The sequence below is a fragment of the Malania oleifera genome, chromosome 5 (genome assembly GCF_029873635.1).
Source record: "Malania oleifera isolate guangnan ecotype guangnan chromosome 5, ASM2987363v1, whole genome shotgun sequence".
Lineage (NCBI taxonomy): Eukaryota > Viridiplantae > Streptophyta > Magnoliopsida > Santalales > Ximeniaceae > Malania > Malania oleifera.
The window spans coordinates 107,259,069-107,326,182 of NC_080421.1; the positions used below are offsets into that span (position 1 = coordinate 107,259,069).

Consider the following 67,114-nt stretch of genomic DNA (forward strand, 5'->3'; position numbering starts at 1 on the left):
GATTCTTTTGTGGATTTTGTAGAAGTTTCTTCTTTGGTTGTGCATAATTTGTAATATAAGAGAGTGAAGGTTTTTGATAATTATGCTTCATTTTTAATTTCTGCAGGCTATTCTGTTTGCATTTGTGATAAAAGCCTCATTTCCCCTCTGTGGTACCTGCATACAGTTTATACATCAGGGCAGTTATTTTCTTCTTCTTCTAGGTTGTAGCTGTTATATGTTGATTTATCCTGTATTATATGTAATGCATCTAATATTCTACTCATTGTTTTCACAGAATATTATAAAATGGAAATCGCAAAACAATGAATTAATGACAGCAACTTATATTTTGCTTGATTCTTAAATGGCACGTGCTTGCTATTTTCTTTTCTTTCTATTTCTTTTAAAATCCCGTCATGTATAACAAAAGCATTTTGTGCATGGTTCAATTTTTTGTCCTTGCTACTTTGATATTTAGTTTTATCCTAGATGCATTAGTGGTTCTAAATTATTCATTGTTATTGTTGTGTGAACTTGGTCAACTTTGTGATCCATATCATGGCAAAAGAGAGAATAGTTAAGTTTGTTTTAAGGTTTCTTATTCTCCATTTGTACCTCTATTTATTTGTAGGGCAAGGGAATTTTGGTCTTGGTCATATATGCAACGGCAGACGTGAGACGAGAGGCTCAAAAGATAAAACTGTGGCAGTAAACCATTTTTAAAGCAAAGGTGTAATTTTGTATCTTGTCCCTTGATTGGTTGGACTTGCTCGGTCTATGTTAAATTAATATTAGTTTATTTTTGCTCACCGTGATATATTTTTCTCAACCAAAAACATTTGTGAGCTGGTAAAGGTTTTAATGTGTTCAGTTTCTGACATGTTTGTGTTAGCTTCATTTAGTTATGCTACAAGGTACAAAAGCTTGAAATTTGAAGTCTTTGTCAATACTACTTATCCATTGTCTTTGTTTTAGTTTAGATATGTTTCCATTTGATTTTTTGGAAGTGATATTGTGTGCATATAGTAAGATTCTTGGTTTTACTTGGGCAATTCAGAAGTTTGCATGCATTAGACAATATTCAATTTCTAATGCCTTTGCCCAGGTTGACATTTGTGTTTTTCTAATATATATATTTTAATGTACTAGAGTAATAGTGCCAGATATACACTAAGATTCATAAAAAATTTTAAATTTTTTTTTAGTCATTTGCACACATACCACAGTATTCATTTCCTATTGTCTTTGTACATGTTGATATTTGCTTTATATTTTTAGGGCAAAATATATTGACCTCCCCTGAGGATTAAAAAATCGCATTGACATCCCCTAAGGTTTCAAAAATCCCATAAACTTTCATTGAAATTTGTCAAAAAGACACAAACCTCCTCTCAGAAGACTTGTCTTTTTTAAAAAAATACAAGAGGAGGTTTATATGTTTTTGACAAATCTCAAGGGAGTTCATTGTTTTTTTTCCTATTTTATATAAACAGGTGTGTGTGTGATTGTGTTTGTATATACTATATACTAGAGTCGAGCCCAAATGATGCGAACTAAAATATATAATGAGAGGATGAGAATCATCTAAACTTTTATATTTATTGCCGAAACCAAAAAAGAAAAAGAAAATCTTTGAATGAAGTGAATTGAATCTCTTTGCGTTTTCTTGTTTTGGAAGTAGTATCATGAGTGCCTACAAGTCTGGGAGTTATTTACTAGGTTAATTTATAATTTAATGGAAAAAACATACAGAGAGATACTAAGCTTTAAAAGAATCTTTATGGATTGAGAAAAGTTTTAGGGTAGGGTTCATAGGCATTTGTGGGAGGAGGGCTTTAGTAGAAATTTTAGAATCACTTTCCCCGATACCTTGGATCCATTATGCAAGTTGAAGGAGAAATTGAAGATGATGTAATGCATAGAGTTAAAGCAGGTTGGGTAAAATGGAGAAGTTCTTCAAGTGTTCTATGTGATCGTAGAATACCCTTAAAATTGAAAGGGAAGTTTTATAGGACAGCTATAAGACCAGCTATGCTATATGGATCAGAATGTTGGGCGACGAAGAAACATAATATCCAAAAAGTAAAAGTTGCTGAGATGAGGATGCTTAGATAATTGAGTGGTATAACATTGAAAGATAAATTAAGGAATGAACATATTCGTGGTAAGTTAGGTGTAGCTCCTATAGAAGATAAGATAAGGGAAGGACGACTCAGATGGTATGGACACTTGCAACGTAGGCCTTATAGTGCACCTGTGAGGAAGAGTGACTTAGTTACTGTGGGGGGCAGTAGAAGGAGTAGGGGTAGATCTAAAATAACTTGGGAGGAGATAGTGAGTAAGGATTTAATATCTTTGAATCTATCAAAAGAAATGGTCCATGATCGCATAAATTGGCGGAAAAGGATTCATATAGCCAACCCCACTTAGTGGGATTAAGGCTTGGTTTTGTTGTTGTTGTTGTTGTTTTCCAATTTCCATTTTGTTCATTTTCAAGGAGCCTTAGATTAATGATTGTCTTTGGTCCATAGTTTTTGCATGTAGGGGAATTACCAGTTCAGATTGGATTTACCTGACTTCAAGATGTTTGTCAAGCTGGTAATTTATTGGCTGATTGGAGGCTTGTGTCAGGACTTGCTGCTTAGTATTGCTATTTAATTTATGAGTATTTTGAGGCTCTACAGCCTTAGATAAAAAGGAAACATGTAATTGGGATCTTTTAGGAGAAAAGTCTCTTTGTAGTTTGTGTATGCTTTGGCTCCTTCCTATTTGGAAGGAGAGAATAATAGATATGGCATGTTTACAGACACTATAAATTGTACTAATACTTACTAGGTGAGAGAAAGTGTGTAGAAATAAACTGGTGGTGATTTGCAGCATAGGAGAACAAATTCGTGAGGCTAGTGAGCCAAAGCGTCCATACATCATCGGGGTTGGGTCTAGGACCGTTACATTTGGTATCAGAGCTACCTTGGGTAGCCCCGTCTCTCTCTCTCTCTCTCTCTCCCTCCTCAACCACTCTCACTCTCTCCTTAATTTCTTCCCTGATTTTCGGCCAATTGAAGAATGAAAAATATCACTGGGTTTAAATTCTCGATCGCCAATATTTTAACCGGAGTGGATTCATGACTAGGGCGTCGTAGGCATCACTTCTGGGATAAGGTAAACTCTCTCTCTCTCTCTCTCTCCTTAATTTTTCTTCAAATCTTTAGTCGGATCGACAATCGGACATCACCACGGGGTCCTAGTTTCGATTCTCGTCATTTTAATCGTAGTAAATTTTTTATTTGGGTTTCCTAGGCATCACTCCAAGGTTAGGGTAAGGATAATAAAATTATATCCGTTAATTATTTTTTAATGCTTAATTAGTTATTGGGAGTGTGTGGACCTAGGAAATATTAAAATAATTGTAATTCTGAGGTTGAGTTTATTTAATTGGGGAAATGTGATTTTAGGATTTTGAACTCCAAAACACCGTGAGCTTGGGTTTTAGGATCTTCACAAGAATTCTCTCAGTAAGCAGGTAAGCAGAATAAATTATAAAAAATATTTTTGGTAATGATTTGATTGATTAAAGTATGTGAAAATGAGAATATGCTATATAGTATTGGAAAATTATGATATGAATATTTTCCTTATGATTATTATATTGTGAATAATCGTTAAAATTGTGTGGCATGAGGAATATGAAATAACAGCTTTGTATTGGGAATGTGAATGATCTGAAATATATGATTTGTATTGAGAAATGTTGATATACTGCTACATTTTATGCAGATATGAAAATACGAGAAATAGAAATATTTTTATACAGAAATGATGATATGAGAAACCCAGTTATATTTTATATAGAAATGATGAAATGCAATATACATATATATTTTACTAATAATTAATGATATATGAAATATACAGATATGTTATACATATAAATGATGAAATGAGATGATAATTATACAGAAATAATGAGAATTACATAAATGATGAAATGAGAAATACACAGATGTGTTTTATATTGAAATGATGATATGTGAAATACTTAAAAGATGTTTTGTACAGAAATCTTGAACAGAGAATTATACAAAAATGATGATATATATATATATATATATATATATATATATATATATATATGTGGTGAGAATTATACAGACATAATGAAATATGAATATTGAAATGTGGAAATGAGAATCTTGATGGACCAGAATTATTCTGAAAGCACAGTACCGTTGCTAGCATTGTTTTAGTGCAATCACACGTTTGGTACAGAGTGTGACAAGACAATCGATTGAGTTTGTGAAGGGTTGTGTTACCCTTTGGGGTCCAGACCAGGAATGGGTAGGCCAATCGTACTACAGATGCGTTCCCCATTTTGATCTAACCGGGTAGGCCAATCGCCGTTAAGTCCAGTCTTCGAGCTGCACAACCCGGTCATGTTGGGTGAATACATGACGATGTGAATATCCACAGGTTGGTTTCTCATTACAGACGTGATAATATGCAGCCATAAGTTACAGACGCGGCGTGTATTATATATTGGTGGATGCTCATGAGTTAAAAAATGTTTATGAAAAGTGAAAAGTGAAATGAATAGTCATTAGTTACAAACGAGTCGTGCTTTATACTGGTGGATACTCATGGGCTAGAGAATGAATATGAATATGAGAAATGAAAGATTATGTGTAGGATAAGAGAAATGAACGAGTATGAATATAAAGATGAAAAATGAAAGTATATGTATATGATTATGAGAAATGATAGCTTATGAATATGAATATGAGAAATAGTATCAAGACTTATGAAACTATATTTTATATCTATATGATTATGAGTACATATTTGTATATTTTTCTCAGATGATATAATCATTTAAATGAGTGTATTGTGATATAACTAAACTCATGTACCACACACTGTCAATAATTTATTCCGTCTTACTGAGAGGTGTCTCACTCATAATTTAAACATTTCAGGAAACCAAGATAGACCAGCAGAGAGAGCTCCGAGGTAGAGGAGACCGTAGTACCCTAGTATTTAGGGTAAGTGTTTAAATTAGGGGATGTGTTTTGAGTTATAGATTTTTGGGGATGTATATAGGGAATGTGTGTGTGTGTGTATGGTATCAGAGTTAGTTGACATATGATGATTGATTATTATTGTTGAAAAAAAAATTGGTAGAAAAATTAGGTCATCACATTGCTGATAACAATCTATTATATACTTAGGATGTTCTGAGGATATTTATTCTAAGAGAAAAATGAAAAGAGTATTTTTTTTTTCTTAAAGCAATTTTTTTTTTTCATTAAATTAAGAGGGCATCACCTTTTTTTTTTTATTAAAAAATCCCTCACTTATGGCGGAGGAACCTAATTGACCACTACATTAGAGTCACATTCAATCTCCACATTTATATAACCCAACTCTTTGCACATTTGCACTCCCTTTGTCAGGGCCCTAAGTTCGGCTTTATTATTAGTGCCATAGCCAAAGAAGGAAGAATAAGCACCCAAGAAAGCCCCGCTGCAATCTCAAATCACACCACCCCCTCCACACATCCCTGGGTTCCCACGTCAACTACCATCTACGTTCAACTTTACGGACCCAACCCGAGAGTTCCCCCACCTAACAACACAAGGATTCCATGCCTTCGGAGTGATAATTGGAATCTCAAGAGCACTTAGTACTTTGCTATCCTGAGTGGAAAGGGATCTGCTTGATCTCATATTCTTCGAAATCTTCCTAAGCCATGCCTTGATTGCCAATTAAACTCCTTCAACCATTCCTTAGTTGCAACGACTTGAAATGTTCATCCATTCTCTTTTTTCTTTTATATAAATATAGTTAGGTATATAGTGCTCTAGTGTTGTATTTTGGAATATGTTGGATATGTATGTACTTTTGCTGCTTAGGTGTTATATAAAATGCACAGGTTACCATGGTCCCGCTCCAAGCTGTGATGATGATAGTTATGCTCATGATATATATACCCATACACACATATACATAATACTTCCCAAAAGTCCCAAAAATACTATGGGCTCCACAGACCAGCCCAAAACTCACCCCAAAACTACATCGACTTTACACCACCTCTATCTCTGAGCCGGCCCTACTTGCCTCTCTAGATTACCTGAAATGTTTAATAATGTTGGGGAGAGACATCTCTCAGTAAGGAAAGACATCTCTCAGGTAGGAGAAACATGTTATTACCAGTGTGTGGCATATGAGTTAGTTGACAACATATCATATAATTAATACTGTATACAATATACGTTAAGAAAAACATTTGTATAATAACACATGCTTATGTCATTTAGAATATGAAAATTTTTGAGTTATCTATTCAAAAGTACTTCTATCTATAATAAATAATCTTTGCTTTCTGTGTGTACTATTCATATACATGAATCTGTATACTTCCCCCTGGATGACTATATGTCATGACTTAACCCTTCATGATTAGGTTGTGTGGCCTGTAGGCAGGGCTAAATACTAGTTGGCCCTCCAATGCTAGTCTAACTGTATGCATATCTAGATTCCTATAGCATCAAAGACCCGCTGCACCTGGTCCGTACGCCAGGGAGCTCACAACTCTAGTTGAGGGCACAATCGGTTGTACCATACTCTATCTGAGACGTATGGTTGCACTGTTTATACTGTATCGCAATGGTACAATACTCTGTAAATTGCTGTGTTTCATTGGGGTCTGATACTGTATATTAATATTTCTATATAAATCTAGCTGTTTTATCATGATTTTATATTTTTGTAATAACCATGATTCTATATCAACTGTATAGTCATAACGTTGTAATAACTGTATATCTGTATATTCTGTAATTTTGTATGTCATGACTCTATGCTAGGCTCTGTATAATCTGTATTTCTGTACATCACAGTTCTATGTTCTGTATACATGGTTCTATAAAATTCTGTATAATCATGAGTCTGTATATTTATGTATAATCATGGTAATAAAAATACTATATAATCAACTCTGTAAAACACTGTGCAGTCATGTTATGAAATATACTACGTAATCATAATTTTGTAACCTACTGTATAAGCCTGATTCTGTAAAATACTGTATATCATATAAACTGTATTTTTGTATAATTTTGTATAGCCGTAGCTCTATATATAAAATTGTATAAGTTACGTTTCAAAACTTTGTAGGTTGTATAATCATGTTTCTGTAAAATTGTATGACATGTTTCTGTAGAAACTATATGTATAAGCATAATTCTATACTCTGTTTGAATAATGTAAAATATTTCAGTAATTCTTATGCCACACAACTAAATAAAATTCCATATAAATATATTCTATAAAATTGTATAATTTTCATGCTCTGATCAAATACTATGTTATACAGTTAAATGTCTAATAAAGCTGACATAACATGTATTCCCCTTACTTGACTATCTAACTCTAGATACTATTTTATAATTTCACGGATGCGGCGTTTATAATTTTCAACACCATGAAATAACACCCATATAATTCCCAGTCACACAACTGAATTTACTATAATAATTATCACATTCTTATTTTTTCCAACTCCACATATCCAGAATTTCTAAACTATAATATACCTAGGCTCTTGGAAAGATTCTCGTTGGCGTCTTCAACCCACACCTGCAGGGTCTCAAAAACACCATAATCCTAAAAATACAACATCCCAATGTTACTTCACAAAATTTTAGTATAATCTCATACCATACAAAATCTAGGCTCAAACAAACCTGGTAATACTAAAAATACCTATATTATTTACTTACCCTGGTTTTGGGATGGTGCCCAAGTTGGCCAAACCAATAATCTACTCTAGCAGATTTGAAGAGAATCTTCCTAAGAGTAATGTGGCGGCTTTCGATCATCGAATCGGCGAAGAACGAAGCCGGAATGGTAGAGAGAAGGAGAGGGGAATGAATTTGAGAGAGAGAGAGAGAGAGAGAGAGAGAGAGAGAGAGAGAGAGAGAGAGAGAGAGAGAGATTCTCGCAGAAAATGTGATTTTTGGACTTATATAGAATGCTTGTCCACGTGGCCTCATCAACAAGCCACGTCATCTCGTTGACGAGTCCAAGTAGGAGTCTCATCGATGAACACCTAACCCTCGTCGATGAGTTTTAGACCCTGAAATCGATCCTCTCGATAAGTTCTTGTCGACGAGACACGTGTCCACATCGACGAGCCTAAAAAGACTGTTTGTCGACGAGGCCCTGCTGAGTCTCCTTTGAAATTTCCTTTTCTCTCTCTTTTCTTTTATTAAATTGATATAAATTTTCCGAGTTACTGCCTTAGCACCTTCCATTCGAACTCTACATCGATGCACCAAAAGTCTCCAAGTTATTAAACTCAACAAGATACCAATGATTACACCCTTCAATTTCGATTTCTTAGCATAAGTAAACCATTGTTGTACACAACAAATCCAAGAAATTGCAGTCGTACAAGGAACCCCCAATGCTGTAGCAGCAAAATCCCAAACCTTCACAGCAATCTTGCTCCAACAAAGCACATGATTCAAGGTTTCTATTTGCTCCAGCTCGCAATAGTTACACTGAGAAGCAAAAGCGATTCCCAAGGACTGAACTTTCTCATCCAATGGCAAGTTGTCAAAACGAGCTTTCCATGCACATATGCTGACCTTCTTCGGCAAGAGATTGTGCCACAACCAATCCATATCCCTTACATGTGGCCCTTTGACTCTAATTAAATCCCATGCACTTGACGACGTGAAGCTTCCTTTATCATTGAGTTTCCAACTTAGAATATCCTCACCTGGTCTCCCACAAGCAATATTTTGTATGAATTTTTTCGGCTTTGTCATTTCCAACCAACTTCACTAATTGCTGCCTATTCCAGTCACCATCCACTCACACATCTTTAATATTAAGCAGTGGGTTTTTAATATTGTTAACTTGCAAACAAGGTGGGCCACTAGCCAACCAATGACCAAACCAAAACGAACCCTTGCCATTCTTTACCTTTAGCTGCACGTTCTTTGTCACCTGAGGTAAAACCCGCATGACTGATTTCTAAAACCAAGAACTCGAGTCTTTAGAAACCACTATGGAGATATGTTGTAAAGACCCGAAAAATTAAAATAATTAGAAAAAATAATAAATAAAATTAATTAATTAATTAAAATTATTAATCAATTAGTTAGTTAAACATTATTAAATGGATGTATTAAATAAATAAATAAAAAGAAATAGTATGAAAGAAAAAAAAACTAATTGATATAAGAGATATACATATATGTATATGTATATATGAGGATTAAGTAATATATAAGTATAAATATATGTATATATATATATATATATATATATAAAATAGTAATAATATTATTATTATTATATTTGATATAGGTATAAATTGAATCTCGAAGGTTAGAACCTTCAGGAATTCCATTTTAGCACTGTGAAGCAGTGCCCCCCCCCCCCCCCACGCTCACCTCCGTCTCCTTCTCTCTCTGTCTCTCTCTATCTCTCTCTTTCTCTCTTTCTCTCAATTTCTCAACGGATTTGAGGCGGATCGAAAAACGGAAGGTGCCGTTGGATTCCTAATTCCGCCATCGATATTTCTATTAGAGCAGATTTGTCGTGGGAACGACTTAGGCACTATTCCTAAGAAAAAGTAATTTTTTTCTATTTTCCCAAATTCTCTTTAAATAAACTGTTAAATCGATGATCGGACACCACCACATGGTCCTAGACGTGATTGTCGTCATTTTGACGTAGGTAAATTTTCAATTGATGTTTTCTAAATCTCACTCCAAAGCAAGAGTGAGATTTGGGAACTTTGGCAAATTGGTTATATTTGTGAATATAACTATATATTTGGAAATTATGACTCTAGGAAATATTTAAATAATACTTTATTTAGGGTTAATTTAATGGAACTAGGGATTTTGAACCAGAGTCCGGGTGAGCGCCGTAGGCATCTGTGTGGGATTCCTGTCGGTGTAGTTCAAAGGTTCAGGTAAGGGGAAATTATATATTAAAGTAGATTTTATGAAATTAAAGGTAATAAATTATGTTATAATATATTTATATTTTGGTGTGAATTATTAAAATGCCAACCATGTAAAACTATGATTTCTGAGTTTAGGACCACTTATTTAGCTAGTATATGTGGAAAAGAACTGGTAAAAGTGAAAAGTAATTTCTGAGGAATTATGTAAGAAATGAAATGTATTTTCAGCATATAAATGTTAAATGTGAGTTGGTTTACTTTACGGAAATATATATGAATTTTACTGTTAAATTGTGTGGTATGAGATTCTGTGCAAATATATGTTAAATGTATGAGATGTAGGCTAAGTAAGTAAAGCATTGAGAATAAAATATGTTATGGACTATGCTGCTTGTGTATAATAAATGCAACCATGTAAATGTAAGACAATTGAAAGACAACCATGTTAGCAGATTCTAGTACATTTCTGTGTATATTAACTGATGACAGCTAAAAGGAACTGTAGACTAACTGATGATGGCTAAAGACCAACAGTAGTACGAAGGAAAGAAATGAAAATGTAATGAAATGACTATGAAATAACCATGATATGAAATGACAAATGTGAACGATGAAATGTTGAAGATCACGTAAAGTGAAATGTAATGAAATGTATACGTTATGAACATGAATAGATGTGTATGATTGAATAATGACAAAAAGGATAATATATTATGATACTAGAAGTACCTATGTACGTAAAACATGTTATGACTGGGCGGGGTGTACTCTTCGCCTAAGGGCTTGCTGAGAAAGAAGAGTCCACTAGTAGCTTCAGATGTGGCAGTAGCTGTATAACGTACTAGAGTAGAGGGAACTTACTTGTATGTGCGGGTAGATTTCCCTATCCTTAGGGCCTTTGCCGGTAAGTTATTGTTGAACGGTGTGAGTACGAGATCAATCTAACACTTAAGGGCTTATTGAGTAAGGTAAGTGCCCTGATATGCTTTAGTAGTGATCTTAGGATTACCTAAGTATCAGAGTAGAAGGGTGCTACTTGTATGGACGGATAATCACCCTTATCCTTGGGTAATCTCGTGGGTTAAACCTTTGCGTGTGATTGGTAGGTTTAGAGAATGATTTTAGAATTAAGTTAATGATGATGGTTTTATACTGATTATGATTTGATAGATATGGCATGATAGTGAAAACATGATTTACACAGATTTATGAAATAATGAGTATGAATGAGATCACGATAACAATTATATTATAAATTGTACTATATGATGTCATAACCCTGGTGGACTAATTATGTTTAGAGCACGGTACTGTAGCTAGCTAGCAAGATACGACAGTGTAACCCCCCATGTCCGGCTCGAGAAGTGTTGCGGAGAGTAAGATGGGTTCATACCAGGCTACATATACAGATCAGTCAGTGCAACCACACTTCTTAGTTAGAGTGTTGTTGTTGGATAGTCAATTGACCCGTGAAGTGTTGCAGAGAGCAGGATGGGTCTGGATTAGGCTGGGGGCAATCATGCTTACAAACTTTATGTTTGACTTAGCGTGGTAGGCCAGCCATTACCAAGTCCAGCCTACGGGCCGCACAACTTGGTTATGTGGGGTCATTAAATGACGAGATATATGAATATCCTAGGGAAAGTTTTATGCATGTAAAGATATATCAGACGATTTACGTACACAGAGAAATCTATTATGATAAAGTATGCTTATGTAGAAAAGCATGGATGTTTCCAAATATATATGTATATGAGTACAGATTTACATGATTTACTAGTTTAGGTTAATTATTTAAAGGTTATAAGTTATGCTACACCAAAACTCATGTTGCCACACATTGACAATAATCTATTCCGTCTTACTGAGAGGTGTCTCACTCCTTTAATCTTTTAACATTTCAGGAAATCCAGGGAGCCGAGCTTAGAGAGCACTAGGCAGAATTAGTTAGTTGGGTTTAAAGATAGTGTTGGTGAGACACTAGTATGTATATGTATTATACATATATGTTGAAGTGGCTCCAAGTTGTAGTATTATTTGGTTTTTGGGGAGACATGTGTTTATATGATATGATGGTTCTAGAACTCTGGTATTGTATTCGGCGTTTTTGTATATGTTTTGACTGTATGTTTTATTTGAGATATGGACAGGTGTACCCGGTACCCATTGTAGGATTTTGGGTTACAACAGTATGGTATCAAAGACATATGTAGACATGATAGCACTCCGGGCCACATCGGGTTTGAGGCATTACAGTGTTGTATCAGAGCCTAGGTTGTTAGGTTTTAGAGACTTCAGCAGATAACAATGCTAGAGTATAGTAATGGATCCTGATGAGGGTAAGAAATTGGTGGATCAAGATTCTAGTAAGACATTATTGTAGGACAAGATAGGAGTTTGAGGTTTTGTCTCACAACCTAAAGACAAAATTCCGTGGTCGTTTTTGTGTTTTTCTTGAAACAACGGTTTCAGGAAAGTCATGACAAACTATCGTCAATTTTTGTTTCTGAGCTCCAAAACTTGATTTTAAATTGGGATCATGGATGTTAAGTTGATTAATTGCATGAGGATATTTTATAGTTTCTTAGTTAGATAAATGCATTGATCGTGTTATGATATTAGGATTCTGAGATTATTTTGTTTTATTTTTAGGATGGACCTTGTGAATAACAATGCACATGCTGGAGGTAGTAGCGATAAGGGGCCTTCTAGCATGGGTGACAGTGATTCAAATGCAGTATTGCGTAGTGTAGCCCAGCAAGTTATGGCGGAGATTGTGAGAAACTCTAGGGAGCAGGATTGCCCACCAGCTAACCAGGGATGCACCATAAAGTAGTTTACTCATATGCATCCCCCTACTTTCTTAGGAGGGGCCGACCCATTTGTTGCAGAAAACAAGGTCTAGGATAGTGAAGAAATATTGGCAGTTCTCCCTTGCACTGAGGAGCAAAAATTTTTGTTTGCTACTTTTAAGATGACTGGGGAGGCTAAGTGTTGGTGGAGGTCAGTAAATTTATTAGAAGAATAGAGAACTGAACCCGCAACTTTAACCTGGAACCACTTCAAAGGAATCTTCTTTGATCGGTACTTTCCTGTTACTACCAGAAATGCAAAAGTAGAGGAATTTCTAAATTTGACTTAGGGGCACCTCGCAGTTCAGCAGTATGTAGCCAAATTTGTTAAACTATTCCGTTTTGCCCCATATATGGTGCCAAATGAGGAGAAGAAGGCAAAGAGATTTGAGAGAGGCCCAAGGCAGGGAATTTATGAACAAGTAGTGGCTTTTCAGGTCCAAAACTTTTCAAAATTTGTAGATAAAGTTACAGTAATTGAGACCAGCCTATAAAGAGGTGTTGGGGTGCAGAGTCCGAGGAAGAGGCCCACGCCTCCTGATTTTCAAGCAAGTACTAGTCAGTGCCCATTGAGGAGAGACAAAAGCAATAGGGGCTAGAAACAAGAGATGGGAAGTCAAGTGTACCAAGGTAATCAAGCATACCCTACCTGCTCCAGATGTAATAAGTGGCATGTGGGGAAATGTCGAGTTGGGACGAATGTCTGCTATCGATGCGGTAGACCTGGTCATATAGCACGAGACTGTCGTGCGTTATTGAGTAATGCGCCTGTTCCTAGACAATTCGGGGGAAATAACTAGGCATCCCGAGGCGGCCAGCAGAGGAACACCGCTCAGGTGCGAGTTTATGCACCGACACCCGGAGACGTAAAGACTGCAAGCGACGTGGTGACAGGTACTATTTTTATGTTTTCAAATAAAGTTGTGGTGTTGTTTGATTCGGGGGCGACACACTCATTTATATCTTGGGAGTATATCAAATTGTGTGGGGGTAGGAACTCAATTGTTTGACGTTGAGTTATCTGTTGTCACACCGACATGAATAGTGGTAAAACGCAGAAAAGTGCTTAGAGATTTTTCAGTGGGTATTTAAGGAAGAATGCTACTAGCCAATCTAGTGGTATTTGACATGCATGAGTTTGATGTGATTTTGGATATGGACTGGCTAGTCGTCAACTATGCCAGTATTGATTGTTATAAGAAAGAGGTAGTATTCAGACCTCTTGGGGGGCAAGAGTACAAGTTTGTTGGTTCGAGTGTGCATTCTTCCCTACAGATTTTATCAGCTATACAGGCAAGTAGGCTACTCCTAGAGGGATGCCAGGGGTATTTAGCTTGTGTAAATGAAGCACCCGAGGGAGGGTTAAAGCTTGAGGATATTTCAGTTGTAAGAGAATTCTTTGATGTGTTTCCAGAGGATTTACCTGGGTTGTCTCCTGACCGTGAGATTGAATTTGCTATTGATATACTCCTAGGGATGGTATTGATTTTTAATGCTCCCTATAGAATGACTTCAATAGAGTTGAAAGAATTAAAAGATTAGTTGCGGGAATTATTAGACAAGGGATTTATCAGACCTAACATGTCACCCTGGGGAGCACCGATATTGTTTGTTAAAAAGAATGACGAGTCGATGAGAATGTGTATCGACTATCGAGAGATAAATAAAGTAACAATTAAGAGTAAATACTCGCTTCTCTACATTGATAATTTATTTGACCAGTTTCAGCGAACACAAGTATATTCTAAGATTAATCTCTGATCAGGGTATCATCAGGTGAAAATTAGATCAGAGGATGTTTCAAAGACTGCTTTTCAAACTAGGTATGACCACTATGAGTTCTTGGTTATGCCTTTTGGATTGACTAATACTCCTGCGGCCTTTATGGATTTGGTGAACAGAGTATTCCATGAATATTTGGGTCAATTTGTGGTGGTGTTCATAGATGATATTCTGGTTTATTCGAGGAGTCTCGAGGAGCACGAAAATTATTTTAGGCTGGTACTTCAATTGCTAAGGGAAAAGAAGTTGTATGCTAAATTTAATAAATGCAAATTCTGGTTAGAGAAAGTTGCATTCCTTGGACACGTGATATTCAAGGACGGAGTTTTTATAGACCTGAGTAAAATAGAGGCGGTAGTGGAATAGGAGAGACCGAAAAGTGTTTAGGAGGTTAGAAGTTTCTTGGCTCTGGTAGGGTATTGTCGCCGGTTTGTGGAAGGATTTTCTAAACTATTGGGTCCTTTGACACGACTGACAAGGAAGAATGTGAGGTATGAATGGACTAATGATTGTAAGCAGAGTTTTTAGGAATTAAAACAACACCTCGTCACTAACCCAGTTTTGACTATTCCATTGGGAGAGGGTGGATTTGTGATTTATAGTGATGTGTCACAGAAAGGGCTAGGGTGTGTTTTGATGCAACAGGGAAAAGTTGTGGCTTATGTTTCTTGACAACTAAGGAGTTCGAGAAGAACTACCCTACACATGATTTAGAGTTGACTGCGGTAGTTTTTGCGTTGAAAATTTGGAGGCATTATTTATATGGTGAAAGATGTGAGATATTCACCGATCACAAAAGTTTTAAGTACTTTTTCACACATAAGGAACTAAATATGAAGCAGAGGTGATGGCTGAAACTAATAAAAGACTACGATTGTACCATCAGTTACCACCTAGGGAAAGCTAATGTGGTAGTTGATGCCTTGAGCCGAAAGTTAGGGAATGCCTCAATATTAGCAATGGTAACCCAACATCAGATCAAGATGGATCTAGAAAGGCTTGGTGTGGAACTGGTAGGGGGAAGCCATCAAGCATTCCTTGCGAGTTTAGTAGTTCAGCCCACTTTACTGGAGAGGATTAAGACTACTCAAATGAAAGATACAGAGTTAGTAAAGATTGTGGATAAAGTATAGAACATGATGGAGACATATTTTAATATCTTAGATGATGGAGCTTTGAGGTTTCGTACCAGACTGTGTGTACCAGATGATGCTGAAATTAAAAGAACTATTCTAGAAGAGGCATACCATTCCCTTTATACATTACATCCAGGAAGTACTAAAATGTATAGGGATCTGTGGGAATCCTTTTGATGGAATGATATGAAAAGAGAAATTGCCAGGTATGTAGAGTAGTGCTTGACATGTCAGCAAGTAAAGATGGAGCATCAAAGACTGGCGGGATCATTGCAACCACTTCACATTCCTGAATGGAAGTGGGAACATATCTCTATGGTGTAAAGACTCGAACCTAGAAATAAAATAAGAAAATAAGAAATTAAATAAGAAAAAGGAAAAAGGGGATTTCAGCAGGCTTCGTCAACAATCCCCTGTTTTCGTTGACAAATCCCCTATTTTCGTTGACGAAGGCCTTTCTGAGGTTCGTCACAAAAATTCAAAGCATCGTCGACAAATAGATCCAGAATGACCGAAAATATCAAGCTTAGGGTTCGTCGACGAAGCCCTTCTTTCATCGACGAACGACCTTCTATATTTTATCAACGAAGGCGCCATTTCGTCGACGAATTTGACTGGGTCTAGGGGGTTATAAATAGGATTTTGTTTGCCTCTTTATTAAGAAAACTAAACATCCTCTGCTCCTCTAACATCCAAACTTGAAGGTGGGAATCAGTGAGGATGTTGGAGGAGCAGAAGCCAATACATGTAGTAATGCATAGGACCGTTTCAGAGAGGTGTTGTTTGAGCGGTACTTTCGGGCCCCTGTCAGAAATGTGAAGATTAAGGAATTCATGAACCTGACTCAAGGTTAGCTGACGGTCCAGTAGTATGCCGCCAAATTCATGGACTTGTTGTGTTTTGCTTCTTTTATGGTACTGGACGAGGCGAGGAAGGCCTGAAAGTTTGAGAGGGGTTTGAAGAAGGATATCCTAAAGCTGGTGGCGATATTGCAGATTCAAGATTTTGCTACGCTGGTGGATAAGGCCATCATGACAGAGGAGAGCCTGCAGGGGGATTCAGAGGTTCTGATTCCGAAGAAGAGGCTAGCACCTTCCGGTTCTTATTCAGGTGTGAGGCAGGGCACTTGGAAGAAATATGGTGGTGGCAGAGGCCAACGGTGAGAGATTGGTGGTGGTACATCTCAGGGAACCTCATCTTCCTCTGCTTGTCCTACTTGTGGCAAGCGACATTCATGGAATGTGGGGATCAAGTGTTTGCTACCGGTGTGGCAGACTAGGGCATTTGTCGCGTAATTGTGGCACGCCGGGGAGCAATGCACCCCCACAGTAGCCATATCGGGGAGGTGCTCAGGCGCCACATGGTGGATATCAAAGGGGTACGACCCAGGCCAGGGTGTATTTCCTAATTCCTGGTGACGTAGAGAACATAGGAGATGTGGTGACATGTAATATTTATATGCTTTCAAATAATAAGCAGTAGTACTATTTGATTCTGGAGTGACACATTCCTTCATTTCTCGAGGATTCGTTAAATTATGTGGGTTAGAGGCACAACTATTAGATACTGAATTAGCAGTGACTACACCATTAGGGTCAGTAGTAATATGTAGTAGAGTGATTCGGGATTTCCTAGTAGAGATTCAGGGGAGAGTATTACCAGTTAGTTTAATCGTGTTTGATATGCACGACTTCGATATCATTTTGGGGATGGACTGGCTAGCAGCTAGTTATGCTAGCATCGATTGCCATAGGAGAGAGGTAGTATTCGGGCCTCTTCGGGAGCAGGAATTCAGGTTTGTAGGGTCGTGTGTGCATTCTGCACCACATATTTTTCAACTATTCAAGTTAGGAGGTTACTTTTGGAGGGATGTTAGGGGTACCTGGCGTTTCTGAAAGAAACGCTGAGAGGAGAACTTAAGTGGGACGAGACTCCCATAGTAAGTGAGTTTCTAGAGGGCTTGCCGGGATTGCCTCCTGACTCATGAGGTGGAGTTCGCTATAGAGTTGACTCCAGCCACGACATCGATTTCGAAAGCTCCATATCGTATGACTCCAGCAGAACTGAGGGAATTGAAAGAGCAGCTATAAGAGCTACTAGATAAGAGTTACATCTGACTGAGTGTTTCATCCTAGGGAGCACTGGTGATGTTTGTGAAGAAGAAGGATTGGTTGATGAGGATGTGCATCGACTACAGAGAGATTAACAAGGTGACCATGAAGAATAAATACCCGTTACCCAGAATTGATGATCTGTTTGACCAGCTACAAGAAACACATGCCTTCTCTAAGATCGATCTGCGATCCGAGTATCATCAGTTGAAGGTAAAATCGGAGGACGTATTGAAGACTGCATTCCGGACTAGATATAGCCACTATGAATTTCTGGTTATGCCTTTCGGATTGACTAATGCTCCTATAGCATTTATGAACTTGATGAACCCCTCTAGATCAATTTGTGGTCATTTTCATTGACGACATCCTAGTTTACTCGAGGAGTCCTGAGGAGCATGCGGTTCATTTGAGGTTGGTACTTCGAGTGCTCCGGGAGAAGAAGTTGTTTATGAAATTTAAGAAATGCGAGTTCTGGTTAGAGCAAGTGGCATTTCTGGGGCATGTGGTGTCCAAGGAAGGAGTGGACCCGAGTAAGATAGAGGTGGTAGTGGACTGGATGAGATTGAAGAATGTTCAAGAGGTTAGGAGTTTTCTAGGTCTTGCAGGATACTATCGACGGTTCGTAGTAGGGTTCTCCAGACTATCAGGTCCATTGACACGACTCATGAGGAAGAACGTAAAGTTTGAATGGACTGATGAGTGCTAGCAGAGTTTTTAGGAACTGAAGCAGTGGCTAGTTACTACTCCAGTTTTGACTATTCCGTCTGGGGATGGTGGATTTTTTATCTACAGTGACACCTCTAAGAAGGTCTCGGGTGTGTTCTAATGTAATAGGGAAAGGTAATTGCTTATGCTTCTCGTCAACTCAATAAGTACAGAAAGAATACCCAACACACAATATGAAATTAGCAATGGTAGTGTATGTGTTGAAGATCTGGAGGCACTACCTGTACGGTGAAAGGTGCAAGATTTTTACCGATAATAAAAGTTTTAAGTACTTTTTCACCCAAAAGGAGCTGAACATGAGGAAGAGGAGATGATTGGAGTTGATAAAGGATTACGACTATATCATTAGTTACCACTTAAGAAAAGCTAATGTGGTAGCTGATGCTTTGAGTCAGAAGTCAGTAGATGCGTCAGTTTTAGCAGTGGAAGTTCTACATCAGATTAGTTTGGACTTGGAAAGGTTTGGTGTGGAGTTGGTGGAAGGAAATCACCAGACCTTCATTACTAGCTTGGTTGTGCAACCGACCTTACAGGAAAGGTTCAGGATAGCTCAGATGAAAGATACAGATCTGGTAAAGGTTGTAGAGGGAGTGCAAAATGGGTTGAAACTAGATTTCAACATCTAAGATGATGGGGTGTTGAGATTCCATACCAGGATCTGCGTACCCAATGACGTCGATATTAAGTGGGTCTTTCTTGAGGAGACACATCGTTCGCTCTACACAGTACATCCAGGGAGTACGAAGATGTATAGGGATTTGCAATCTTTCTGGCGGTCTAACATGAAATGAGAGATCGCCCGTTTCGTAGAGAAGGGCCTGACATGCCAACAGGTGAAGATTGAGCACCAGAGGCTAACGGGACCGTTGCAACCACTTCTTATTCCTAAATAGAAGTGGGAGCACATTTCCATGGATTTTGTCACAAGATTGCCATCAGCACTTCACGAACAGAATGCCATTTGGGTAGTGGTTGACAGATTAACGAAGACTGCCCATTTCATCCCGGTTAACTTCAGTTATTCCATGGATAAGCTGGCAGAGCTTTATGTTCAGGAGATAGTGAGGTTGCATGGGGTGCTGGTGTTGATTTTCTCAGATAGAGATCCACGGTTTACTTCCTGGTTCTGGAAAAGTCTTCAGGAAGCGTTGGGATCTTAACTTACGTTCAGTACTGTGTTTCACCCACAGACCGATGGTCAATCAGAGAGGGTCATCCAAATTCTAAAGGATATGTTGCGGGCATGTGTGCTAAATTTTGGAGGCAGTTGGATCAGATATCTATTGTTGGTTAAGTTCACCTACAATAATAGTTACCAAGCCAGTATCAGGATAACACCATTTGAGGCACTGTATGGTTGGAGGTTTCGATCTTCATTGTACTGGGATGAGGTTGGTGAGCAATAGATTTTGGGGTCAGAGCTAGTCCAGTAGACCTAAGAGAAGGTCAAACTCATCAGGGAACAAATTAAGGCAGCTTAGAGTCAGCAGAAGAGCTACATAGATACACGCTGACGGGAGCTAGAGTTCGAGGTAGGTGATGCTATATTTTTTAGGATTGCTTCAATGAAAGGAGTGATGAGGTTTGGTAGGAAGGACAAGCTGAGCCCTAGGTACGTCGGACCATTCGAAATTCTAGAGAGAGTCGGTTCGGTGGCGTACAAGATAGCATTACCTAGAATTCACGATGTGTTCCACGTGTCCATGCTTAGGGGGTATGTTCTAGATCCTTCGCATGTGATTAGTTACGAGTCGTTGGAGTTTGAGGACATGTTAGCATATAAGGAGATACCAGTTCAGATCCTAGATCATAGAGAGAATGAGCTAAGTATGAAGAGAATTACGTTAGTAAAGGTACTATGGCGTAATCACGCAGTGGAGGAAGCTTAATGGGAATTAGAGTCAGAGATGCATTAGAAGTACCCACATTTATTTAGAGACGTTCAAAGCTAGACAGGTAAACAGAACGGTAAGTAAGTGGTATGTATGTATAGTGGTTAGAGTAGGTTTAGTTATGATTTAGTGTTATCTTCGGGAGAGTTTTGTTTGGATATTGTAATCTCCCGAGACATTATGTGTAACCACGATATGCCTCCGCCATAAGTGAGGGGAGGTAATAAATTTGGGACGAGGTTGTTATGTGGGTGACTGCCGGCTCTTCCTAGAGTTAGAGCAGTGATAGTTCAGATGATGTGATAGAAAACAACTAGCAAATTTTGAGGATGATATTTTTATAAGGAGGGGAGATTGTAGAGACCCGAACCCGAAAATAAAATAAGGAAAATAAGGAAATTAAATAAGAAAAAGGAAAAAGGGGATTTCAGCAGGCTTCGTTGACAAATCCCCTATTTTCGTCGACAAAGGCTCTTTTAAGCTTCGTCGCTGAAATTTAGAGCATCGTCGATGAAGAGATCCAGAACGACCAAAAATATCAGGCTTAGAGTTCGTCAATGAAGCCCTTCTTTCGTCGACGAATGACCTTCTGTATTTCATCGACGAAGGTGCCATTTCATCGACGAAGGCGCCATTTCGTCAACAAATTTGACTGGGTCAAGGGGGCTATAAATAGGATTTTGTTTGCTTTTTCATTAAGAAAACTAAGGGCTATAAATAGGATTTCGTTTGCTTCTTCATTAAGAAAACTAAATATCTCTCTCTCTCTCTCTCTCTCTCTCTCTCTCTCTCTAACCCACACCAATCGTCTCTCTCTCTCTCTACGATTTCTCACCGATCGTTGTTCATAGCGATGATCGGAAATTACCATGAGGATCAGGGGGCGAATCTTTACAAGTCTAGCGGAGTGGATTCTTGAACTCAAGAAAAAACTAGGGTTCGGTTTTCGAGCGTCTCGGGCCTTTTTTTAGGAAATAGGTAAGGGGATTGTATTATGTCAGTTATGTTTATGAGTTCTATCCGAATGAAATGTTAAAATGGTTTTTAGATATATAGTTACGGTTTTTCTAGGGTTTGCAAGCCTAGGGTTTAGTTAACTGACTTTATTTTCGAAACCAACCGTTTAAATTTAAGTATGATATTTTTAAAGTATAGTATTGGACTTTATGAACGTTTTCACCGATTGAGAAATTGTTATTTTAAGCCATAAGCTTATTTTAAAACCAACCAAAGAAGGTAGGGTTGATTATCTCCATTTCTCCCATAATTAGTTACATGTCTATATTTAGTAAAATATCAACTTGAAGATATTCATACCCCAGTTTTAGCAGTAGTAATTACTTTCTCAAGGAGATGATTTATTTATGAGTTACCAGATGAAGAATTGTGTAGCATGAGTATAGTTTTAATTGACATTAAATGAGTAGGTTTTGTGTAATACTAAAATGTAACGGCTATATGCCGAGATATGAGATATGATGACTAAATGCCAATATGAGATATGATGGCTAAAAGCCGAGTTTATGATACGCCGATTTTTACCGAGGCAGTATCTGACGTATATTTTACAGAGATACGTACATATTATGTTGTATACAGTTTTATGAAATGAATTGTGTTTTAGTTTTATTATGATGTAAATTGTCATATATGCTTTTAGAGCTCTGTGTCTATCAGAGATATGTTATGAACACGGTACCAAGAGCCATATCTGGAGAGAGGAGAAACCACACGTCTTAGTTAGAGTGTGGATATGGAAAGGCGATTGGTGACCTGGGTAAAGTACTCCTTGATGTAGTAATTCTGGGGCTCCATCCGATGCAGTAATCCTAGATAACTCTAGCCGGGTAGCATCTCCGGGTAGAGGTAGGCATCATCGTACTACTATAGAGATTGACTTAGCTATAGTGCCGGCTATATGCTAGGTCCCGCTTTTGGGCTGCACAACTCGTCATGGGGGGAAGCATGTCAGAGCAGAGTATGTGAACGCGCGTGACGTCGCTAGTTTTACATTTCAAGTTGTATTTTTTAGGCATATATGAGCATATTTACTATAGAAATGGCTATTTTGAGACAATAGTATCTATTTTCAGATTTACAGAGTAATATAAATTTTAAAATGCCAGTTATATGTATTTTAATGTTAGCAGTATATGTACACACGAAATCTCATGCTAACCACGCACTGATGATAATATAGTCCATCTTACTGAGAGGTGTCTCACGCTAGCATACAAATGTGGTTTTCAGGACCTTCGAGGGATCGAGCCTAGTGTTCTACCGGGCTAAGTTAGACAGTAAACAGTTCTTTCTAGAGCTGGTGAGATGTTAGACAATGTTTGTCTTTTTTAGGAATTGTAATAGCAGATTATGCGTGTAATTATGTATGGATGTATATATGAGACAGTTAGATACTCTAGTAACCTTTTTAGAGGATGTATGTTTTCCGCTGTGTATGTTTATACAGATTAGTATGGAACACCCATTTTTCCTTTGTTTGGGCGGGTTGTATATGTATGGTATTAGAGAGATATATGATAAGTATGTTTAGTGACGCACTCTGGGGCCCACCTAGAGGATTGGGGCGCTTCATGACTTTATCATAGGGTTGCCACTAGCATTGCATGAGAAAAACGCCATTTGGGTAGTGGTTGACCGACTGAGAAGGACTGCCCACTTCCTTCCAATCAGGGTTAACTACTCCATGAACAGGTTGACAGAATTGTACATCCAGGAGATAGTTAGACTTCATGGTGTGCCAATATCTATTGTATTAGATTGGGACCCACGGTTCACGTCCCAATTCTAGAAGAGCTTACAATGAGCCTTGGGATTCTAATTGACTTTTAGCACGACATTTCACCCCTAGATCGATTGACAGTCAGAGAGGACCATTTAGATATGAAAAGATATGTTACAGGCTTGTGTGCTGGACTTTGGGGGCAGTTGGATCCAGCATCTGCCACTAGTGGAGTTCACTTATAATAATAGCTACCAGGCCAGTGTAGGGATGACACCGTATAAATCATTGTATGGTCGGAGGTGCCGAACTCCACTATACTGGGATGAAGTTGGTGAAAGGTAAATTTTGGGGCCAGAAATCGTACAACAAATTTATGAGAAAATCAGACTTATTTAGGAAAGAATTAAAATAACTCAAAGTCGATAGAAAAGTTATGCGGATACTCGTCGTCGAGAGCTGGAGTTTAGTGTGGGGAATAATGTATTTTTGAAAATTGCACCAATGAAATGAGTGATGAGATTTGGAAAGAAGGGTAAGCTAAGCCCTAGTTATATTGGGCCGTTTGAGATATTGGAAAGAATCGGTCTAGTTGTCGACAAGTTAGCATTACCCCTGACACTATCAAGGATCCGTGATGTGTTCCATGTATTTATGTTGAAAAAGTATCCCGGATCCTTCACATGTGATAAGCTACGAGACCTTGGAGCTCAGAAAAACTTTATCTAATGATGAAGTGTTTGTTCAAATCTTAGAGCATAAAGAATAAGAATTGCACACCAAGAAATCTTGCTAGTAAAAGTGCCCTAGCGTAATCACGCAGTTGAGGAAGTCTCATGGGAACTAGAGGAGGAAATGCGCCAGAAGTACCCATACTTGTTCAGTGGGGCCTATAGTTAGATAGATAATGTAATAGTTCAGGTAAGTATTCGTTTGTATGTAAGCAAGTTTCGTGCAAGTGAAGTAGTTGAGTGTAATTAATTGTAAATCTAAATATGATGGTTTTTATGTAAAGTGGTTTTGGGAGAGTTTTGATTTGGTTATTGTAATCTCCAAGAGCCGTTTATGTAACCATGGTATTCCTCCGCCACAAGTGAGAGTAATTAATTAAATTTCAGCGAATTTTCCAAAAGTGGTATAAATGTTAGTTAGCAAATTTCGAGAACAAAATTGAGGGGAGGATGTAGAGACGTAGGAAAAAACAAAATAAAAATAATACGAAAAAAAGGGATTTCGGTTTGGTGCAGATCAAATTGTCGACGGTTTGGTGGAGCTCAGGAAAAACCGTCGATGGTTTTGAGTTATCAAGGGTGGGTGAAGGTAAAATGGTAAAAAAATGGTTTGGTTAAAAACCAAACCGTGGACGGTTTCGTCTGGGCAGCAACTATTATCTCTCTCTCTCTCTCTCTCTCTCCAATCTTTGGCCGAATTCACGATCAAACATCATTTCTAAGGCCTAGCAGTGATCCTCGTCGTTTTCACCGGAACTGATTTGTGTTTTGAGGATTCTAGGCACCACTCAAGAGTTAAGGTAAGGAGAATAAAATTATGTTAGTTGTTTTAGAGATGAACCGATTAAACTAAAGTATATGAATACAGGGTTTTGTGCTCCAAATGCTGCAGGCATCGTTTCAGGATCCCTGCAGGCATACCTTCGGTAAACATGTAAGGGGTATAAATTATGTCGATCATTTTCAGTAGTTTAACTACTTAAATTATAGTATTCGATTACAAGAATATTATATATAATTTTCTAGGTATTCAGGCATATGGAAATGATAGATTTTGAAATTTATTATATGTATGTTTTGGGAAAAAAACCTGGTAATTGAATTTGGGTAAACCCTAGGAAAGTTTATACTGTTATTTTTAGTAGAATAAATTAGTTTTTCAGGCAGATTATTATATAAGGAAATATTTACTCAAATTTTGTGGCATGAGTAATGAAATTATGATAGAGTTATTTCAAAATTTTGATATGATAGATTTATAAAGAAATAATAATATGATAGATTCATACATGATTTACGAAAATACAAATTTATTTTCAGAATTCATGATATGACAAAATTTATACAGAATTCATGATACGATAGAATTTTGTAGAAACATGACATGACAAATTTATGCAGAGTTATGAAATGTCGGCTTTAGGCCGAGTTATGATATGTTATGCCGGTTTTACACCAAGATAGTTAAGATATAACAGTTTTATACCGATTATGATTTGACAGATATGGCGTGAGAGTGAAAACATAATTTACACAGATTTATGAAATAATGAGTATGAAATGAGATCATGATAACACTTATATAATAAATTGTACTATATTATATCAGAACCCTGATGGACTAATTATGTTCAAAGCATGGTACCATAGCTAGTTAGCAAGATACGATAGTGTAACCCCCCTGTGTCCTGTCCGAGAAGTGTTACGGAGAGTAGGATGAGTTTGGACTAGGCTGGGTGTGTAGATCAATTAGTGCAACCATGCTTCTCAAATAGAGTGTTGGTGTTGGATAGTCAATTGACCCGTGAAGTGTTGCAAAGAGTAGGATGGGTCTAGACCAAGCTAGGTGGGCAATCGTACTTACAGACTTTATGTCCAACCATTGCTAAGTCCAGCCTACGGGCCGCATAATCCGATTATATGTATAGATATATCAGACAATTTACGTACACAGAAAAATCTATTATGATAAAGTATGTTTATGTAGAAAAGCATGTATGTTTTCATATATATATATATATATATATATATATATATATATATGTATATGAGTACAGATTTACATGATTTACTAGTTAAAGTTAATTATTTAAAGGTTATAAGTTATGCTACACCAAAACTCATGTTGCCACACATTGACAATAATCTATTCCATCTTACTGAGAGGTGTCTCACTCCTATAATCTTTTAATATTTCAGAAAATCCAGGGAGTTGAGCTTAGAGAGCTCCAAGCAGGATTAGTTAGTGGGGTTTAAAGATAGTGCTGGTGAGACACTAGTATGTATGTATATGGATATGTTTTGTATTACCTTGGGCTGTAGTATTATTTGGTTTTTGAGGAGACATGTGTTTATATGATATGATGGTTCTAGAACTATGGTATTGTATTCAGGGTTTTTGTATATGTTTTCACTGTATGTTTTATTTGAGATATGGATAGGTGTACCCGGTACCTATTGCGGGATTTTGGGTTACAACAGTATGGTATCAGAGACATATGTAGACAAGATAGCACTTCGGGCCCCACCGGGTTTGGGGCGCTACAACGAGCACCACTTAATTTTTGGCTTTCCATTTATCTCACCTCAAAACAATGTTGAGAGGATAGAATTTATCTTCTTGTGAACTGCTTTCGAAATGTCTAAGACTGCCAACAAATGAGTCGCCATACAAGTGAGAACATGCTTTAAAAGAACTTAGTACATTATTGATTTAGATATGTCTAATCAAGTGTAAGTAGAGAGAGAGAGAGAGAGAGAATTATTAAAATAAGCGATGATATGTAGAACTTTACTAAAATTCTCAAAATTATTATTATGATTATTGTATAAAATAAAGGCTAAGCATTTGATTTGGAATATTATGTCTATGATGTCATAGAAATCGTGATTATTAAAAAATATAAATGAGGATATTGCATAATATTTTCAAGATCTTAAAATGCCCATCACATGAAATTTTTGAAATGAATCAAACATGCGTTTCGTGTATTTTTAATTCTCTACATGTAACTCAGAGCAGTCAATTTTTTTTTAACCAAACTAGTATAAAATGTCATGGGTATAAATATAAATACAACTTTTCCTTTTTAATGATACTCGTAGTAAGTTATTGTAGTAAGTTGAATTATCCATATGATAGTTTATGAAGATTGAATAGTCCTCTTCTGCATGCATGGTCAAAAAATTTCCTTAGGTTCCATTGAAATTTCGTTTGTAAGAAGACATGGATAAAACCTTATCCGCTTGAATTGAACTCATATCTCCCTCGTTTGATCGATAAGGGTATCCTTCCGAAATCCATTTGCCTTGCTAGCCGCTCTTGATTTGCTTCATTTGTGAATGTTTTGTTTCACAATGTATAGTTCAAACGTAATCAAATAAAAAATATATTATTTTATTTTTTAAAAAAATAAAAATATGTATTTCATAAATATTTTGGAGAGATGCAACCTAAAACTAGATCATTTGCACCTATTATTTTTGTATGTGATTTTAGGTGAGATTATCATGAAAATCACTGATTGTATTTTACATGTATAGTATAAGGTGCATGCCATTAAATTTAGGTTCTCTTGGTTTATTAAATTACTTTTTTTTAAAAAAAAATTTCACGTGAGTTTTTGTATATATATATATATATTAAGGCTCCACTAAATTTATATTTATGAAAATTAAATTTTTATCACAAAAGATTTTGTTAATTGCAAGAAATAGAAATAGTAGTGATTAATAGTTAAAAAATATTTTTTTTACATTTTATCTATTTTTTAAAAAAATTATGAAAATATATAATTTTTAATATTTTTACAAATGTAACGAATGTAATATTTCACTCTCGTGTCTATTTTGAAATTGGAGTCAACGAAGTATGAAAATCTCATACCAATGTTCCACTATTACCAAGTCAAATAATAATTATTTCTAAAACTAAATCAATTAAACATTAGCATTCCAAGGTACCATACATTATTATATTTAAATATATACATTTTTAATCACTCTAATTCCAACCTAATTGAATCCTTCGAAAATAGCACCAAATTAAGGGTAGGTTTGATGAGCCCCACAAGCCCCTCTCGATAAATACTTAGTAAATTTTTTTATTCAAAATACGATTATTTTTTATGCATGACTTAACGATATAGTAGACGTTTATTTAAAATTTTTTTCATGTTGAATAAAATATTGAGTATTTTATTTAAATATTTAAAAATTTTATAATACGACCAAAATAAAAGAAAATTTTAAAGCAAATACATTATTCTCAAAAACAAAATGTTACAAATATTATTTAATGAAACAATTTTGATTCCTCAAAACAAATCCCACCTAGTAATTTAGACAAAAACAGAAGAAACCCAAGATGTTGCTCTTGGGATATGTGCTTAGCGACAAGGACATTGTCTCGGGTTACTTTCGCATTTTAAATTTACTTGCTTAATTTTTTGTTTTTTGTTTTTTGTTTTTTGTTTTAATCTTTTTCATTATTATTTTTTATTTCCGCCAACCAAAGACCAAAGATAAGCTCTGCCAAAGCAAGAACACACAGGAAAGATGCAATTTTACTTGCAATTCAACTGAGAGAGCCTATTTTGTTTCCTTATCAATCTTAATCTCCAACTTCTTCAGCGTACCTGCCATGGCAGAAGCACCCACATTGCCTCCATCAAACAGGTACTCTGTTCTTCACGGCCTTTCTGCACCGTCGATCTAACTCCAACTTCCCCTGCATGCATCCTTCCTGTTTCATTTAACATTTTTCCACTACTCTCTCTCTCTCTCTCTCTCTCTCTAGGTATGCAGTTGTAACAGGAGGAAATAAGGGGATTGGGTTGGAGATATGTAGGCAATTGGCTTCTAATGGGGTGACGGTGGTGGTAACAGCCAGAGATGAGAAGAGGGGACTTGAAGCTGTTGAAGAACTCAAGAAATCTGGTCTATCTGACCTTGTGGTTTTTCATCAGCTCGATGTGACTGATCCCACTAACATTGCTTCACTTGCAGAGTTCATCAAAGCCAGATTTGGAAGGCTTGACATCTTGGTATTGATTTGAAGTCACTTGGGATTTCGGGTTTGATGGTGAATTTGTAAATTTAGAACATGCCTAAATGCCCCTTCATTATTATTATTATTATTATTATTTTTTCTCCTCATTAGAAACATGGATTTGGGCCATCGCTCAATCCAAATAATGCTTCTTATATAAGATTATAATGATATTTTTTTGGGTCGAAATTGTGTTGCGTTGTTGTGCAATATATAGTTGGCAAGTAAAGCAAGAAATGAATATCACTCTCTTGCCTACAAGATTACATACATTTGATAAATTTATGTGTAAGCCCTGGAAGGATCAGATGGCTTTTAGGGATTGTGTGGTGCTTTGTAATGTATTTTATTTATTTGCTACATTAATCATGAATTTTGTTTGCAATTCTGCTATCCTTGTTCCCTGCTGTACTCTTTATCTTGTCTTCTGTTGATTTGTTTTCCCCCTTTTAGGAATAAAATGCAAAAATTTGGAATTCTGAGCAGGTGAATAATGCCGGAATTAGTGGAGCCATAGTGGATGTTGATGCTTTTAGAGCTTCAGGTTTTGGCCGTGGTGCGGTATGTATTTTGTTTTTTAAATGTATATTAAAACATAAGATATGTTTGTATTTGGAAGCAACTTCAAGGAAAAGCAATTTCTAGTCTAGTGGATCCTAGAATGATTATAGAACTTAAATGTGTTGGCTAGACTTTACCTTGCACTTGCTTGGAATCATTATTCAACTTGATTTTATCAAAGGGTGTTGAAATCTGAAATGGCAAATTTCCATATAAGGGGGCTTTTGTTTGTTGTGCCAGAGGACCTATGGAGGTTCTAAGAGAATATGTTGCAGTGTTTTAATGCATCTATGCTAGAGTTGTTTCTTGAATGGAGAAGAATGCTTTCATCCTTGCTTTGTGTTTGGGAGGATGGAGTTTGGTCCTTGGATTTGAAATTGTGTGGATTTGAACTTAACACCATATAAAATTGAAGTGGCCTTTTGTTAAATTCTGCACCAATGCAAGTGCAAACTTCAAAACCCATACTTTCAAACATTAGCCTACAGCGTGCCTCAATCTCAAGTTTCTCAATGCCATGTTAAATTAGCTTATGTTTGTTAGTTTCATAAGTGTAAGTTTCTTTCTTTGTACATAAATAAATGGATACACACACATATGGAAATGTATTTCTAATTTGAAACTATACCATGCCTATTGCAATGTGCAAGCTGTCTTAATAGGAATCAAGTTGGCACCCCCTTTTTGTTCGTCATCGGTTTTTTCCCCCTATACCATGGTGGGGCAGATGTATATGTATATCCCCTCTATTTGGTCATGCTGGTGCTTTGATTTTCCCTCTCCACTTACCCTTATGAAAATGAAGAGTATATAATAGCCGCCAAGATTATGAGTCTATTTTTGCTGATGCAGCCAGGTGGAGCACAAGTGAATTGGAACAATATATCGACAGAGACATATGAATCTGCAGAAGTGTGCCTGAAAACAAACTATTATGGTGCCAAAAGAATGATTGAAGCTTTTATTCCCCTCCTCCAATTATCCAATTCTGCAAGGATTGTTAATGTGTCCTCCTCCATGGGGAAATTGAAGGTATAAAAGCCATTGACTTATTTGAGATAAGTTTGTATGTAGGCTGCATGTTTTCCTTTATCCCATTAAAAACCTTCCCTACATTTTTTGTTTTATTTATTTATTTATGATCCTGGCTCTATGCAAAATTGCAAGCTTGTTTGGATTTTTCCCTTCAATCAGCATTGGCTCTACCCAGAGTTGACATTAATGAGGATATTTTGTGAACTATTTCCTAGCTTTACTTTCTTGCAGATATGGAATCCTTGTTTCACGATTATATTGAGATTGTATTTATGTATTCATAGGAAAGGCTAAACCTTTCTCCAATCATGTTGTTTCAGAACATATCAAATGAGGCGAAGGGAATACTAAGTGATGCTGAAGGCCTCACAGAAGAAAGAGTTGATGAGGTGCTGAACGGTTTTCTAAAGGATGTTGAGGATGGTTTGCTAGAAAGCAAAGGCTGGCCTTTTCTGCCTGCCTATAGAGTTTCAAAAGCAGCCCTGAATGCCTATACAAGGATTCTGGCCAAGAAGTACCCAGATTTCTGCATCAATTGTGTCTGTCCCGGCTTTGTGAAAACAGACATAAACTTCAACACTGGCATATTAACTGCTGAGGATGGGGCTGAAAGTCCTGTGCGGCTAGCGCTTCTGCCTGACGGTGGGCCTTCTGGACTATTCTTTGTTCGGAAGGAAGCGACTTCTTTTGACTAAAAATGATCCATCTAAGTATTTTGACGGGCAAAGCAATAAGTATGCCATCTTCTAAACAATTCCCTGTCATAGTTTGCTTATGCGAACTGCCTAAGCTAGTGGATTACTGTACTTTTTGGTATCACCAAAATGTGAGGTCTGTGAGTTGATATGATCCAAACAATGTTCAAGTTCTTGCACAATCATGCATGCACAATAGCAGAGACAGAATAAATGGCTTATAGATAACATGAACTTGGGTTTTTTGAGCTTGCATGATAATGACAGGTTAATCTTTGCAGCGGGCTTGGTTGATCTTGTGTGTATGTCGTCAAAAAACCAACATACAAGCTCAAAGAGCTGAGAAGAAGCTGTGTTTGCTCTATGCTTGTTGATGTTACCTGCTGGAAGTGTAATTGATCAGTTCTGAGTCATCAATTTCTTGAAACATTGCTTATATGTACTAAATCAAGAAGATAATACGTATAAATAAACAAGATTAAAATAGAGTAATGCAGGCTATCTCTGTGAGTCAAAAGATAACTGCTGTGTTAAAAGATGATATTGCCTTGCCTTTCAACTGCTGTGTTAAAACGTGATATTGCCTCGCCTTTCTATGTGTGGATGATATTGGCAAATAGTACCATTTTAAAGATAATATCCAAATTTGTTCGCAACTGTTGTGCTGGAGCTAGAGACGCGTGAGCTAAGCTGGAGATGCGTGGGCTGAGCTGGAGACGCATTTGCAAGATGGAGATGTTATCCGCAGACCATTTAATTTTGATGGATGTAACCTCTCAATTTTGATTTAATGTAATTTATTGTAATTGATTCCAAGCTACCTATAAATAGAGGAACTGTGGAGAGGCAAAAATATAGAAAAGAAAAGAGAGGAAGAAGAAGAGTGTGAGGAAGAGAGGAGCTGTGGAGAGGCGAAAATATAGAAAAGAAAAGAGAGAAAGAAGAAGAGAGTGTGAGGAAAAGAGAAGTTGAGAGAATTGTATTTCTTTTTGGCAGTTTTTAAGTGAAGTGTGGTGTGCTTCGTGGACGTAGGTTGATCTTGGCCGAATCACGTAAATTTCTGGTGTCCCAATTTTTTTGGTTGCTCATAGGGTCCTAACAAGTGGTATCAGGGCCTAGTTGGAGCAAAAAGGCCAGATTAGAGTTGTTCACCAAAATCAGAGCTCTGTCCAGTGGCTTGAAATTAAAATTTGAGGCCACCATCACGTTCACCTCGCCAAGACGAAGCCAACGGTGCAAAGCTGGAGCTCGAAAGGAGTTCAGACGGAGGCACACACGCCAACACGTGCCTCGTTGGAGCAATATGCCTCGTCACACGCCAGTGAGTTGCCTGTCACGCACCCTGCACACACGCCAAGCGTCGTCCTCGCCTGGCTGCCTCAACTTGACCTGAAAATCCTCAACTTGAACTAGAAGCCCGCTCCATACCCGGTCCGCACTCGACCCAGATCTCTATCCAACCCAGACAAACTCGACGCCCACTCCAGAGCCTGCCACATTAGCGGCGTCCTGTCAGTCGCCACGCCATCTGCCACGTCAGCAGGTGGGCCCCAGTGCCACGTTAGCATTGCCACACTAGCATGTGGCCCCACAATGACATGTAAGCATTGCCACATCAGCAAGTGGGCCCCACAGTGCCACGTAAGCACTTGCCACATCAGCATTGTTGACCAGGTTTGACTTGATCTTTAACCGAGCTTTTCAAAGTCATTTTGGGTTCATTTTTCGAACGACTTGAACCATTTCTAAGGTTTTCGACCATTTTGGATCTAACTGTGCTATTCATTTGAGCTAATTCCATCTCTAGATCAGTGAATCGATATGTCAAACGAAAAGAGCTTAAAGATCGAAATGTTCAATGACAACAATTTCAGTTTCTAGAAGATGCAGATTGAAAATTATTTGTTTGAGAAAGAGTTGCACTTACCATTGAAGCGTAAGCCAACATCTATGAACGAGGACGAGTGGGAGTTGCTTGATCGAAAAGCTCTTGGAGCCATTAGAATGACGTTGTCAAAGTTTGTGACATTCAATATCAAGCATATATCATCCACCAAGTCTTTGATGGATGCGTTTTCTAATATGTCCGAGCAGCTGTCAGCCGCTAATAAGGTATATCTTATGAAAAGATTATTTACTATGACCATGTCTGCAGGTGAAAGTTTTAGCAGACATTTAAATAATTTCAACGACTTGTCAGATCAACTCACCTCAGTCGGGATAACATTTGATAGTGAGATTCGTGCCCTACTGATTCTCAGTCAGTTTCCCGAAAGTTCGAATGGCATTGTTACTACAATCAGTAGCTCCGCGGGGAAATCAAAGCTTGTATATGATGAGGTTGTCAGCATTATTTTAACGGAAGAAATTAGAATGCAGTCAAATCGTGGCTCCACTTTGAGTTTAGCCTTGAACATGAAAAGTTGAGGCACAGGAAATAGGCATGGATGATCAAACAACGGCGACATATCAGGACACAGGTTCCCAGGGCACAAAAATTATTGAGTGCTGGAACTATGGAAAAACTAGTCATTACAAAAGCCAGTATAAAAGTCTGAAGAAAAGAATATGAGACGAGAGCAAAGATAGAAGCAAACGTTGTTTCGTAAAATGATGATATGTTGATTTGCTCTTTGGCGAGTAAAAAGGAGTCTTAGGTGTTAGACTCTGGAGGTTCATTTCATACCACTTGCAACAGAGATTGTCTAGAGGAGTATACATCAGGTAATTTCGGTAAAGTATATCTTGGCAATGATCAATCTTGCGACATTGCCGACAAGGGGAGAGTGAAGATCAATATGAATGGGTCAGTATGAAAACTAAGAGATGTTAGATATATTCCAGACTTGAAAAAGAATTTGATCTCAATCAGTCAACTAGAAGATGAAAGATATAACACAACTTTCATTGGTGATGGATGGAAGATTTCGAAGGGTGCACTGACGATTGCACGAGGTAAAAAAGGTGGTACTCTTTATGTAAATCCTAATGCATGCATGTCTATTACAGTTGCTATAGGAAATGATGATAACAACATATGACATCAATGACTTGGACACCTGAGTGAGGAGGGACTCAGGGTGATGCACTCAAAGGATAAGCTGAGTGATTTATAGTCGGTAAAGATTGACACATGTGAGGATTGCATATGTGGGAAATAGAAGAGAGTCAGTTTTAAGACAAACATCAGTACCCTAAAGAAGGAGAGACTTGAGTTAGTCCATTCAGATGTATAGGGACCAACAACCATTTCATTCACGGGTGGGAAACATTACTTCGTCACATTTATTGATGATCATTCATGGAAGGTATGAGTTTACTTCTTGAAATATAAATCTGATGTTTTTGATGCTTTTAAAATTTGGAAAGTAATGGTAGAAAAAGAAACTGGTTTGAAAATCAAGAAGCTGAGAACAAATAACGGTGGTGAGTATGTTGACACTGAGTTCAAGAAATTATGCTATGAGCATGGTATCAGAATGGAAAGAACTGTGCCAGGTATGCCTCAACACAACGGCGTAGCCGTGCGGATGAACAGAACATTGACAGAAAAAGCCAGAAGCATGCGTATGCAGTCAGGCTTGCCAAAGATGTTTTGGGCAGAAGCAGTTAACACAGTATCTTATTTGATTAACAAGTCAGTCAGTACCATTGGACTATAGTCTACCAGAAGAAGTATGGAACAATAAAGAGGTAAGACTTTTACATTTGAAAGTTTTTGATTGTGTTGCATATGTACATATCAATGATCATGTCAAGAATAAGTTGGATCCGAAATCCTGAAAATGCACTTTCATCAGTTATAGTAGAGATGAATATGGGTATCACATTTGGGATGATGAAAATAAAAAAGTGATCAGAAGCAAAGATGTGATTTTTGATGAAAATGTGATGTACAAAGATAGACATACAATAGAGACTACAGAGTCTGAAACAACCTTTGTAGATGTGGATAATGTTTTAGAAGGTGTAAGGACACGTCAGCGGAACATGGAGAATCCTTAGCTAAAAATATTGAGAATCCTCAAGTAGAGGAACCTGTGGAGCATATTGTTGCACCACCACCTCCTACTCTAGCACCAGAGTTTAGGAGATCTTCTTGGCAACATGTACAAAACATTAGGTATGTGAATCATTTACTTCTTACAGATGGAGGATAACCTGAATGCTATGTTGAAGCATGTCAGGCAAGAGATTCGAGCAAGTGGGAGCTTGCAATGAAAGATGAGATGAAGTCTCTTAACTCCAACAAAACATGGGAACTAGCTAAGTTAGCCAATGGTAAGAAGACTTTTCACAACAAATGGGTGTATAGGATCAAAGAAGAGCATGACGGATCCAAGAGGTATAAAACTTGGTTAGTAGTCAAAGGTTTTGAATAGAAAGAAGGAATTGACTATATTGATATTTTTGCACTAGTTGTCAAGCTGACAACCATCAGATCTGTCTTGAGTATTGTTGCCTCAGAGGATTTACATCTTGAGCAGTTGGACGTAAAGACGACATTTCTTCACGGTGATCTTGATGAGGAAATTTATATGTAATAGCTAGAAGGTTTCTCAGTTAAAGGTAAAGAGAATCTTATATGCAAATTGAAGAAGAGTTTGTATGATCTCAAACAAGTTCCTAGGCAATGGTACAAGAAATTTGACAACTGTATGCAGAGGAACAATTTTCAAAAGTGCAAAGCTGACCACTGTTGCTACTTCAAAAGGTATCGTACTAGCTATATTATCTTACTGTTATATGTTGATGATATGCTAGTTGCAGGATCAGATATAGAAGAGATCAAAAAATTGAATCAGCAATTGTCAAAGCAATTTGATATGAAAGACTTGGGTCCTGTAAAGCAAATTCTTGGGATGCGGTTCTCTAAAGATAAGCAACAAGGTACATTGCAGTTATCTTTGTCAGAGTACATCAGTCGTGTTTTATAGAGGTTCAACATGAGCAGTGCCAAAGCTATAAATACACCATTGCTAGGTCACTTCCATCTCTCTAATGACCAGTCTCCCTAGACAGATGAAGAAAAATATTTCATGGCTAAGGTACCATATGCCTCAGCCGTTGGAAGTCTTATGTATGCTATGGTTGGTACTAGACCAGATATTGGCCAAGTAGTGGGAGTTGTCAGCAGATATATGTCAAATCCAGGGAAGACACACTAGAAAGTAGTGAAGTGGATTTTGAGATATCTACGTGGCACTATTGATAAGTGCCTATGTTTCAGCAAAAGCAATTTGAAAATTCAAGGATTTGTAGATGTTGGTTTTGCAAGTGAAATTGATCATCGCAGAAGCACCACCGGATATATATTCACTGTTGGCACAACAACTATTAGTTGGATGTCATAGATATAGAAGATTGTTGTTTTATCTACTACAAAAGCTAAGTATGTAGCAGTGACAGAAGCCAGTAAAGAGATGATTTGACTTCAGGGTTTGTTAACGGAGTTTGGATTAAAGTAGGTGAGGAATGTTTTGTACAGTGACAGTCAGAGTGCGATACATTTGGCAAATAATTTCGCATTTTATTTTATAACTAAGCATATTGGATTGCGTTATCATTTCGTCAGATCTCTGATAGAGGACGGCGTGTTGAAATTTGAAAAAATCCAAGGTAGCAGAAATTCGGCAGATATGTTAACTAAGGTGGTAACTACAGAGAAATTAAAGTTGTGTTCAACTTCAGTTGGTCTTCATTCCCAAAGACATATTTTGAGCACATCATTTATTCATATATTGATACTGGTTGAGGAGGCGTCTCTGTCTCCAAGTGGGAAATTGTTGTGCTGGAACTGGAGACACATGAGCTGAGCTGGAGATGCGTGAGCTGAGCTGGAGACGCGTTTGCAAGCTGGAGATGTTATCTGCAGGCCATTTAATTTTGATGGATGTAACCTCTCAATTTTGATTTAATGTAATTTATTGTAATTGATTACAAGCTACCTATAAATAGATGAGCTGTGGAGAGATGAAAATACAGAGAAGAAAAGAGAGGAAAAAGAGAGTGTGAGGAAGAGAAAAGCTGAGAGAATTGTATTTCTTTCAGGTAGTTTTTAAGTGAATTGTGGTGTACTCCATGGACGTAGGTCGATCTTGACCAAATTACATAAATTTTTGGTGTTCCAATTTTTCTAATTGCTCATAGGGTCCTAACAGCAACAGCCTCATTTCATCAGTGCATCAATGGGAAGACAAGGTGAGCAGTCAAGATCGATGTCTATAATATATATGTAATAGTGGAGGAAGAAGGGAGAGGAGATGTTGTAATAATATGTTTTTTTTTCATCATGAGTGCTTTATTTATAGATAAATTAGTGCCTATCTAGAAATGCATATTAAAATAGTTTTTGCCCTTCTCAATTGTTCAACCATCACTCTTCATTTAAATATTTAAGTTTTTAATAAGAAAAAGGGTTGGGAGAAATTTTTAAACTTCTTGTAACTTCTCCAACACTCCTAAATATTTTATGCTGTCAAAAAGCAAGCAACAGTTGCATTGCTCAATCATCAGTATAATTTTGGCATTTTGGTGATTATGCGTTTGATAAAAAACTTATAAGTGATTCATCTGCCTTAAGATTATAGCTTATGCTTCATTCATTTAATGACTACTCAGGAATAAAGGTATTTAAGATAAAAAAAAAATTCAATAGTTTGTGTTAAAGAATATGTTTTTAACATAAGACTAGTGATAATTTGAAACTTTTTATTAATGCATAATATGGAACAAAGGACAATTCAAATTTCACCATGGGAATGTATATTCATTTTATATTTCATGTTAAATGGAATAATAACAAATAAATAAAGAATCCTTTATTCTTATAATTTTTCATTGTAATAACTATTATATGAATCAAACATAGCTTAGGCTAAATGACTTTCTCATAGAAGTTGTAGCATGAGTGGTTGCACACTTGCCCTTTGATGTCTGCCATAGAATAGCGTGTTGTTTGTTGGGTGGTTTGTTCTTTGTGGTCATATTGCATTTTCTATTAGCTTAAAAGGTTGATTTTTTTTTTGGAAATAAATAACAATAACATAAAAAAGCTTAGTCAACAACATCATTGTCAATGACAATTTGACATCAACCAAATGGAAAAGATAAGCAAGAAACCTTTGAGAACGGTTGATAAGAACCCATAGGTTGTTTTAACAAAGGAAAGAACACAAAAGAAAAAAAAAAAAATCAAATGCTGATGATGTATGGTTAAATTTATGATTGATTATTTTGTATGTGTATGTCTATATATGTGTATGTATGAAGGTATTATTTTCTTTTTCTCTTTTTTTAATTACTAAATAAAGGACAGCTTGGTGTACAAAACTTCCGTGTATGCGAGGATAGGGAAAGGACGCCTCGAATTCGTGACCTTTAAGTCACATGGCGACAACCTTACTATGCATCTAAGCTCCCCTTCTTTTTCGATTATTAGAGATATCTACACTTTCTATTTTAACACAATATTTACTTTTTATTTTTTTCAATTCTCTTATGTATATACCCTTGTAATCTATGTGAGAAATAAATAGAGAAAAATTATTCTTCTCCCAATTTCTTAACATGGTATTAGAGCAGAAAAATAAAAAAAAAACAAAAAACCTTTTTTCTTCATCTAGGTTTTTTGCTTAACCTTCTTTTCTACCTTGCCGCTGCCGTCAGTCTTCTTCCGCTCGGCTAGTCTCTGTTGCAGCTCCGGCGTAAGCTCTGCTCCAGTTTCCACTCGGCACGTCTTCCACTTCGGCTCGGCTTGTCTGAACCCGATCGCGACTCGTCTCTGTTCGTGCTCTGGTTTTTTTTCGGCAGTCCAACCATCACAGTTCGGGGTTACCTGTCTTCGTCATTGGCATCTCTCCCTCACTCTTTGGCGGCTCTTGAGTTATCGTTTTTCTGTTTGGGCTCACCAATTCTTAGTTCCGGTTGTCTTCTCCAACGCTCTACTCGTTTTTCTCTCTATTTTCTGGCAGCAACTCTGCCCCTTTCTTGTCGTTTCTCAGCCTCTGGCATTCGCTTAGGCTCGTTCGTCGTTCACTCAACCTCTCCGGCAGTCTCTCGTCAACTCTCAACTTTCAATTGTCATCTTCGTCGCTGGCGAGAGCAGCAGCAACGTTACACCGTTGGCGTCTTACAAGCAGCAGCAGTCTCTCGTTTGTTCTCAGTTCTTGGCGTCTTCCATCTTCTCCAGCCATCCCGAAGTACTCTGTTCCTCTTCTCCGGCAGTTCTCCAGCGTCTCCATTTTTCCGGCGATCTGTCTGCTCTCTGTTTTTTTTTTTTCCGGTTGTCTTTCAGTTTCTCACCATCTCAGTTCGTCTTCACGTCTCTCTGTTTGGTTCTCCCGTCTTCTTCAGCAGTAGTCTTCGAATGGTGCATCTCTGGTTTTTGTGTTCGGTTTGGTGTCAGCTCTCAGTCCCAGCTAGTGCATCTCTGGCGCTCCCTCAGTTTTTTCCCCTCATCTCGACTAGTTTTCTCCAGTATCACTAGTGCTGGCAACAGTTTCTCCGGAGCTCTATTATCATTTCCAGAGTTTTCCAGACTTGCATGCACGTGGTCCTCTCTCGGCTACATCTCTGTTTTTCGGCATCTTTCCACATTTCTCTCTCGATTCTCTCGCGTAGTAGTCGCCGGCATCATCGCTCTAATCATCTCTGAAATTAGGATAGCTTCCCAAGGATGAATTGAAATTTTAAAATTATTTCAAGTTTAATTCTTTATTTTATATCAACAATCACAACAAGTAAATATAAAAACAATTCAACCACAACCAATCAATAAGATAATCAAAAACTTGATCTTTGTATCAATAGCTCTGTAATAAATTGTAAAGCACGCTGAATTTATGTAAGCCTTATGTTTATTCCAAACTCACAATTCTTTTTTGTATTTTGCTTTTAAACAAACTTTCAGATTAATAAGTTTAGGATGATTAACCAACGTAGTCCCTTTCGGTTTCCGCAATCAATGCTGATCAAGTCAAAACAAATAATCCTCCGGTCTATTTAACAACCATACACTCAGAATTAACAATTTAAAGCATACACGCAAGTTGTAAGTATTGTTGAAAAATAAAGAGTAAGGAAGAAGAGAGACATAAGGTTTTACGAGGTTCGGCTTATACCTAGCCTATGTTCTCGCCTTTGGCAAACCACCAAGGGATTCACTAGTTCAGTTCCGTTGACGGGTGGAACAATACCTATTACAATCACTCCTTCCGTTAGGCTAGAGTCTGCCTCTCCAAACGATATTCCCTCATTTGGTCCAATGATTCTACAACCCTGAATCGTTTATAAATAAGAATCAAGATAGAGAAGAGTTTGTGTACAAGAAAATACTCTCTCAGTAGAGTAAGTTAGTACAACATTCAGCACAATAATACTTCAAAGTAATTCAAATATAAAAGAATTTGAAGCTCAATATTGAATTTAAATCACCAAATATCTTTCAAGTATTGAAAGATTTAGACTTTGAAAGCTTTACTTCGAAGTTTATATTAGCAGTAACTCAGTAGATGAAGATGGATGAACACAAGAGAATTTGAAAGCTTTTTAGAGAACTTTGATTGCTGAAAATTTTTTGGTGTGTTAAATCTTTGAAGTTTGGGGCTATTTATAGAAGTTTAAAAGTAATTCCTTACCCCCAAAGTTTTCTTGAAGTAGTTTCCAAGTTTTTCAAAATAATAGTGTCCAAAAAATCCATTTAAAAAATCTTTCCGTTGAGAGTTTTGAAGCCAACGTTCGAGTGGCAGTCACCTGTCATAGAACAAACTCACAACACATAACACTATAAGTTGCCTGCCAGAACCAAGGCAGTTGCCTGACATGATCACCTAGGCGCCTGACTATGTTTAGGCAGTCGCCTGACATGCTACTGCCTCTTTGAAAAATTCTTCATTTAATTTGGCAGTTGCCTGCCACAAGAGGACAGTCCCCTGGCCCTTCTGTTTTTCAAAAACTTTTCTTATTCAAAAACTTTTTTTTTCGATTTAAAAAACATACTTTAGGGTTTTTCTAAAATATATTTCTGAGTTTTTTTTTTTATTTAATGAGAGCTTCAATTCAGTTTATACTTGAAATTAACTTAAAGTACTTACATACAAACATCCTTAAAACTTTATTTCATTGATCTTCAAGTAAGTCCTTGTTCTTCCATCATCTTTGAGTTTCTGATCTTTTGAGCATTCATCAAGTTATCTTTGATCCTCATGCTCTTCAAGACCTTTCTTGATCCATAAACTTTATCAACCTTTTGACCTTTGTCACTACCTTTAAGCTTTGTTTTTTTCTTGAAAAACTTTCACTTAAACCATATTAAACACATCATGATTTGTTATCATCAAAATAAGAATTGTAAGCCTTGTTAGGCCAACAATCTCCCCCTTTTTGATGATGACAAATCGAGAGTAAAAATAATAAGAGATAATACTCATGGCTCTCCCTTTCAACAAGAATGATATATTCATAATCATAGTCACATAAGAAATGAATTTATGGTACTTGCAAAAATAATCCATACAATGATTCATACAAGATCCACACAAGATAATACAATCCATACATATTCATAGTCTTACAAACCATTGCATATTAGTATTTTTCATTTTTGCACTCCCTTCTCTCAAACATTTCCCCCTTTGGACATCAATCAAAAAGGAGAGAAGAGTAATACAAAAAAAATATAATGAAGTGCTGCAATACATAGTACTTATAAATCTTACAAACATAAAGAACATACTATCCGGTAATGCACTAATACATAGAGAAAAGTTTTTAAATAGCTCATAGATGAAACACATCAATCGGAGGTTTCCATAGATCCACTTTCTTCTTCTTCTTCATCAAATTCATCATCACTTGATGGAGCAGATCTGATATCCATCGGAGATTTGCCTTTAGAAGAGCTAGTCAAATGTTGTTCAATCTTGTCAACACGCTGAACAAGGCTAGAACAATGAGTTTCCACAGTAGAAACCTTCTCCATAAGTGTACCAACTCCAGATTGCATTTCATCACTAAAAGTCATATAGTGATTAAAAAATGGAATGAACCAAGAAGGAGTTTCTGGATCAAGTTGAATTGAAGAAGCTAGTATGGAAGACTGAGGTGGTGGTGCAGATGGTGTGACGATGTCCCTTATGAAACCACCCTTGAGGAGAGTTCTTATATCCCATACGCTTAAGAATAGTATCAGAAAAGATATCGTAATGGGTTTTGCTAGTGAAGTTAAATGATGGTGTAAGAACACTGAAATGAGCAAATACCATATTTAACATCCTAGCATATGGTAAAATGACACGAAGGGCATCAACTTTCATGATAATCCATTTGATAAGTAAACTTGGAAGATCCAATTTTTTTTTCCTTTAAGAATATATCACATAACAAAACAATCTAAGAATGAAATATGATCATGAGAACCTGAACGAGGTAGGATATTATAAGTAAAAATTTTGTGTAGGATTAAAGCTTATAGATTGAGTTGTTTGTAAAGAGGTGGATGCCCAAAGTTTACAGGAGTATCAGTTATGACTAGGGGTAAAAATTCCTCTGGAGTAAATCCTTGGGACATAATCCATTGTTTCTCAACAATGTGGACCTCAAAAACTCCTGGCTTAACTCGAAGAATTTTTTCCAAAGATATGGGAGTAATATGAATATTTTGTCCAAGAAGATTTGTTTTGATCCCATTTTCAAATCGTTCCATATTGGCATAGAAAATCCGAACTACGTTTGGATAGTATCCTTTTGCATGGTATGTAATAAACCGATCCCAACCAATTTCCTTGAAAAGTTTCATAATTTTAGAAAAATTGGAATTGAAGAATGTAACATCAAGAACTTTACCTAGAATGGGTTCGACTGAAGCGATTTGGTTCCTATAGAGTTGCTTAGCATGTGGAGTTACTAACCATTTCTCCACTTCATCATTGTTGATCCTTGTCGAAGAGGAAGAACCCTGTTACCAGTCGATTTTATCCGTGGCATGTTTGTATGGAAGAGGAAAGTTGATAAACCCTAGGTTATACTCGCGATTTGGTGTGGAGGGTAGGTTTGATTGTTCGGTTTTAGACTGATTTGGCAGAAGATTCTGTGTGGAAAAGAATAGGAAAGAGGAATTTCATAGAGAGAGAGAGAGAGAGAAAGGAGCAGGTGCCTGAAGGAAGGAAGTTAAAATGACATAAAACAGGGTTTTAAACCCTACTCGCCGTGAGGTAGTCGCCTGCTAGGATGAGGCAGGCGCTTGTCAATGAAGAATTTGAAAAGTCAGTAGCCTACCAAGCAGAAAAAAATAGTTTACTTCTCGATTATGCATCATACCCAATTTTTTTCTAATGAATATGAATCGCTGTTCAGATAGAGGTTTTGTGAATGTATCTGCTAATTGGTCATTTTTATTTACAAATTCTACCGTTATGTCTTCGTTTTGCACATGATCTCTCAAGAAGTGATGTCTTATGTCAATATATTTTGTTCTTGAGTGAGATACCGAATTTTTTGAAATATTTATAGCACTTGTATTGTCACATTTTATTGGAATAGTTTGATATTGAATTTTAAAATCTTTTAGTTGTTGTTTCATATACAATGTTTGGGCATAACAGCTCCTTACTGCTATGTATTTTGCTTCTGCTGTGGATAATGTTATAGAGTTTTGTTTCTTTGAAGACCATGAGACTAAAGAGTGTCCTAGAAAATGACACGTTTCGCTTGTGCTTTTTCTATCTATCTTGCATCCAGCAAAGTTTGCATCGGAATAGCTTATCATTTCAAATTCAGTTTCCTTTGGATACCATAAATCTAGTTCAAGTGTGCCTAGTAGATATCTAAGGATTCTTTTAACCGCTATTTGGTGTGATTCCTTAGAAGCCGATTGGAACCTAGCACACATACATACACTAAACATAATATCTGGTCTACTTGCTGTTAAGTAAAGTAAGCTTCCTATCATACCTCGGTAATGCTTAGTATCTACTTGTTTCCCTTTTTCATCATTGTCAAGACTAGTTGAAGTACTCATGGGAGTTCCTATAGGTTTACTTTCTTCCATATCAAACTTCTTTAACATGTCTTTAATATATTTAGTTTGATTTATGAAAGTTCTATTTTTTTCTTGTTTGATTTGTAACCCTAGAAAGTAATTTAACTCTCCCATCATGCTCATCTCAAACTCTTTTTGCATAGACTTAACAAATTCATTACAAAAATCCTCATGAGTTGCTCCAAAAATAATATCATCAACATAAATTTGTACTATAAGCATGTCTTTGTTTTTGATTTTTATAAATAAAGTACTATCTATCTTTCCTCTTGAAAAATTGTTTTGAATTAGGAACTTGCTTAGCCTTTCATACCAAGCTCTAGGAGCTTGTTTCAATCCATATAAAGTTTTAGTTAACTTAAATACATGATCTGGATTTTTAGAATTTTCAAAACCTGGAGGTTGTTTTACATATACTTCTTCATTTATATATCCATTTAAGAAAGCACTTTTTACATCCATTTGGTATAATTTGAAGTCCTTATAGGCTGCATAAGTTAAGAGCATCCTAATTGCTTCCATTCTTGTTACAGGGGCAAAGGTTTAATCGTAATCGATACCTTCTTCTTGATTATAATCTTATGCTACTAGCCTAACTTTATTTCTTACAACAACTCCATTTTCATCATTTTTATTTCTAAACACCCATTTAGTTCCTATGATTGATTTGTCTTTGGGTTTAGGTATAAATTCCCACACTTGGCTTCTTTCAAATTGATTTAGTTTCTCTTGCATAACTATAATCCAAGAGTCATTTTTAAAGCTTCTTCAATATTTTTGGGTTCATCTTGAGATAAAAAGGCATAATGGTTGCAAATATTTTTCAATGAGGCTTGAGTGGTTATTCCTTTTATATGATTTTTCTTTGATAATTTGGATAATAAGTCCATGCTAGCATGTCCTAACTTCCTATGCCATAGCCAACTTATTTCATTCATGGCTGCCAAACAAGTTACGTTTTGATTCATTAGATTCTCAAGATTTATACAATAAAAATTATTTATCCTAAGAGCTATAAACAAGATTTTATTTTCTTTGAGATTTTGAATAACACATTTTTCTTTCTGAAAGGTTATTTCAAACCCTTTGTCACTCAATTGGTTAATTTTTAAAAGATTGTATTTTAAACCTTCTACTAATAATACATTATCAATAGTAATAGACGGTTCTTTATCTATTCTCCCGATGCCAATGATCTTACCTTTGGCATTATCGCCGAAGATGACATATCCTCCATATTTTGTTTTAGAGAAGAAAAATTGGTCTTATCGCTGGTCATGTGTCTTGAACACCCGCTGTCCAAATACCACTTGTCCATTGATGATGTTGTCCTAAAACATACCTACAATGAAGGATTCATTTTGTTAGTCTTTGGAACCGAAATCCTTTTAACTTTCTTTGTTTTGTTGTTAGTTTCATTATTTACTTTCCATTCTCCTTGTACTTTAACATACTTCCTTTTTAGTGGGCTTGGCTTCCTTGACGAAGTATCCCATGTATAATTTCTTATTCTTTTTGTTTGTTTTACCATTGTAACCTATTCCTTCTTTATTCCCATGTAGCATTTGCTGTCCAATCATCTTTTCAAAATTATCTTTACCTTTTGTAAAATTATAAATAATTTTTTCTTTATCCTCTATTAATTTCTTTAGTTAATTTATTTCTAGATCCTTTCTATTCAAGTTTTCTTTATGAGTTTTTCCTAATTCTTGAGTTACTTTACTTACTTCCTCCTTTAACTTCTCAATACAAGAATCTTTTTCTTTTTCAATGGTTTTGAATGATTCAAGTTGCTTCAATAGTTCTTTATTTTGTTCATTCAAGGTTAGATTTCTTTTGGAGATTTTTATGAATCTTTTATATAAGGAAAATAATTCAGCTTGTAATTCTTTGTATGAAGGCATACTATCACATGACTCATCACAAGATTCATTGTAAGATTCTATTGAAGAGTAGTAGGAATTTACCTCTTCATCATTCATCATGAAGCATACGTTTGCCATCTCTTGTCCACTTGATTTGTTTTCCGTTTCGCTGGAGCTTGAGTCATCCCAAGTAACCTTCATAGCTTCCTTCTTTTTCTTCTTATATTTCTTGAGCAATAGGCAGTTCGGTTTGATATGTCCTGGTTTCTTACAATGATAGCATATAGGAGGTTCACTTTTACTTTTATTTTCTTTTCTACTTGATTCTACTTTTTTAGTTTTTCTTTTGTTGAACTTCTTAGGAAATCTTTTGTTCCTTCTATAAAACGTTCCTAGTCTCTTAGTGATGAATGCTAATTCATCTTGATCTAAGTCACTTGTTTCACTTTCTTCTTCACTTGAGTTGTGGCTTGATGTTTTTAGTGCAATAGATTTCTTATGCTTTGGTTCACGATTTCTTTTTTTTAGAGCCATTTCATAGGTAAGGAGTGAACCTATGAGTTCATCTAAGGAGGTGGTCTTAAGGTTTCTTCCTTTGGTAATTGCTGTAGCCTTAGGTTCCCATATGGAGGGAAGGTCTCTCAAAATTTTCCTAATCATTTCATATGTGGTATAAGTTTTTCCTAAGGCACTTAAGGAATTAATTATGTGGGTGAATCTTGTGTACATTCTTTATATGGATTCATCTGAATTCATCTTGAATGCTTCATATTCGCTTGTTAGCATGTCTATCTTATTGTCCCTAACATCAATAGTTCCTTCATATGTAACTTCTAATTTGTCCCATATTTCTTTAACCGTTTTATAAGCCATGACCCTATTAAATTCGTTAGCGTCTAAAGCACAATACAAAACATTTATAGCACTTGAGTTTATTTGAAGCATCTTATAAGCTGAATCGATGATATCCTTTTTCTCTTTTGGAATATGTTTTCCATCTATTATCTTGGTAGGAATAAGGTCTCCATCCATAACTACTTTCCATGCTTTCCAATCCATGTGTTGGAGGTATATTTGCATTCTCTTTTTCCAAAAGGTGTAGTTGTGTCCACAAAAGATTGGTGGACGAGTTGAGGATTGGCCCCCTCCAAAAGGTGCTACTCCCATGCTCGCCATTTAGATCTTTTTATAGCTTCTTGTTAGGAATTTTCTATAACTAGGCTCTGATACTAATTGAAATTAGGATAGCTTCCCAAGAGGGGGTGGGGTGAATTGGAATTTTAAAATTATTTCAAGTTTAATTCTTTGTTTTATATCAACAATCACAATAAGTAAATACAAAAACAATTCAACTACAACCAATCAACAAGATAATCAAAAACTTGACCTTTGTATCAATAGCCCTGTAATAAATTGTAAAGCACGCTGAATTTATGTAAGCCCTGTGTTTATTCCAAATTCACAATTCTTCTTTGTGTTTAGCTTTTAAACAAACTTTCAGATTAATAAGTTTAGGATAATCAACCAACGTAGTCTCTTTCGGTTTCCGCAATCAATGCTGATCAAGTCAAAACAAATAATCCTTCGGTCTATTTAACAACCATACACTCAGAATTAACAATTTAAAGCATACACACTGGTTGTAAGTATTGCTGAAAAATAAAGAGTAAGGAAGAAGAGAGACACAAGGTTTTACAAGGTTCAACTTATACCCAGCCTACGTCCTCGCCTTTGGCAAACCACCAAAGGATTCACTAGTTCAATTCTATTGATAGGTGGAAAAATATCGATTACAATCACTCCTTCCGTTAAGCTAGAGCTTGCCTCTCCAAACGATATTCCCTCGTTTGGTCCAACGATTCTACAACCCTGAATCGTTAATAAATAAGAACCAAGATGGAGAAGAGTTTGTGTACAAGAAAACACTCTCTCAGCAGAGTAGGTTAGTACAACATTCAGCACAATAATACTTCAAAGTAATTCAAATAAAAAAAGTATTTGAAGCTCAATATTGAATTTAAATCACCAAATATCTTTCAAGTATTGAAAGATTTAGACTTTGAAGGCTTTACTTCGAAGTTTATATTAGCAGTAACTCAGTAGATGAAGATGGATGAACATAAGAGAAATTGAAAGTTTTTTAGAGAACTTTGATTACTGGAAATTTCTTGGTGTGTTAAATCTTTAAGGTTTGGGGCTATTTATAGAAGTTTAAAAGTAATTCCTTCCCTCCAAAGTTTTCTTGAAGTAGTTTCCAAGTTTTTCAAAATAATAGTGTCCAAAAAATCCATTTAAAAAATCTTCCCGTTGAGAGTTTTTAAGCCAACGTTCGAGTGGCAGTCGCCTGCCAGAACCAAGGCAGTCGCCTGGCATGATCACCCAGGCGCCTAGCTATGTTCAAGAAGTCACTTGGCATGCTACTACCTCTTTGAAAAATTCTTCATTTAATTTGGCAGTCGCTTGCCACAGGAGAACAGTCGCCTGACCCTTCTGTTTTTCAAAAACTTTTCTTATTTAAAAACCTTTCTTTTCTTCGATTTGAAAAACATACTTTAGGGTTTTTCTAAAAATATATTTCTGAGTTTCTTTTGATTTTATGAGAGCTTCAATTTAGTTTATACTTGAAATTAACTTGAAGTACTTGCATACAAACATCCTTAAAACTTTATTCCATTGATCTTCAAGTAAGTCCTTGTTCTTCCATCATCTTTGAGTTTCTGATCTTTTGAGCATTCATCAAGTTATCTTTGATCCTCATGCTCTTCAAGACCTTTCTTGATCCATAAACTTTATCAACCTTTTGACCTTTGTCACTACCTTTAAGCTTTGCCTTTTTCCTGAAAAACTTTCACTTAAACCATATTAAACACATCATGATTTGTTATCATCAAAATAAGAATTGTAAACCTTATTAAACCAACAATCTCCTCCAGGCATCTCAGTTTATCTCAGTCTTTAGCGCCTTCTGGGTAGTCTCCGACCAAACCTGCCTTCTCAAGCCTCATCTCAGTGCACCGTTCTTTCTTTGGCGTCGTATCTATTTTTCGACATACTCAGATTAAGCAATCGCTGAATTTGCTTTTCAGTTCTTACGACAAGGTTATCAAATCGAAGGTTTATATTTTTTTTTTCCGTTATGGAGATCAGATGTGGCTCAATTCGGCGGTTTGATTCATTTGAACTGATTTGACGTTATGTCCAACATCACATCTGATTCTTTAATGGCTATAACTATTGTCATGGGTTATTTAACTTCTTCTGAGATTGCTATCTCTGGTCTCACCAGTAAACAATGTCGTCGACTCTTGGATATTTTATCACCCTTGAACACCAACTCTGCCAATTTTGCTGGTAACCTCGCCTTTTGTCATTTTGCTTCTCTTTCTAACACTGAATGGATTGTTGATTTAGGTGCCTCCGATCACATGACTTCCAATTTGTCTTCTCTTGATAATATTTAGCTTCTCAATCAGCCATGTCGCATTAAGCTTCCCAATGGTGACATTGTTTCTGTAACTCATATCGGCACTATGCGGTTTTCTCCTACTTTCTCTCTTTCTAATGTTCTTTATGTGCCTTCATTTAAATTTAACTTATTATCCATCAGCAAACTTACCAAGGATCTAAATTGTGTTGCTATATTTTTTCCAACCTTTTGTGTCTTTTAGGATCTATCAGCGAGGAGACTGATTGGAACGTGTGAAGTACGGGATGTACTTTACCACTATAAACCTCCCTTCGCCTCAGTTTTTCACTCTTAGCGTGTTTCTAACACTACTCTTTGGAACCAACGTCTTGGTCACCCTTCTATTCCATTTATTCCAAAAACCTTAAATATTGCTTCTTCTCATTCTCCTTGTGATGCTTGTGCTAAAGCGAAGCACACTCGTTTACCTTTTTCTTTGAACAAAAATAAGAGCACATTTTGTTTTAATTGGATTTATTGTGATATATGGGGTGGTTATTCTACAGCTTCACTTTCTGGTGCACATTATTTTTTAACAATTGTGGATGGTTACTCGTGTGCTACATGAGTCTACCTTATGCGCATGAAATCTGATACTTTCGCTTGCCTTAAAAATTTTTGGGCCATGGTTCAAAATCAGTTTAATTGCACTGTTAAGAACATGCGCACTGATAATGGTTGAGAATTTTTATTCACTCCACTTCAAAACTTTTTCCATGATCATGGCATTTTTCATGAGCGCACATGTGTGGATACACCTCAACAGAATGGTGTTGTCGAGTGTAAACATCGCCATCTTCTTAATATGGCTCGATGTTTATGTTTTCAAGCTAATATTCCTATCTCTTTTTGAGGTGAATGCATTCTTACTGCTACTTATTTAATTAACCGCACTCCTTCACCCAGTGTCAATCATCAGTCCCCTTATGAACTTCTTTTTCAGAAACCACCGTTATATACACACTTGCACGTGTTTAGGTGCTTGTGCTATGCCCACACTGCTCGTTAACACCGCGATAAGTTCTCTCCCGGTGCTCTTCGCTGTGTTTTCTTAGGTTATCCTACTCATTATAAGGCTTATTGTGTCTACGATCTTGAAAACAAACAAATTTTCATCTTCCGAGATGTCACTTTTGAAGAAAATGTTTTTCCCTATCATCTCATCTCTCCAACTTCTACATCTTCTCCAGTCCTTCCTCTTCCTATTCCTGATATACATCCTCCCTACACTTTACCTCCTCCTCCAACCACACGTAACCCTAGCCCCTCATCTCTCTCTCCTTCTTCCTTGGTCTCCTTCCTGACACCCCCACCCTCACCCCCTCCACCTCCACCCCCTCCACCCACCTCTTCACGACCCAAATGAGTTGTCACAAATCCCTCACTTGGCAGATTATATCTGCCCCACTTTGCCAAAGTCCTCCACGACTTCACGAGTTTCAAGATGTTCCTCAAGTATGGTTCATTGTCTCTCCTCTTTTTTATCTTATCACCGTTTCTCTACTCAATATTTGGCTTTTCTTTCTGTTATGTCCCAACATCCTGAACTCACCTCATATTCTCAGGCTGTGCTACACTCCTATTGGCGTGATGCCATGACTTCTGAAATCCAAACCTTAGAAACCTATAATACATGGGTTCTTCAACACCTTCCACCTGGAAAAAAACCAATTGGCTGTAAATGGGTGTTCAAAACAAAACTTTGGGCCAATGGATCCATAGAGCGACACAAAGCTCGCTTGGTGGCTAAGGGCTACACTCAGGTAGAAGGTTTGGAATATCATGATACTTTTGCTCATGTTGCTAAACTCGTTACTGTCAGGTGTGTTCCTGCAGTGGCGGCCACTCGGAATTGGTATCTCCTTCAATTGGACGTTAACAACGCTTTTCTCCATGGTGACTTCGATGAGGAGGTTTATATGATCCCTCCCCCAGGTTATTGCAAACAGGGGGAAACTCGTGTTTGTCGTCTTCAGAAATCCCTCTATGGTCACAAGCAAGCTTCTTGTAATTGGTTCTCTAAATTATCTTCTGTTTTACTTGCTGCGGGTTTCACCCAATCTTAGGCCGATCATTCTCTTTTCACCCGCTCTCGGGGTCAATCTTTTACTCTTATACTTGTTTATGTTGATGACATTCTCATGGCAGACAATGATCTCTCCGATATTAGCACTTTCAAAGTCATGCTTGCTCAGAAATTCAAACTCAAGGATCTTGGCAAATGGAAATATTTCCTTGGCCTCGAAGTAGCTCGCTCTCCCACTGACATTTTTCTCAACCAATGCCAATATGGTCTTGACATCCTCATTGATAGCGGTCATCTAGGCGCTCTGACTGCCCACTTTCCCATGGAACAAAATCTGAAGCTCAATAATACTGATGGTGATCTTCTCTCCGATCCCAGCTCATTTTGGCGACTTGTTGGATGTTTGATCTATCTCACCATCACTTGTACCGACATTGTATTTCCAGTCAATATTCTCAGTCAATTTATGCACCAACCCAGACAATCGCATTATGATGCTGTTGTACGTGTTCTTCGACATATTAAGGCATCTCCAGGTCAAGGCTTATTTTTCCCTACTGCCAACACTCTTCAAGTCTCCGCTTATTCTGATTCGGATTGGGCTAGTTGTCCACTCACTCGCCGCTCCACCACGGGGTTTTTCATTCAGTTGGGCACTAGTCCACTTTCCTGACGCACTAAGAAACAAACTATAGTCTCTCGCTCCTCCGCCGAAGCTGAGTACCGAGCACTTACTTCCACTACCTATGAACTTACATGGCTCAAAACTCTTTTAACTGATCTTGACATACCGCATTCTCAGTCTATGCTTTTATATTGTGACAACCAAAAGCGGGTCTTCACATTGTCCAGAATCCTATTTTCCACAAATGTACCAAACATATAGAAATCGATTGTCATATTGTTCATGAAAAGTTACGGGCTGACCACTTCTTCACTAAGCATATTCCTACTCATAGTCAGCTTGCCGATATGTTTACCAAAGCTTTGGGTCGTGATTATTTCCAAAACTTATCACGCAAGTTGGGCATTACGGATCTCCATGCTCCAACTTGAGGGAGAGTATTAGAGATATCTACACTTTCCATTTTAACACAATATATACTTTCTATTTTTTCCAATTCTCTTATGTATATATACCCTTGTAATCTATGTGAGAAATCAATAGAGAAAAATTCTCCCAATTTCTTAACATCAATGATTAAAATATGAAAAGTAAATCTTTTTCATATTTTTCTTCATTTTTATAAATTTTTTCAAGTTTCAAACAGCACATGCTAAACTATTAAGCGCAAGAGAGGTGCCAGTCCCTGTTAAACTAAAATCACAGCGGGATCAGCAGCTGGGTAAAATCTATCTCCCACTGAGTGTGTAATACCATTTAAAAAATTTGTTTATTGGGCATAAGCCATCTCCCAGTCGGTATACATCTGAAATCTTCAACATAAAACTTCTACAATGAAAGTCTAATAATTGAATTTCTGGTTTGCGTGGTCTGGTATTTTTTCCATCATAATTAAGTCACTCTATGAGAGACATGACTCATTTTTCTCATGAGTTGCCTTCTATTTTTAAGTAAATAGAAAAATGGAAACAAGAAGAGCTTAAAGATTTGACATAATTTATTTTAATGTGTGAAGCGGAAGTCCACACGAAAACATGCCAAGCAGCATCACTGATAGTTTTTAAAGTTTCTTAAAGCTCTTTGTCTCAAAGGAAGAGTATCTTGACACAATCTCATCAACCATGGCAGAAGCATCCCCCTTCCCTGCATTAGACAGGCACTTGTTCTTGCTCTTTGTGACCTTTCTGACTTTCTAGCTATCACGTCTCAAAATATCTTCATGCTCTTTCCCATAGTATCTTCTAGCCAAATCTCTGAAGAATTTTGATCTCCCTTGACTCTTTCTTGTCTTTCGATCTTCAGGTATGCAGTTGTTACAGGAGCAAATAAAGGTATTGGATTGGAGATATGCAGACAGTTGGCTTCTAATGGAATTGTGGTGGTGTTGACTGCTAGAGATGAGGAGAAGGGTCTTGAAGCTGCTCAAAAACTCAAAGACTCTGGTTGCCATGATCATGTGCTTTTTCATCAGCTTGATGTGGCAGCCCCAACTAGTATTGCTTCCCTTGCAGACTTCATCAAGACACAATTTGGAAAGCTTGATATCTTGGTATATTTGGAAATTGATATGTTGAATTGTGTGTTCTCTGCTCCATCTTTTGTTTGAAAGATCATCTCTGTTCATCTTGTCTCTATCTCACACTCAGTATTAGATTAGTGTCAATCTCTTATTTGCAAAATTAACTAGAACTACCAGCTAACCAGATTTAAACTTACCCAGTTACATTTTTTTTTTCTGAAGTATCTTGAATTTGGAAAGGAGCAAAGCATTCAAGACTTGGTGTGACATGCTAAATTTAATTTGAGAAGCCACTCGGGAATTTTCACTTCCATGTTGTCAGCCAGCATTTTTAAGGGCCTATTCTTGTTTTTTTTATTTGATCATCATGATATAACCCCCTCATGCCTGTTCAGGATTATATGTAGTTCTATTGAAAAAAATTTATTGTCCTGGACAAGATTTTTGGGCATTGTTTTATGCTTGTATTGATTATGGATAGCTTCTTTGTGCAGTTGTTTCGTGCCCCCGTGTTCTCTCCCACATAATTTTATTTGTGCATTATTTCTGTTGATTTTGGCATAGTGGAGAATGTGTATTGTTGTTTTGAATCCTGAGCAGGTGAACAATGCTGCAATTAATGGAGCCATAATGGATAGTGCTGCTTTAAGAGATTTGACGGCTAATCAGGGCAGGGTATTTCTTTTATTATCATTTGTTTTCTTGCTGCAAATTTGACATGAGTTGAGATTAAGATAATTTTCAAGGAAGAATAATTTACGAAGGCCACTCGAGTGTAATATATATGCTTTTAGGTTGAGAGGCTACTTTTCAGTTTGCTTGGAAACTAATGTTTGAAAGAGAATTATCTTGCAGCGTTTCGATGCCAACGATCCACTACCCTCAAGTTAGTGGATCTATTACAAAATTCCTAGATCCTATTGGGAATTAACACAAAATTCCTAGATCCTATGAGAAACAAAAATAGAAAAACAATTCATGCCAAAGAAAAATAATCATACATATAAGACAATATTTACGTGATTTGATAATTTTATTTATGTCCATGGAGTTGCAGGGATTTTACTATAATCAAGAAGAAAAACGAAGAGTGCAGCTATACAATATTTTCTCTCTTACTCTCAAAATGACGGCTAAACCTAATCACCAAAAATAAAATAAAATAAAAATAATAATAGTTTTATACGCTGCGCACAAGGTTCCCAATGGGGTATAAAATGGGCCCAAAAATTTTTCGTTCCAAGCCTTTGCTCCATGGACTAAGTCTTAGGATAGAAAACACTCATTAAAAAAACCACGCAGCATTAATTTGAGTTGGGTCATCATCTGTAGCGAACACAACTAGGCTCCACAAAACCCAACAAATCTCCCACTTAGAGACTAGTTCAATCACCAATATCAACCACAATCCCTCATCCCTACAACTCATCCTCCCGTCCTCAAGCTAGAATACCAACTAAAACTGCACACAATTTCAGCTTTTCAATAGTGACATTCTTAGTCAACATGTCTGCCAGGTTCTTAGATACATAGATATTCTCAAGTATTACCAACTTATCTTCAACAAGGTAATAGATAAAGTGGTGTTTTGTCTGTATATGCTTCGACTTTGAATGAAAAGTTGAATTTTTAGCAAGAAAGATTGTACTCTCACTGTCACTGTGTAGAATGCCCATCTTCTGCTTCTTACCCAATTTGTCTAAGAAACCATGTAGTCAAATCATCTACATTTTATCTTCAATTGCTTCAACATACTTAATTTCTATAGTAGCCAAAGTAATAATATTTTGTAGATTTGAACCCTAAGATATCGCAGTACCACCCAAAGTAAATACAAACCCCGTAGTACTCTTTCTAGTATCATTATCACCAGCAAAATCAGCGTTTACATAACCTTGTAGTTTCAAACTTGCTCCTGTGAAGCATAGACATGTATATGATGAACCCCTCAAATATCTTAGAATCCACTTGACTGCCTCTCAATGTTGTTTTCCTGGCCTACTCATGAATCTACTCACAACTCCCACTGTATGTGCAATGTCTGGTCTTGTACACACCATGATATACATTAAACTGCTAATAGCTGAGGCATAGGGCACCTTGCCCATATGATCCCTTTCTTTTTCTATTTTCGGTGACTGTTCTTTACTTAGATTGAAATGACTACCCAAGGGTGTGCTCACTGGTTTGACTTCATTCATGTTGAACCTGCTGAGAATTTTCTTCACATACTCTGACTGTGAAAGCTTCAATGTACCATTAGCCTTGTCTCTAATGATTCTCATACCAAAGATTTGCTTTGCAGCTCCCAAATCCTTAATTGCAAACTTTTTTGACAATTGTTTTTTCATATTGTTAATCTCATCAATGCTAGACCCTACAATGAGCATATCATCTACATACAACAATAGAATGATGTAATAATTTCCAAAGAACTTAACATAGCAACAATGATCAACTTCACATCTCTTGAACCCAATTCTATGCATAAAACTATCAAATTTCTTGTACCATTGTCTTGGAACTTGTTTTAGGCCATATAAGCTCTTTCTCAGTTTGCATACTAGATTCCTTTGTCCTTGGACCATGAAGCCTTCTAGCTGAATTATGTAAATGTCTTCCTTAAAGGATGAAGGAATGTTGTCTTCACATCTAACTACTCAAGATGTAGGTTTTCTGCAGCCAATATTTCCAGTACCAGTCTAATTGTTGACATCTTCACAACTGGAGAAAATATTTCTGTGAAGTCAATGCTCTCCTTCTACTGTAATCCTTTGACAACTAATCTGGCCTTGTAGCACTTGTTACCATCATGCTCATTCTTTATTATGTATACCCACTTATTGTGCAAAGGCTTCTTCCCTATTGGCAATTCAGTCAATTCCCATGGCTGATTCCCCAACAATGAATCCATCTCATTCTTTATGGCTAACTCCCACTTGCTTGAATTTTCATCCTGCAAGGCTTCATCATAACACTCTGGCTCTCCACCATCAATCAACAAGAGATAATTTAGAGTGGGTGAATAATGCTATGGAGGTCTAATGGTTTTAGAAGATCTATGGACCATAGCTACAAGTGTACTCTGATTTACCTGTGATTCTACATTCTCCTTATCCTATTCACCCCTTTCCTAGACAGTACTTTTAGTCAACTCATCTAAGTTAACAAACTCAGATTTCTTCTGATCTATCTCTATGACATCTGGCACTACAGTTGATCTGTCCTTGAACATAACCTGTTCATTAAATATCATATTTATACTTCTGATAATTTTCCTGTTTTGTTCATCCCAAAATCGATAACCAAGTTTCTCATCACCATAGGCAATGAAAAAACATATTTTGGACTTTTCATCAAGTTTACTATGAGCATCAGAATCAATATGAACATAAGAAATACAACCAAAAACTTTTAAATGAGAAAACTTTACCTCTTTATCACTCCAAACCTCTTTAGGAAGTCTGAACTTCATGGGAACTGAAGGTCCTCAGTTTATCAAGTAAGTTGCAGTACTAACATCATCAGCTTAGAAAATTTTTTGTAGTCCAACATGCAATCTCATACTCCTAACACACTCATTGAGGGTTCTGTTCATGCGCTCAGCCACACCATTTTTCAATGGTGTCCCAAAAATGGTCTTCTCCATCTCGATTCCATGTGCAGCAAAATACTCACTGAACCCTCTGTCTATGTACTCTCCTCCATTGTCTGACCTCACACATTTTACTTTAAAACATGTCTCTGTCTTAACCATAGCCTTAGCCTTCCATTTTTAAAAGTTTCAAATACATTAGATTTATTTTTCAGAAAGTAAATTCATACCTTTCTAGTTGAGTCATCAATGAAAGTAATGTAATACCTTGAACCTCCAAGGGATGCAACTGGATAAGGCCCCCACAAATCAGTGTGCACTAACTCGAATTTTCCAACCTTCGATGTCCTGCCAATTTTCAAGAAACTCACCCTTTTCTGCTTTCCTAAGATGCAACTTTCACACAAGTCAAAATAAAAAAGACTTCAATTCTGGTAGTTTCCCTTTTGACAACAACATCTTCATCCCTTTCTCACTTATGTGACCAAGTCTGCGGTGCCATAAGCTGGTATCAGTACTTGCTTCAGTAACTGCAATTGTGTCTCTTGGACTTGAGGTCATGTATAGAGTACCAGACTTCTTTCCACGAGCCAATACTCTGGTTCCCTTTGTAACCTTCCAAGTGCCACTAGCAAACAACATTGCATGCCCTTCATCATCAAGTTGTCCGATAGAAATCAGATTCCTTCTCAGGTTAGAAATATGTCGTACCTTCTCCAGTAACCAAACAGATCCATTGGGCAACGACATCCGGATGTTTCCCATACCCACAACATCCAAGGCTGTACCATCAGCCAAATACACCTTACCAAAATCACCTGCTACATAGTTCTGTATGATTCCATGGTGTGAAGTGGTATGAAACGAAGCTCCTGAGTCCAAAGCCCATTCATTAAGTGGATTGTCTATTGCATGAAGTAATGCATCCTGTACCTCTTCTGTTACAACATTAGTAGAATCATCCTCATTCATCTTCTTAAAACTTTTGCATTGCCTCCTAAAGTGACCCATTTTCCCACAATTCCAGCATTGTCCTTTTTAGCCAGATCTAGATTTACTTTTGGTTTGATTATAATTTTTGGATTTTGATATGCCCCTATCTGGATTTCGTTCATTACCTCTGCCTCTTGTCTCAAGGTTTAGGGCAGAACTAGATCTTGAGGTTTCACCTACATCTCTTCTGTGAATTTCCTTAGCTAGAATTAAATCACGCATGCCATTATACATCAGTTTTTCTTTTCCTGTAGAGTTGCTTACTGCCATCCTCATTGCCTCCCAATTGTTTGGCAACGAAGCGAAAACGATCAGTGCACGAATCTCATCATCAAAATCAATTTCTACAGACGACAATTGATTTGTGATAGTATTAAACTCGTTCAGATGTTGTGCTGCTGATGCATTTTTTGCCATTTTCAAATTAAACAGTTTCTTCTTCAGATGTACCTTGTTATTTGCTGATGACTTTTCATATATACCACACAACCTTCATTAGATCTGTTGTGGTCTTCTCCTTTACAATGTTGTGTGCAACAGACCTAAAAAAAGTTAATATGATAACTCCTAGTACTTGTCTGTCAAGGAGAGTTTATTCCTCATCCTTCATAGTAGCAAATTTTTCTCCTAGAAGCGGCAGATCCAACTTCTTCCCATAAAGATAATCCTCGATTTTCATCCTCCAAAATCAAAAGTCTGTGTCATCGAACTTTTCTATTCTAGACATCTTTCCTACTTCCTTTGCCATTGCTCCCACTTGAACCTTATCCTAGGCTCTGATACCAATTGTAGGGAATTAACACGAAATTCCCAGATCCTGTGAAAAACAAAAATAGAGATACAATCCACGCCAAAGAAAAATAATCACACGCACTAGACAATATTTACGTGGTTCAGCAATTTTGCCTACGTCCACGGAGTTGTAGGGATTTCACTATAATCAAGAAGAAAAACTGAGAGTGCGGCTATACGATGTTTTCTCTATCGCTCTCAAAATGACGGCCATACCTAATCACAAAAAAAAAAAAAAAATAGTTTTATGCTGCGCATAGGGTTCCCAATGGACTACAACATGAGCCCAAAATTTTTTTGGCCCAAGCTTTTGCTCCATGGACTAAGCCTTAGGATAGAAAACTCTCATTAAAAAAAAACATTGCAGCATTAATTCGAGTCGAGTCATAGTCTAGATCAAACACAACTAGACTCCATAAAGCCCAACACATCCATCCTTAATTCCATGCCATTGGGCACCATATTAATGCATTTTTTTTTTGTCCTAGTGTTAAATTTTCAATTTGCAAGTAACAGGTAAAATCTATCATGAGACAGAATTTGTTTTTTGGTTTTTCATTATGCAGGCAAGTATGAAAATGACCGAGACCTACAAGCTGGCGGAAGAATGCCTAAAAACAAACTACTATGGTGCAAAAAGAATGGTTGAAGCATTCATTCCCCTCCTTCAGTTATCCGATTCAGGACGGATTGTTAACGTGTCCTCCAGCGCAGGGACGTTAAAGGTACAAAGAAGCCATTTAGGGGAGAAAAAATTCTGGTCTTATGGAAAATTCTTGGCATTTCTACACGAGTGTATGTGAACATTTGTAAAGAGATCTTATGGGCCATTTCCCAGATTTTTCTGGTGTCTTTGGAGTTCTTGTTGCAAAAATTAAATTGGAAGTAATATAGATATATATATGCAGGAAAGCTTAACTTTTTCTTGCCATCTTGTTTCAGAAGATAGAGAATGAGTGGGCTAAAGGGGTATTAAGTGATGTCGAGAGCCTTACAGAAGAAAGAGTGGAGGAGGTGTTGAATGAGTTTCTAAAGGATTTCAAGGGCGGGTCGGTAGAAACCAAAGGTTGGCCTGGTGTTTGGTCTGCTTATTCAGTTGCTAAAGCAGCCATGAATGCCCACACAAGGATTCTGGCCAAGAAATACCCAATCTTCCGCATCAACTCTGTGTGTCCTGGCTATGTCAAAACAGATATAAACTACAACACTGGCATCTTAACTGTCAAAGATGGTGCTGAAAGTGTTGTGAGGTTAGCATTGTTACCAAATGATGGGCCTTCTGGCCTCTTCTTTTCTCGCGGGGAAGCTTCAGCCTTTTGATCAAAGAGGGTGAATTATAAAATCCCTTATGCTTATGCCGTGATGCGTGTATTGAAATATTTTATTAAGACTAAAATGCTCGAATCAGATTGATTGTAAAGTAACTTGCTTGTGAATCTCATTTACAATGCCATTTATGGTTTGTAGAATGTAATCTTTATAATGCTCAAAGTCATATATGCATGTCTCAGACCGGCAAAAATAACGAAGCTGTCATAAAATGCTTGAACCGGGTTTTATTAGCAGCTTAATCTATCTTCTTTCGAAACTAAATGAGCTAAATAGAAACTCTGCCATTTTATTTTTTTTATTTATTTTTACCAAAAAAAAAAGGTTTGAAATGAAGAACAGGAATAGAACAGATCCATACTAGATAGGACCAAGGAGGGACTATGTAGCAGAAAGAAGCCACACAATGGTAAGACTCGAACTGGATAGATTTTGGGCAGGCTTACAAACAAGCCAAGCCTTTGTATTCATTCTTGTGCTTGTACTACAACCATGGGCAGATCCACTGTGTGGGTTATAGCCTCCACTCAATTGAAAAAACTCCTTACATTATACCTGTGATTAGGCTTAAAATTGCTGATTTTTTGGGTCTGCGCCCACTCAACTTCCTACTACACGAGGTCTAAGTCCAAATAAATAAAATTTAGGGTTTTTTTTTTTCAAAATTGAGAGAGAGAGAGAGAGAGAGAGAGAGAGAGAGAGAGAGAGAGAGAGAGAGAGAGAGAGAGAGAGAGAGAGAGGCGACCCAATTGAGGGAAAATCTAATGCTTTAATGCTATATCTAAATTGATAATACAATAATGAATGATTATAAATGAATACTTGTAAAAAAATTAATCTTATAAAATAGAAAAGTTAAAAATGCATTATGTATGAGAGTCTCAGCCCCCATGGACCATAGGTCCTAGGTCTGCCATGGGATACTACTATGCTAAGAGAGAAATTTACCGTACATGTGGAGAGGTCTTGGATTTAGAGTTGTATTGGATTTGGATAAGATATAATATAAAATTGTATTGATATTTGTCCAAATCTATCCAAATCCAAATTTACAATTCAAAATTGTATTGAATTTTTTTGCTCCTTACTCAACTACGATGCTTTAAAACTCAACCCATTGCCAATATGTTTTCATCCCTCATCGAACGATGTTGGGTTGAATCGATGCACTCGAGATATTCCTATTTTGGTATACACTGATTATATACGATTGTATGATTATTTAAATATAGTACTATTACATATGGCATCACTTATTGTAGAAATCCTGAGCATCTTGTAGGAATTTAGGAAGGTATTTATGTAGAGGATTGTATATTATTGAGAGATATTCTTTTCATACTTAGAATTCCTGAGTTTATTATAAATATTGTGTATTGGTCTTGTACAAAATATTCAAGAAATAAAAAAATTATTCATTCCGATTTCGTGATATCAGAGCTAGGAGATTAAACCTAGCTATCGATGGCGGAAACCACTGAAAAAAGTAGAGGTTCAATGACCGTTGAATCTCACGAGGTCCTCCAACAGAGTTCCACAAGGTTCAAGAACTCCATGGATTCCTCTTCGTCACCGGGGTTGTTGCTGCATCTGGGCATCTCCGTCTTGATCGGTGCCTCTGCCAGAGCATCGCCAATGCCCTCGTCACCTTCTACCAGAAGTACGTCGACGAATAGTCCAAAAAGGAGATCAAGGGCATCTTGGTCCGCTACGGTTGGACCCTCCTTGTTGCCAATCCTCAGAGGTGCGAGCCCAACAAGTTCAGTGATCGTAGTGCTCACACCAGGTTCTAGAAGTCCTACCGCTACAAGGCACTAGAACCCATCCTCCTTTTCGGCTGCCACCGCTTCAACAATGTGGACATGCGCATCTGCGTCAAGGGCGAAGGTCACACCTCCTAGATCTATGCCATTGATATGCCCATAATAAATCACACTAATGAGGACAGGTCAATGCTTATCTCGCACTCTCTCCGGGTTTGACATTCTGACGAGTGATTAGCTCCGACCTAATAAAGAGGAGGAGAGATCCATGCTGACACCCTTAATAACCGAGTGATAGACGCACACATTTATTGCTGGAGAGCGATTTATGCCCCCGTGCAATAAATCCAAGCCAACCGACGGTCAACTCAAGCCCCTATAAAAAGGGAGTTGGAGAAAAGGGAAAGGTAAGTGACAAAACACTATTCTACTGTTGCGTTTAGCCTTCCTAAAAGCGTTCCTCTTACTTAGGCATCGGAGAGATCTCCCGAAGTACACCTCGAGTCCTCCAAGCCTTTCTTCTCTTCCTCTTTCAGGTCAACGGGAGTCTAAGAAGCATCCCCATTATTTTCATCCCGCAACAGTTGATGCCGTCTGTGGGAACCTACTTTTAGGAGGCGATACTATCTTGCTCTCGACTTTAAACATTCTAGCAATGCCGACCTCGCGCAATTCTACCTCATTTCCTGCTACAAAAGAACCATCCCAATCTATCCAATCCACGCCGGCAGAGTCATCAGGTGTTAGTAGGGAAAAGTTCCTCGCTTTCCAGAAGGAAATGAAGGACATGCTCAACCAACTCTTACAATAAAAGAGTCAAGAAGGGCATGTCCTCCCTCAACCGCAGGAGAATTTTAGCATAGACAAGCAAGCTAACAAACCAGTGGAGAAAACCCAACCCAACAAGAAGGTAGAAGATGCAAATAGCGTGGACGTCAATCAACAAAGATCCATAGAGCTTGAAGAAAGAATAAAAAAGATAGATCATATAAAGAAGGTGATGAAAGAGGGCAGAACCAAACCCTACTATGGGGAAGCATCCATGAGGCCTTGAAGCCCCCATTCAATAAAGAAATCATGGAGGCTCCATTGCCAAGTAGATTCAAGATGCCTACCTTTGACCGGTATGAAGGCTTATCAGACCCAATTGATCACCTAGATAATTTTAAAATGTTGATGCAGTTGCAAGGAGCTTCAGACGCAATTATGTGTCGAGCTTTTGCAACCACCCTTAAGGGTACTGCCAGAGATTGGTACCACACACTGCGACTCGGATCCATCGGTTCCTTCTCAGACATGGAACAACTCTTCACCGGCCACTTCCTTAGCAGCAGGAGGGTTGCTAAAACAACTGGCCATCTCATGAGTATGGCGCAAGGAGAGCAGGAGACTAAAAGATTTTATGCATCGCTTCAACATGGCAACTCTAGAGATTCGCAACTTAGACATGGGGGTTGCACTAGCAGGCCTGACAACGGCTCTTCAGTCTGGAAGCTTCTTATACTCGCTGGGAAAAAAGTCGCCAGTAGACATGGGGGAACTGATGGTCCGAGTGCAGAAGTACATCAATATGGAGGAGATGATGGATACGAGAGGAAGTCGCCTCGAGCGGAAAAGGAAAAACAGTAGCAGGGAAAGAGGAGATCCCCATAAATCCGCAAAAAGACAAGAGCCTAGTGCGCTGCACGCGGGTCAAAAGATGAAAGGACAGCACAACAAGTTCTCCACCTACACACCCCTAAATGTACCGCGCTTAGAGTTACTAATGCAGATCAAAAGGAAAGACTACATCTTGTGGCCTGAACCTATGCGAACGCCTCTACATAAGCGGAACATGTCCAAGTTCTGCGCATTCCATAAGGATCACGGCCACGACATAGAAGAATGCATTCAATTGAAGAAAGAAATCGAAGTCCTAATTAGAAGGGGACATCTGTCAAGATTTATAAAGAAAGAAAATCCACAAAGGGAACCACTCGAGCAGAGAAGGCATGGAGCAAAAGAGAAGGAAGAGCAGGTCATTGGGGAAATTGCGGTGATCTTCGGAGGATCCGCTAGTAGAGGAGATAGCGGGAGTGCACGCAAAAGATATGCTAAACAGGTACTGATGATGGAAAAGGGGGAAACCAATAGCAAATGAAACAGAAAAGATGACGTCATAATCTTAGATAGTGGAGACGAAGAAGGAGTGCAGCAACCACATGATGACGCTTTAGTGCTCTCCCTACTTGTGGCCAATTACATGGTCAGACGCATATTGATAGACAATGGTAACTCGACCAACATCATGTTCTGGTTGGTCCTAGTTGGAATGAAGATCGGCAAGGAACGACTCAAGCAGGTCTCGACCCCCTTGGTAGGATTCGGGGGAGACAATATTCACCCCTTGGGTACAATCACGTTACTAGTAACAATAGGGATGACCCCGCAGCAAGTAACAACGTTGACAGAATTCCTGGTGGTCGACAGACCTTCGGTATACAATGTCATCTTGGGTCCCTCTTTCCTTAACGCAGTTTGGGCTATAACGTCAACATACCATCTTAAAATCAAATTCCTTACACCGCAAGGTATAGGGTTTGCAAAGGGAGATCAGGCCGCTGCTCGGAGTTGCTATGTAATGGCCCTGAAAGGGAAGATGGAGGCTAGGGAAGCTCTAACGGTGGAAGATCTAGAAGTAAGGGGAGAGTATCCTTAGATTAGTACGGTAGATGAAGATATCAAGCACATACCATTGAAGGGCCACCAAGAGAGGAGTATACAGATCGGGGATCAATTGCCCGAAACCTTGAAAGTGGAGCTGACCGAACTATTGAACGAATTCAATGATTTGTTCGCATGGTCGGCTACAGACATGCCTAGCATCGACCCTGCAGTCATAGAGCACAGGCTGTAGGTCGATCCTAACCATAGACCTGTGAAGCAGAAAAGTAGGAGCTTTGCAATGGAGCAGATCAGAATAATCGATGAAGAAGTGACGAAGCTGGTACAAGCCAACTTCATCAGGGAGGTAGACTACCCGGAGTGGTTAAGTAACGTGGTTCTAGTAAGAAAGCCTAACAGAAAATGGCACACTTGCATAGACTTCACTGACTTGAATAAGGCGTGCCCAAAAGACAGCTTCCCTCTTCCTCGAATCGACCAGCTAGTAGATTCAACCTCAGGGCACGAGCTCCTCAGCTTCATGGATGCCTACTCAGGATACAACCAAATCCCCATGAGTCGAGCAGATGAAGAAAAAACGTCTTTCATCATCGAAAGGGGTCTGTATTGTTATCAGGTGATGCCCTTCGGGCTAAAAAATGTAGGAGCCATATATCAGAAATTGGTGAACAGGATTTTTAAAGACCAGCTTGGAAAAACAATGGAAGCGTATATGGATGACATGCTGGTGAAAAGCTTGGTAGCGGAGCAACATTGCAAAGACTTAAGGGAAACATTCGAACTCCTTCGATAGTACCACATGAAGCTGAACCCATCGAAGTGTGTGTTCGGTGTTTCTATAGGAAAATTCCTAGGCTTTATGGTGACTCGTAGAGGTATAGAAGAAAACCCAGATAAAATAAGAGCACTATTGGAGATGGAGGCCCCACGGACGAAAAAGGAGATCCAAATTTTGACAAGGAGGATAGCATCCCTCAGCAGGTTTGTCTCTTGCTCGAGGGACAAAGGCTTACCTTTCTTCAAGGCACTACGAAAGAAGGGAGGATTCGAATGGGGGGAGAAGCAGGCCAAAGCCTTTGAATTGCTCAAACAGTACCTCGGATCCCCTCCACTCTTAACTGAAGCAAAGAATGGGGAAGACCTTTACCTTTATATAGCATCCACAAAAAGTGCCATCAGCTCTGTATTGGTTTGGGAAGAAGGCAGGAAGCATCAACCCATCTACTACACTAGAAAGGTGCTCAGCGGAGCTGTAAGAACTACTGCAAAGCCAAAAAAGCCGCGTTCTCCATTGTTTGTGTAGCGCGAAAATTGAGGCCTTAATTTCAGGCCCACAAGGTAATAGTGTTAACAAACCCCTCGATGAGACAAATTCTACAGCGGCCGGAGAGTTCAGGAAGGATGACGAAATGATCAATCGAGTTAAGTGAGTTCGACATACAAAATCAACCTAGGCCCGTAATCAAGGCCCAGGTGCTCACTGATTTTACAGCAGAAAGGTTCTCCGACTCATCCACTAAGCCAGACGTATGGACACTACATGTTGATGGGTCATCTAACGTTGCTGGAGGGGGAGCTGGATTCATCCTTTCGGCCCCTGATGGCACTGAAACTCTTTTTGCACTGAAGATTGAGTTCACAGCAACCAACAACGATGCGGAGTATGAAGCTTTGCTAGCAGGCCTGCATTGGCAGAAGTATTAGGGGTGGCACAGATCAAGGTATTGAGTGATTCTCAGTTGGTGGTAGAGCAGCTGAAAGGAGAATTTGAAGTTAGGGATCCAAGAATGAAGAAATATCTTGTTAAGGCCCAAGAATACGAGAAAGCATTTGTTCAATTCGATATAGAATACGTACCGAGGGCAGAAAACAAAAAGGCTGACACACTCGCGAAATTGGCCTTAGCAACTGGGGCGGAGTGGAAAGATGCTATTTATCTGGAGCGAATAGGGAAACCATCATACGAGGAAGAAAAAGTTAACTCAGTAGAGTCCGAATTCAAAAAGAATGATTGGAGGGCGCCTTTGTTCCTATTTCTCCAGGACGGATCCTTACCAGAAGACAACAAGGAAGCTCGGAAAGTAAGAAGGAAAGCGGCAAGGTATACGCTGATAGGCCGGGAGCTGTACAGACGATCTCTAACACTGCCCTACCTTT

At 37.6% G+C, this 67,114-nt stretch overlaps 2 protein-coding genes across 6 annotated transcripts in view; both read left to right on the forward strand.

Moving 5' to 3' along the window:
* The window catches only part of LOC131156768 (ribonucleases P/MRP protein subunit POP1), a 9,413-nt gene extending 8,498 nt beyond the window's left edge, over positions 1 to 915 (forward strand). For 3 of the 4 annotated variants that reach the window (XM_058110697.1, XM_058110701.1, XM_058110699.1), the window contains one exon: positions 614 to 915. The gene's annotated coding sequence lies outside the window, so the exon portion shown is untranslated. Of the gene's footprint in view, positions 1 to 106 lie in introns of all 4 variants that reach the window. The other variant, XM_058110698.1, reaches the window with a different exon arrangement.
* A 27,488-nt stretch (positions 916 to 28,403) lies between these two features.
* Positions 28,404 to 60,521, forward strand: LOC131156769 ((+)-neomenthol dehydrogenase-like). Of its 2 annotated transcripts, XM_058110703.1 has the most exons (9): positions 28,440 to 28,617; positions 28,739 to 28,985; positions 29,477 to 29,551; positions 30,404 to 30,583; positions 30,976 to 31,208; positions 53,605 to 53,851; positions 54,422 to 54,496; positions 59,768 to 59,926; positions 60,144 to 60,521. In XM_058110703.1, the coding sequence occupies exons 1-9, from the start codon at positions 28,583 to 28,585 to the stop codon at positions 60,519 to 60,521; spliced, it is 1,629 nt and encodes a 542-aa protein (XP_057966686.1). In that variant the 5' UTR covers positions 28,440 to 28,582. The 2 variants fall into 2 exon arrangements, with proteins under 2 accessions (XP_057966687.1, XP_057966686.1); XM_058110704.1 differs by lacking the exons at positions 53,605 to 53,851; positions 54,422 to 54,496; positions 59,768 to 59,926; positions 60,144 to 60,521 and having other exon boundaries at positions 28,404 to 28,617; positions 30,907 to 31,515.
* Positions 60,522 to 67,114: the final 6,593 nt, after the last annotated feature.

What these genes read in the sequence shown, in the direction of transcription:
- LOC131156769 (XM_058110703.1), top strand. Translation starts at nt 28,583, where the DNA reads ATGGCAGAAGCACCCACATTGCCTCCATCAAACAG. An exon ending in CCTCCATGGGGAAATTGAAG is followed by an intron (nt 30,584 to 30,975) that starts GTATAAAAGCCA and finishes AGAGTTGATGAG; the next exon opens with GTGCTGAACGGTTTTCTAAA. An exon ending in TTGGAAAGCTTGATATCTTG is followed by an intron (nt 53,852 to 54,421) that starts GTATATTTGGAA and finishes AATCCTGAGCAG; the next exon opens with GTGAACAATGCTGCAATTAA.